The sequence below is a fragment of the Cavia porcellus genome, unplaced genomic scaffold (genome assembly GCF_034190915.1).
Source record: "Cavia porcellus strain 051 isolate PalLab524CR breed Dunkin Hartley unplaced genomic scaffold, mCavPor4.1 scaffold_25, whole genome shotgun sequence".
Taxonomy (NCBI): domain Eukaryota; kingdom Metazoa; phylum Chordata; class Mammalia; order Rodentia; family Caviidae; genus Cavia; species Cavia porcellus.
The window spans coordinates 40,023,993-40,094,361 of record NW_026947508.1 but is presented as its reverse complement, the minus strand read 5'-3'; the positions used below and the strand labels follow the sequence as shown (position 1 = coordinate 40,094,361).

The window sequence follows — 70,369 nt, the reverse complement described above, 5'->3', positions numbered from 1 at the left end:
AGAGGAGAGTATTGCTCAACATATCAATTAGGTCACTTAACATATCAGTTAGGGAAAAAGGATAAAAAAACACATTTAGTAAGCCACGTTGCAGGTTTGCTATAATACACATATAAGGATGCTATTTTCTTAGAGTACAACAGGTACTTTACCTGGGTAATGCCCATCACCAGGTGGCCAATCTCCATCAGCACAACTAGCAAGATGTATGACATCTGCAAGTGCAGCAGATTGGGACGAAGGGTAGGAAGTGGCATGGTTATAACATTAAAATGTTCTCGGATACAGACATAATTCTCTACCTATGGAAACCTGACCCTTACCACCTAAAAAAGAACAGAGGTGCTGAGACTGATAAACACAATTACCAAGTGAGATGTTCCCCTCCAAAACCGCAGCGAGGCTGAATAAAAGACCAACACACAAGACCACCCCAGAATACTCTAGCCATTCAGTACCTGCATCACTGCCAGCCCCAGGCAGGGAGCTGAGAACCCACAGTGCATACACCTCTATTTCTTCTGCTTCTATTTCTACTTGTGGGAAAAAGAGTAAAACAACTGCTGGGCCACACCTGCTTTCAGATGCCCGGTGAGAATTTCACTGGGACATGCCCTGACAGATTCATCTCAACACACATGAACAGACAGCAGGCTGCAGAGAGAAGGCAGGATGAGCAACCTGGCCTGTGGAAAAGACTCAGGTTAGTGCTGTCCACACACTCACTTCAGATATGTGCTTGGTAGTACATCATTGTCTTATCGATAGGTTTTTTTTTTTTTTCCTTTTTTATTGGTACCGGGGATCGAACTCACGACTGCCTGCTTGCAAGACAGGCACTCATGCTGCTGAGCTAAATAATCTCCAGCCCCTATCCAAAGGTTTTTAATTACTTTTTTTTTTTTTTTGTCTTTCTGAACAGGGTCTCACTATGCAGTTCAGGCTGGCCTTGCATTCACTTTGTAGCCCAGGCTGGTCTCAGACTTGCAATGATCCTCCTGTCTCAGCCTCCTGAGTGTTAGGATTACAAGAGTGCGCCACCACGCCCGGCTTTTAATTACATGTTAAATTTCAAGTATTGATATGGGTTATTTAGGATTTTTATATCTTCTTTGTTCGGCTTTGGTAATTCATATGGATCTAGGAATCTGTGCATTTCTTCTGTATTTTTCATTATAATACAAGTTTTTAAAGTAGGAATAGATGATTTTCTGGATTTCTACAAGGTCTATTGTGGTTTCGCCCTTTTCATTCTTAATTGCATGGATCTGAGTCTTTTCTTTCCTTTTTTTTGATAAGGTTGGCCAAAGCTTTATCAATTTTAATCTTTCAAAGAACCAATTCTTCAATTTATTAATTCTTTGTATTGTTTTTTTAGTCTCCAGTCTGCTAATGTCTGCTCTGATCCTTATAATTTTCTCCCTTGTATGAGCTTTTGGTTTAGTCTGCTCTTCTTTTTCTAGAAGTTTGAGGTTCAACATTAAGTTGTTTATATATTCTTGCTCTGTTTTTCTGATATGGGTATTTGTTGCTACAAATTTCCTTCTTGAGACTGCTTTCACTGTGTCCTGCAAGTTCTGGTATGTTGTCTTTATCACTCAACTGTAAAAAGTGTCTAATTGCTTCTTTAATTTCATCTGTGACCCACTGATTGTTTACTAGGGTGCTATTTAATTTCCATGGATTGATGAAGTACTTGTGGTTTCCTTTGCCAAAGGTTTCCAATTTCATTGCACTGTGATCTGATAGTATGCATGGGATAATTTCAGTTCCAGTGTATGGTGTGTTTTGGAGAATGTCTCATGTGTCCCATGTCTGATGTTGTGGAATGAAACACTATAGACATCTTCTAAATCCGTTTGCTCAAAAGTTTGATTTAGTTCTGATATTTCATTATCTTTTTGTCCAGTTGGCTGTCTTTTTGTGACAGCAGTGTATTCTGGTCTCCCAATACAGTTGTACTAAGGCTTGATTTTTCATGTCCATTAATAATTGTTTTATATAACTGAGTGCACTGATCTTTGTTGAATACATATTTATGATTATCTCTTCCTCTTGGATTGTTCTCTTTACCAGGATATAGTGACCTTCTTTATCTCTCTTAATCAATCTTGGCTTGAAATTCACTGTTTGCAAAGAGAATAGCAACCCCTGCTTTTTTCTGAATTCCTGTTGTATAGAGTATTGTTATCCATCCTTTGACTTTTAGTCTATAAATCTTTTTGAATTACATGTGTTTCTTGTATACAGTATACTGTTGGATCTTACTTCTTGATCCATTCTGCCAGTCTGTGTCTTTTGACTGGTGAAATAAGACCATTAACATTACTGGTTAAAATTGCTATGTATTGACATCTTTGTCATGTTATTTTCCTATTATTGCTCCCCTCCCCCGCTTTTTCCCCTTTCCCTCTAATTGTCTGCCTTTCCTGGTGGATTCCTTCTGTTGGGGTTCATGGAGCTGTAGTTCTTATAATCCCTTTGTAGAATGTCCTTCAGAACATTTTGAAGTGCTAGTTTAGTGGTCATAAATTTCCTCAGATGGTCTTTGTCATGGAAGTATCTTATTTCTCCATTAATTTTGAAACATAGTTTTTCAGGGTACATCAATCTGTGTTGAAAGTTGTTTTCCTGGGGCTGGGGATTTAGCTCAGCGGTATAAGCACCTGCCTTGAAGCAGGTGGTCATGAGTTCAATCCCAGTACCAATTAAAAAAAAAAAAAGCTGTTTTCTTTTAGAACTTGGAGTACGTCACTCCAAGCTCGCCTTGACTTGATAGTTTGTGCTGAGAAGTCAGCTGTAATTTTTTTTGTCTTTTTTTTTTTTTTTTATCATTACCAGGGATCGAACTCATGATCACACACTTGCAAGGCAGGTGCTTATGCCACTGAGCTAAATCCCCAGCCCCTCAGCTATAATTCTGATAAGCTTTCCTTTATAAGTGACTTGTTTTCCCTGAGAGCTTTTAAGATTCTATTCTTGTGCTGAATTTATGGCATCTTGACTATGATATGCCTGGATGTAGTGGTTTTTTTTTTTTTTTTTTTTTATGGATGCTAATTGGAGTTCTATATGCCTCACGTATTTCTGTCAAATTCTTTTTTTCTACCAGGAAAGTTTCTGACATGGTGTCTGTAAGGATGTTTTTAATGTCATTTGTGGTATGTCCTGTTTGTGCATTGACTGGAATTAATGTTAAATTATTTTTCTTTGTCTCATCTAGCAGCTGCTGGATTGATTTTTCATGGTTCCTTGCTAGTTTTGATAAATGCTTTTCCCCCCCCCCTGGTCACTAACTGCAAGCCTGTCTTCGGTATCTGAGATCTTGTCCTCACACTGGCTTAATCTGCTTCAAAGATTTTCAGTATTGTTTTTATTCTCCTGGATATCTGCTTGAATCTGCTTTATGGATTCCATTTCTTTCCTATATTGTGCTTCCATAATTTGCTTAAGCGCATTTATTTCTTTGTCTGTGTTTGCTCTAACATCAATACTTTTATGTGTACTTTTATAATCTCTGTAGTTACTTGAGAGATTATTTCTAATTTCACTTTTTCCAGACCTCATTCAATTGCTTTGTTACCACTGTGGAGAGACTTGGTAGGGTGCTTTTGGATTTTCCAGCCTCATTGCCCACTGGGTTTGCTTTTGGTGAACTGGGTGTCTGAGGTTGTGTTTTGTTTAAGTGTCTTCTCATTTCTTAAACTGAATAAAACAAGAAAAAAGGAAAAGAAAACAAAAAATAGTCCACTTCTGGGACTCTCTTTGGATGCACTGATAGAGAGCCTGTGAAGACAGCTTCCCAAATCATGCCACTGTTTCCTTGCAAGCCAGGAGTTGCTTTATGACCAAGTAGTAGACAACCTTAGCAGGTCTGTCCTGAGACCAGGCTCATTGGGCTTGTTGCAGTCCAAGTGATTTCCAAGGTTCTGTGCCCAGCCAGGAGCTACTGGAGGAAGCTGGCAAAGGTTCTGGTTCTGGTTCTGGGTTTATCTGGCATACTCCAAAATGGCTCCCAGCCAATTGCTCCCTCCCGCGGGAGGACTGAATCCTCTGCACTCACTGCCAGCCAGTACTGTATGCTGCTGCTCCCCTCCACTGCTGAGTCTCTCTGCAAAGGCTTCTGGGGTCACCAACTGCCACTGTTCCTGTGACCACAGGTCCCTCATGCAATGAGTCTGGCTCCATGCAAAGGCGCCACCAGCTACCACCTTCTTCCTCATTGAAGTTTTTCTTTTTATTCTCTCTGTGGGCTTCAATTCAGACTGTAGAATTCTTGTCTTGTGGGTATATTCCCATGTATAGATGATGTCTCTCAGAGAGACTGTTTTCTCTGCTGCTTACTACTACTCTGCCATCTTCCAGGAAGTCTTGTGGGGTTTTTTTGTTTTTTTATTTTTTTCTGTCTTTCTGAGACAGGGTCTCACTATGCAGTTCAGGCTGGTCTTGAACTTGCAGCAGCCCTCCTGCCTCAGCCTACCAAGTGCTGGCATTACAGGCATACACCACCATGCCTGGGGTCAGGAATAGATGGTTTTTATTTCAATTGCCATTTATGACAAACCAACAGCCAATGTCATTATAAATGGAAAAAACTGAAAGCTTTCACTCTAAAATCATGAAAAAGACAAGGCTGACACTATTACCACTCTTAAGTAAAATAAATCAGAAACTTATTTATTTATTTATTGGTATCGGGAATCAAACTCATGACCTGACACTTGCCAGGCAGGCACTGTGCTGCTGAGCTATCTCTCCAGCCCCTGCACATGTCTAAATACTGCATTATTTCTCTGGTAAGGGAAACCAAAAATGTAAATAAGAACCAAAATATATAATAGATATTGGGAAATGAGAAGAATATATTCAAATGGGATGGGGAACAAGATTGGGAAGGGGAAAAGGAAGGAAGGGACAAAAAAAAAGAATGGAAAAAAATTAAAACAAAGCTTTAGTAAATAAGGAGGACAAGGAGGTGAAGGAAGGGAAGGGGAATGAGAAAAAAAAACACAAGACATATGTACAGGTACAAATTCCCTATAATGAATGTATATCTAAAATCACTGTATCTAAAATGTATATCTAAAATCACTATATCAAAAAACCTAATTAAAAATATTAATATCTATTAATAGGTGCTGGATTAGAAATTAAAAATGAGTTGTGATGGCACATGCCTGTAATCTCAGCACTAGAGAAGCTGAGGCAGGATGATCTCTATAGGTCTGAGTAAAACAGCCTAGACTGTGCAAGTTAGCAGTTTAATGAGACTTCCCATCTCAAAAACAGAGATGGGGATGTAGATCAGTGCAAAATTTCTAGGTTCAGTCCTCAGTACTCAACAACAAAAAACCATTTGGTGGTGGGCATAGTGGCACATACCTGTAATGCCAGCACTCAGGAGGCTGAGTTAGGAGGATCTCTGAGAACTTGAGCCTAGTCTGGGCTATAAATTGAGTTCAAGGCCAGCCTGAATTGCATAGTGAAAGTCTGTTTCAAAAAACAACCAAAAGCCACTTGTTAATATCCCTACTGATCTTATCGTAAAAGTATTTAAAATGTTAGGAAACTCTCTTTTTCCCAAGCTACATCTCTATTTTTACAAGGTACCTTAGTACTTGTCATTAATTAGTTTGAGAAGGTACAACAAGTATCAAATGACAGTAAAAAGCAAACAAACTGTTTTGGTTGGAAAGGATATCAAATAGGCAATTAACAAGTTCTAGCTTACAGGTCACAAATGACAAGTACAAGAAAATCATTTCGGGGGTGGGGATTTAGCTCAGCGGCATAAGCGCCTGCCTTGCAAGCAGGCAGTCGTGAGTTCGATCCCTGGCTACCAATAAAAAAAAAAAAAAAAACCCTAAAAAAATTCTTAAAGAAAAAATGAGCAAAAATAAAAGGGTCAGGTCGTGTGGGTCAGCATGAAAAGCCCTGGGTTCAATCTCTAGTATAAAAACAACATAAAAAAATGAGGGCCAGGGATTAACTCAGAGCCATAAGTGCCTGCCTGGCAAGCGCGAGTCATGAGTTTGATCCCTAGTACCAAATAAAATAAAATTAAATTAAAAATTACTTGAATTCATGTATTCTTTTGGCAGTACTAGGAATGAAACCAAAAGGGTACTCTACCACAGAGCTATATCCCCAGCCTTTTTTTTGAGACAGGGATAATTGCTAAATTGCCTAGTCTATTTGCAACCCCTCTGCCTTGGCCTTCCACAGTATCAGGATTACAGGCATGTGTCACTGTGCCAGGCCCCAGTACATTATTTTATATTGCTGGATTCTTGCATCTGAGGGCTTTTCTTCTGTTTTGGGGTTTGTTTTGTGGTTTTTTGAAACAGGTCTCACTATATAGTTCATGTTGACCTTGAATTCACTATGTAGCCCAAGCTAGCCGCAGAGGTGATCCTCCTACCTCAGCTGCTGGAGTGCTGAGATTACATGCATGCATCATCACACCCTACTCTTGCATCTGTGTTCATGAATGATACTGGCTTGCAGTTTTCTTTTTGTGTAGTATCTTTGATTTTGTTATCAGGTAACAGCATCATAAAATGAGTTTGGGAAATGTCCCTCTGCTTCTACTTTGAAAGAATTTGTGTCAGACCGGCATTATTTCTTCCTCAAATAATTGTTAGAAATCAACAATAAAGCCTTGCGGGCAGAGAGATAGGTGTTTTGTTTTGTTTCTTTTCCTGGGATGGAAGGAACAGGGAAAGGAGGAGTGGCAAGTTTTGCTTTTTTGTTTTTGTTTGATAGCAGGAATGTAACACATGGCCTTGAGCTTGCCAGGCAGGCACTGTGCCACTGAACTGTATCTCCAGCTCATTTTAAATTATGTTTTCCAACTTTTTAATTATTAATTCAACTTCTTCAGTTGATAGAGGGCAAGTTCTCAGGAATGATTTTGTACCTTCCTCAGGACATTTTCGTAACATCTGGAAACATCTGAAGTTGTTAAAACTGCTTGGTGCTTCTGGCTTTTAATGGGTAGAGGGCACAGACGGCTAAACACCTTCACCACATCTTTCCCCAACAACAAAGAATTACCTAACCCAACATGTCAGTAGAGTTGAGACTGAGAAATCATCAGGCTTTTCGAACATTCTAATTCTTCTTGTATGACTTCTGATGATTTTAATTTTTTAAAAGAATTTACCCATTTTCACTTAAATTGTCTTCCCATGAAAGTGTTCAGAATATTCTATTATTGGGCTAGGGATGTAGGTCAGTGGTGGAACACTTGCCTATTATGGATGAGATCCTAGGTTCCATCCTCAGTGCTGAAAATATATACATATACCCTAACACTTCAGAATATTTCAGTAACACCACCACCACCTTTTTGCAGTACTGGGAATGGAACCAAGGGCCTCACACTTCTCACACATGCTAGGAAAGTACCAAAGTTACATCTTCAGTCTTGTGTCACATGCTTGTGTGTGCACATTTGCTCACAGTGGGGGAATGACACAGATAGGGGGCGTGGCAAAATGACTGCGGAAGCAGACATGACCTATTATAAGATCCTGGAACACATTTCTAAGAATTTGAGCAGGATTTCAATGGGATGGCCTGGACCTGATGTTAGCCTGAGTAGAATCCCAGAACTGCTTCTCAGGACCCAGATGTAGAAGTTCTCACAGGTTTCCTCCAGATGTGGATGGTGAAACATAGATACCAAGAGCTTACTATCTGGCTTTCTTCACAATGGCCTGCCCCAGGTCCACTAATGTGTACTTTTTTTTTTTGGAACCCGAGATCGAACTCACCACCTCATGCATGCCAGGCATGCGCTTATGCCACTGAGCTAAACCCCCAGCCCAAGGTGTATTTTTATCTTGCTTTTCCTTTTACTTGGCCCAAACTCACTCTGCAGAGCCAGTTTTCCCTCTTTTACTTGCCAAACCTGGTAATGTTTGGTGTGCCAAATTTTTTTGTTTCTTTTTGAGACAGGGTCTCGCCATGCAGTTCAGGCTGGCCTTGAGCTCACTTTGTAACTCATTTTGTCCTGCTTTAGCCTCTTAAGTACTGGGATTACAGGCATGTGCCACCATGCCCAGAATGGTGTGCCACTTTTAGGAGAGACCTGGTAAAAGTACTAAGAATTAAATCTGGGGTCTTGGTCTTGCTCTGCCTTTCAAACTTTTTTTTAAAAACTGGGCATGGTGGTGCATGCCTGTAATCCAGCTCTCGAAAGTTTGAGGCAGGATTGCCAGGAGTTCAAGGCCAGGCTGGGCTATACAGGGAGTTTATCAGCCTGACCTACATAGTGAGAGACCCTACCTCAAAAAGAAAAACAAAAAAACTTTTAAAAATGTTGCTGGGTGGGGGGCTGGGGATTTAGCTCAGCGGCATAAGCGCCTGCCTTGCAAGCAGGCAGTCGTGAGTTCGATCCCCAGTACCGATAAAAAGGAAAAAGACAAAAAAAAAAAAAAAAAAAAAAATGTTGCTGGGTTATCTTGAATTTGAGATATTCCTGCCTCAGCCACCCAAGTAATTGTAATGATAGGTACATGCCATAAGTGCCTGGCTTATTACCCTTTGAATATCTATGATTGCCAGGTATAGTGAAGCATATCTACTGTCCAAGCACTGGGGAGGATAAAGCTGGTTTTGCCATGAGTTTGATGGTAGTGTGAACTACACAGTGAGACCCCATCTCCAAAAAAAAAAAAAAAAACTATGATAGCCAAGCACGGTGGCTCATACCTGTGGGAGGCTGAGGTGAAGTGGGAGGATCACTGTGGATTCAAGAGTGGTTAGGCCTTGCCTCGAAACAAACAAAACCAAACCCTATGGTAGGGATATGAGAGTCAGCAAAATGAGACCAAAAGTCAGACTCAGCCTGGAGACTTTTTTTTGGTACCAGGGATCAAACTTTTAACTTCGCACTTGCCAGGCCGGCAAATCCCTAGCTAAACCTAGCCATAGAGATTATTTTTTAAACACTATTTTAACACAGTCACCCCTCATTTATTTAAATCTGTTGCTATCAAGTTGAACACAGTAGTCCTCTCTTATCCACAAGTAATACATTCCAACAACCCCAATGGATGCCTGACACCTTGGGTGGTGGTTCTGGCTAATACCTAGATGCACCCACAAAATCTCATGTATTCATAGGTGGTACTTTTTGGGATTAAAGGACTAATCCACTGGTTTAATATGGCTGTGGCTTTGGATGACGGACTTACTGAAGAGGAAAGACCCACCTCAGGTATGGGTGGCACCAATAGGCTTGCAGCCTGAATAGAATAAAAAAGGAAAGACTGAACCTGAACATCGTGAACTCTTTCTCCTCTGCCATGCCCCTCTGCCACACCACTTTGTGTTGGAGCCAGCAGACTATGGACTAAAACCCTTACAGACTGTGAGCTAAGATAAATCTTTAACTTCTGGGTGTTGGGTATTTTGTCCTAGCAACAAGGAAGTAACTGGTAGTGTCCAGTCATATCCATGCTGTATTTTTCTTATATATAATACGTACCTATGATAAAATTTATGAACTGGACAGATTAATATGAATAGAACAATTATAACAAAATACTGTACTCTCATATGCAACCAGAGGTTGCAAACTAGGATGCCAAATCCACAGATACATGTATTTGACCTCTATGCTTTCAAATTACTTGCCCTTAGCCAGGTGTGGTAGTGCAGACCTGTAATTCCAGCACTCCGTTTGGGCTACATAGTAAGACCCTGTCTCAAAAATAAAAAACAAAAGTTACTTGCCTTCATTTAAAAAGTGAAGGCTGGGCTAGGCCGTATATACCCAACATTTAGGAAGCTGAGACAGGTAGATCCTAAGTTCAAGGATATGCTAGACTACATTACAAGACCTTCTTGTCCCCCCAAAAAAATTTTTTTTGAGATATTTCACAGTTTGGATTTCTGCTTCCTTACCGAAAGATGTGATAACAAACACCAAGTCTGCACTCCCATATAAAAACAACTGGTGGAGTACAGAAGCACTTTTCTAATTCCTACATCTCACTTCTATCAGTTACCACTAAAGCAGCTAGGTTTGCAACTGCTAGACCTTTTTTTTTCTCTGTCTCTCTCTCTTAAAATGGTAACCATTAAACACACATTGCTACTTGAATGTGACTTAAAATTAAATAGAATTTAATTCTGTACCTCAGTTACATTATTACATTCCAATTGTTTGACAGTCGCAAATGGCTACTGGCTAGCACAATGCATAGTTCTGGATACCCTACCAGCTGGGGCAGCAAATGGTTTCGTTTTTGTATCATGGGCTGTGGATTGAACATAAGGCTTTGTGGATACTAAGCTTCCATATCTCTTGAACACCGCACAGTACTAACAGTACTATAAGCCTCATCACTATTCACTGTTTTGTGGGACAATATGCCAAACTCTAACATAATGTGGGAATGTGGGCAGTTCACAGCCCTAGTTGTTTAAAGTCTGAAGTTACATTCTGCTATATACAGATTTTTTGGTGGTTCTGAGTATTGAACCTTAGGGCCTTCACACTCATCTGCTCAGATTCCAGTACCCCTCTTTCTACAATGCTATACTTTCTTTGCTTTAGAAAGGAGTCTTGCTGGGGAGGTGCTACATGCCTATAATTGCAGCACCGAGAGAAGTTGAAATAGGAAGAACACAAATTTGAATCCCACTTAAGCAAGTTAGCAAAACCCTGTCTCAAAATAAAATAAAAAGGACTGGAGATATAGCTAAATGGTAAAACACTCCTGAGTTCAATCCCAGTACCAAAAAAATATCTAAATTAGAAGCTAGAGGTATCACTCAGTAACATAGCCGCCAAGCATGAAGAGACTAGGCTCTAGGTTTCATCCTCACACTGCAATAAAAAGAAAAAAGTAAAACTTCCTAGCACTGTAAAAAAGAAAAGAAAAAAAAAAAAAGAGGGAAGAAAGAAGAAAAGAGAAAGAAAAGGAAAAAAAGGAAGAAAGGGAGGCGGGGAGAGAGGAAGAAAGTTCTAAATAAAAAGATCAGGAGTCAGGGTTGCAGATCACAGGATTTTATTAAGACAGAATCTGCTAATTACATTGCTACTTGCGTAAACCCATATCCATGAGGTTCACAAATCAGAAACAAATGACATGTTCAAAATCACAAAAAAACAGCTTGATATCCAGGTGATGAAGGCTGAATAAGTCTGCACACTTATTTCAAGCTATTAAAGAGTTTGTGGGCCACCTAGACAGGGGAAAAAAAAAAATCATCAATTGGCAGCTTTCATATCATGGATTACAGGGTTCTTTATAACTTACAACAGTTGCCAAGTGTGGTGGTGCACTTGGGGGCTGACACAGGAGAGTTGGAGGCCAGCCTGAGCTACATAATGAGTTCAAGGTCAGCCTGAACTGAGACTCTGTCTCAAAAAATCAATCCTTCAACTGGGAGTGGTGGTACACACCTATAATCCTAGCACTCAGGAAGGTGAGGAAAGATGACGTGCTTTCATGGCCAGCCTGGACTACATAGTAACAAGGCCAGCCTGAGTTATAGCAAGATCCTGTCTCAGAAAAACAAACAATCAACCCATCAATCACAGACCTACAACAGTACTGGGTCCTTTCCCACAACACCCTTTCTGCATTTGAGTCCCACTGAATGCTCTTCACCCAAATCTATCCCTTCTACTGAAACTCTCCCAGTTTTCATCTTGTATTCTTCATTCAAAACTTACAGTTACCGCATGCCTTCCTTAAATAAGCCCCTATCACTACACATATCTATCCTTTTATCTTTCCCACTAAAACTTGTACCTTTCAGGAGGCACGGTGGTGCATGCCTGTAACCCTAGCACTCAGAGTCTGAGACAAGAGGATCACTGCAAGTTCAAGACCAGCCTGGGCTATGAAGTGAGCTCAAGGCAGGCCTGAATTGCATAGTGATACCCTATCTCAAAAAGACAAAAAACAAAACAGAAACACTTGTACCTCTCATCACATGATATAAATATTAGATTTCTTTAATTTTTTTAAAAAAAAAGGGTTTTTCAGACCAGGGATATAACTTTGTGGCATAGTAACTGTCAGACAAGTGCAAGGTCGTGAGTTCAATTCTCAGTACACTCACTGACAAAAAAGAAATTTTTCTTGGCACTACTTGGGATTCAACCAATGGCTTTCACACTAAGCTAAATCTCCAGCCCTTTTTTATTTTGAGACAAGGTCTCCCTACATTGACCAGGCTGTATTGGAGCTTGCAATCATCCTCTTCAGCCTCCCAGAGGATTACAGGTATTCATTTCCACACATAGCTTCATATTACATATTAATTAAACATGCCAGGTGTGGTAGCACATGTCTGAAATCCTAGCACTCGGGAGACTGAGGTGAGAGGATCACAGAGACCTCTTTTGAGGCCATTCTGGGATACATAAGCAAATTCAAAGCCAGCCTGCACTACATAGCAAGATCCTGTCTCAAAAAAACCCCAAACCATATTAATTAAATACTTTGGAGTTGGTATAGTACACCATTCCTAGAGGTATCATACCAGGTCAGTGTATGAAGTGGATGGAGCAAGCTTCTACTCCATCTCCTTGTTCCAAAAATCCATTTACTCTATTATCCTTGAAACAGATGATGTGTCAGATATTAACACTAACATATACAGATGCTCTACTTAGCCAAAAGGCCAAGAAGCAATAAAAATAAGCTAATTTCTAATAGTGATAAGCAAATGAAGATGGGAGAGGGCATGAAGGGAGCAAGCACGTGTCAGTGAATGCCATCCTCAAGTTACACTTGAAAGACTTACCACAGTTTTATCATGTTTCTACTTTTGTCTTTTGTATTGGTCCATAAACTAAGTGAAGGAAGGGACAACGGTTCCATATCCTAAGCCACAGTTTAGCTCATAAGTGTTTAAAAAGATTTGCTAAATGATTACAAAGTGGGAGGCAGTAAATACCAAGAGGGGATGTAATAAGGGTGACTGGCCTATTTTACACATTTCATATAAATACCAGAATCCTGTTGTATATATGAGTCTGTGCCTGACTTACCTCACTTTGCATGTGAGATAAGCATAACACTTATCTAAGATATGCAGCTTAGTGGTGAAACACTTGCCTAACATGTGCAAAGCCCAGGATTCAGTATCTAGCACGACCACCACCTCAAAAAGCGGTAAAATATACACTGAATTTACCACCTTAATCACTGTGTAATGCCATTTCTATGGCATTATGTAACTTGTTTTGCAACTATCGATCTCCAAAACCTCTTCGTTTTTCCAAACTGAAATTCCTGACTCTCTAAACTACAGATCTTCGTTTCCTCTCCCTCCAGCTCCTAATTACCACAAGTCCATCTTCTATCCCTCTGATTGTGGCTATTTCTACCCTCTGGAATATGGCTACTCCAAAAAACCTCATGTTATGATGCAACATTTGTGCTTTGTGACTTATTTCACTTGGCATAATGTCCTTAACAATTATCTGTTGTAGCATGTATCAGTTTCTTTTTAAGGCTGAATAATATCCCACTGTATGCATAAATTTTGTTTACGTATTCGTCCCAAAAGATACTTGGGCTGTTTCTACCTACTAGCTGTTACAACTAATACTTTTTTTTTGCCTTTCTCCTTTTTTATCGGTACCAGGGATCGAACTCACAACTGCTTGCCTGCAAGGCAGGCGCTTATGCCGCTAAGCTAAATCCCCAACCCCACAACTAATACTTCTATGAACAGGGATTTGTTTGAATCTTTATTCCCTATTTTTGGATATGTAATTTAAAAAATGGATGGTCATATGTTAAACCTGTACATACTTAACTTTTGGGGTAAGTACCTGACTGTTTTTCACAGTGGCTGTACCAATTTATATTTCTACCAGCAGCATATGTGGTTTTCAGTTTCTCCACATTCTAATACTTACTTGTCACTCTGTGTGTATACGTATGCATGTTGCTTAGGATCAAACCCAGAAACACTCATGCTTGCTTTTGTTTTGTTTTTGGTCTTTTTTCATTTTTATCAGTGCCAGGGATCGAACTCACGACTGCCTGCTTGCAATGCAGGCGCTTATGCCACTGAGCTAAATCCCCAGCCCCCTTTTTTTGTCTTGAAAAAGGATCTCACTATGCAATTCAGAATGGCTTTGAGCTCACTTTGTAGCCCAGGCTGGTTTCAAATTTGCAAGATTTTTCTGCCTCAGCTTCCAGAGTGCTGCAATTATAGGCATGTGCCACCATGCCTGGTTCACTCGTGCTTTTATTTTTCCTGAGGCAAGGTCTCACTATGCAGTTCAGGCTAGTCTCAAACTTACAGTACCCTCCTGCCTCAGCCTCCTGAGTGCAAGGATAACAGAAATGCACCACCACGCCCAGGTAACATGTTCTCTTGACGTGATTTGCCTTTCCTGATAGGTAATGATGTCAAATTTGGTTTTGGCACTGAGGATTGAACGAGGGTTTCTCATATGCTAGGCCTATACTCTGCTGCTTACTATACCCCATCTTGTCATGTATTTCCTGGCTACCCAATCAGTTTTTATTGTTGTTGTTTTATAGTTCTGGGGACTGAACTCAGGGAATACTAAGCTACATGTCCAGCCTCTCTGTTTAAATTTTGAGATAGGGTCTCAAACTTATGAGTCTCCTACTTCAGCCTCCCGAGTAGTGCAATTATAGGCATGTGCCACCATGCTTGGCTCCTCATTAGTTTCAAGCAACCCCATCGAACTTTGCCTGTGTATAATTTGTAGTATATGAAAGAATTAAGCACAATTTTTTTTAAAAATAAAACTTCGCAGACAATTATGTAAAAACATACTGTGTCTGCACAGCCTGAGACCCTGGTTTGATACTAAAAACTACAAAATAAAAAAGCAACAAAAGCCAGCTTTTCTATTTAGCATTGAAGTCATGATGCCTTTATTTTTCTGAATCTATTTTTATCTGTAAAGTGGGAATGATACCTACCCTCCAGTGGAAGTGGCAAAGTTCAGACCAAATTATTCATGTAAAATGCTATTCTTTCTTTCTTTTTTTGTAAAATGCTATTCTTGACATAACAAGTTCACAGTTGACACTTGCTGACGGGCAGACCCTAGCATAGAAAGACTGCAAGTGCCAAGTTCTCTGACCACTATAAGCTTTCACTGTCCAACTCTGGACTGACTTACGCAGTGGTCCCTCGCATGCAAGAAGTCAAAGAGCTCCTCCGTGCAATCCTCTTCTGTATGTGATCGGGAAGAGACACGTTCATCACAGAGCTCTAGCCGCTCCCGTGCCTTCACACATTTCTCCAGCTGCTCACATTGTTCTCTCACTGTTGTTAGGGGGTCCTGAACCACAAACAAAAGGAACAAAATGGAGGCTGTAGAGAAGACCCACCAGTCTTATGCTTTGATTAATACAACCTCTAAACCAAGGTGCTGCTTCTGAATTACCATGCAGAAAGCCAGCAGGCAGAGCCAAACTACTGCCAGAAATAGCACAATGGGGTCTTTCACTCAACTCCGATGCTAAGTAGTATGGAAAGATTTCACATTCTTGCCTTCCAAGGTTGCCAGTGTACACTGAACATCTCAGTCCTATTTGAAAAACCAGTGGTAAAGGAAATCCAGCCAAACTTGAAGGAGAACTATCAGAGGTCTTATTTGTTAACACAGCATTATGGAATACATTGTGTTTAAAACTTCAGATTCCCTTGTTTAAAAACCAGGTCTATGTAGAAAATGTTCCTTCCAGAATTATTTCTGTCTGTTTTGTTTTTGGTGGTATTGGCTAGACAAGCATTCCACCACTAAGCTATATATCCTCCCCTTTTTTGAGACAAGGGCTTGGTAAGTTGCCCAGCTGACCTCCAACGTGTTATCTTCCTACCTCAGCCTCACAAGTAGTTGGAATTACAGGTGTGTGACACTGCTAGTCTGAGTTTTCCTGAAACCAAGGCCCTCTAGATGTTCTCTCTTCCCTGGTAAGCTGAAGAAGTCTCAAACTCAGAGCTAAAATAGTGTTTCAGACTTTCACTGCACAGGAAGTTTCTAGTTTTTTGTTTTTGAAACAGGCTATTGGTATGTATCTGAGGCTGGCCTCAGTGATCCTCCTATCTCATCCTGCTGACTGCTGGGATCACAGGTGTGAACCACTATGCCCAGACAGAAAGTATTAAAAGCTTATCCCACTCTCATTTCCTGAAGGTATCATATAAAGACTCCTTAAGGTGCTCTTAGTTTCATAAAGCTCACAATTCTTGTTTTTACTGAGTATTCTAAACCGAACACAGCTCTTACCACTAATTCCTCCTCTTCCTGTTCTTCTTCCTACAAAAGAAAAACAAAAGTAATGTCAGCGATTTTATGACATATATTTCCCTAATCTATACCACATTACAAATACTGAGAACAGATGTTATACTAATCATGTTTTATTTTCTATATTCTATGACATTTGACATCTTAGTAGCCATACTCATTTTGGAGCTACTCTTGCAGTGTTAGCTATCAGAGAAAGCCCACAACTTGCCTGGAGCCCATCTTTTTTATACGCAACATAATTTATCCAAAGCCCACGTAGCCAACCATTTCTTTTATGTAAGTCCCACAATATATGAAGCTCATATTTCCCTTTGCCTAAACTATTCCAGGGATAAAGAAAAATTATGGATGTGCCCTCTCATCTGAAACTTAACAGATTACTCACTATCCAATCCTAAACTTAATGAGGCTTGCCTACCCTGCTTCAGTCATTTCTTCCCACAGAAACAAGAGTATGAGCTACACTTTCCCTAACTTCTTCTGCTCACTTCCCCACATAACCCTGTATTGTGGGGTATACTCTCAGAGACTCTATCTAAGTAGTAGGTCCTTTCAAAGTTAGTTGTCTCGGGGCTGGGGATTTATCTCAGCGGCATAAATGTCTTCTTTGCAAGCAGGCAGTCGTGAGTTCAATCCCCGGTAATGGTAAAAAGGAAAAAGACCAAAAAAAGGTAGTTGTCTTAGGGGGCTGGGGATTTAGCTCAGCGGCATAAGCACCTGCCTTGCAAGCAGGCAGTCGTGAGTTTGATCCCTGGTACCGATAAAAAGAGAAAAAAAAAGGTAGTTGTCTCCATGTCTGTCACTCTATCATACCTGACACAACCCAAAAATATTTCAAAATGGACACTATTTGTTTGTTTTTTACATGGCTGAGGATTAAACCCAGAGCCTTGGATGTGGTAAGCAAACACCATGAGCAGTGCTGGGCTACCACAGGACTCTGTTTCACTAGGTTAACTGCTTTGCCACTAGAGTATATCCCTAGCCCTATTTACATCTATCCATTATTTATTTTTGTAGTGCTGAACACTGAACCCAAGCCTTCACACTGAGTTACATCCCTATCCTTTAAAAAATTTTTTTGTGGCTGGGAATTTAGCTCAGTGACTCAAGCACTTGTCTGTTAAGTGCAAGGTCATAAGTTCAATCCCTGGCACCAATAAATAAATAAATAATTTTTTTAAAATTAGAGACAGGATCTCAAAAAGCTACTCATGCTAGTGTTGAACTTGAGAGTTTTGTTTAATTTAGTTTTGTTTTGGCACCAGGGATTGCACTCATGACCTGGCACTTGCCAGGCAGGCACTTAGGCCACTGAGCTAAATCCCTGAACCCAAACTTTCAGGTTTTATGAGTTTTATTATATTAAACAATGAGTGCTTAACAGGAAAAAAAATCACCAAAATAATTTACTGCTTGTGTATGTGTGTGTCTTTTTGAGACAGGGTCTTACTATGCAGTTCAGGCTGTCCTTGAGCTCACTTTGTAGCCCACGTTGGTCTCGAACTCACAATGATCCTCCTGCCTCAACCTCTCGAGGGCTGGGATTACAGGCATGAATACCACACCCTGCTAATTATTGCATTTTTAATACTTATTGACTGTTGGGCTGGGGATTTAGCTTAGCGGCATAAGCGCCTGCCTTGCAAGCAGGCAGTCGTGAGTTCGATCCCTGGTACCGATAAAAACGAAAACGGAAAAAAAAAAAAAGACCAAAAATACTTATTGACTGTTTATGAAAAAGCATCAAAATTGTCAACATCAACTAGCTTTTGGTATACAAAGTCTAAAAAACAATAACAGAAACAAATTCCCATATGAACTACAATGAAAATACCAATAATCTTTACTTCAATTATCATACCTAAGGCAGTCTTCACACATGACAATGGCATGTTCTATACACACATATCACTTACACTGACAGCACATGTACTACGCTTTTCTGACCTTTTTGTAGGACATACTTGACATGTGGTAGCTGTTGCTGTTTTCATCAAGAGGTTCTTATCATATTATGCAACGTGAAGTTAATAGGAACATAAAATACCAATTTAAAAAGTATTAAATTTGAATTGTATTGTGTACTTAGAATAAACATTAACATTTTCATACTAGCTGTACACTTCCTTAAAAAATCCAAAAATTAACATCAGAAATAAATTCTTATATGAACTATAATGAAATTACCAATAGCACTTAACAAAAAATTCTTTTTGGGGAACATGATCTTGCTATGTAGTTCAGGCTGGCCTTGAGCTCACTATGTCACCCAGAAAGATCTAGAACTCATGATAATCCTCCTGCCTCAGCCTCCTGAGTGCTAGTATTACAGGCATGTGCCATCATACCTGGACAAAAACAAAAAAACTTTACTTCAATTATAACACCTAAAATAATAAGAAACTAAGATATCAATAAAATAAATATCAAAGCCAGGCGTGGTGGTACACCTGTAATCTCAGTACTTGGGAGGCTGAGGCAGGAGGTACACAGCAGGTTTAAGGCCAGCCTGGGCTACACAGTGAGCTCAAAGTTAGCCTGAATTACATGGCAAGACTCTGTCTCTACATAAAAATTTTTAAAAAGTTAAATGCGTAATGAGTGTTTAAAATACATATCAACATTTGTTTTGTTTTGCTTTTTTGGGAGTAGTTTAGGCTGTGTGAAAAGTGTGTGCTGCAGCACCCAGCTGACATTAACATTCTCTTATCAGCTGTGTGTTTGCTTACAAAACTTAAGAGATAACATCAGAAATAAAAACCTATGTGACCTGCAATGTAAACACAAACCAATGTCTACCACAGAAATAATTTTTGCTTCAGCTGTCATACCCAAGGCAGTCTTGACAAGCAACAGCTGCATGTTCTTGCTTACACTGACAACACATGTGCTTAGCTTTCTTTTGCTATATGCAGGCACCTCTCTTCTCTTCCTATTGTATTGGGACCTTCCTACTATGCTGTATAACATGTGCTTAGTAGGGAAACAAAATATCAGTAAAATGCCAAATGTGGAATGAGTCCCTACAATAGGCATCAACATTTTAACATCAGTTGTGTATTTGCTTACAAAATTTAAGAAATAACATCAGAAATAAAAAACCTAAAAAAAAAACCTATGTAAACTACAATGTAAACACAAAAATCTATCACAGAAATAATCTTTGCTTCAACTGTCACTCTCAAGGCACTCTTCACACATGAAAAAATCACACATTCCATACACGAGTATTGCTTATACTGACAGTATGTATGTTTTGTTTTCCTGTTCTTATAGGGCACAGCTGACATCTTTTGGGTTTTCCTGTTGTCATATTTGGGATGTTACACCTGCCTGTTCACCTATCGGCTCATCAGTGAGATTCACAATTTTTCTGTATAGTTTTCTTCTGCTATAATTGATCTCTTAAAAATTCCAGTCCCAATCCTCTTAGAAAATTTTTCCATAGTATTTTGCACTGGTTATTTTCTTTGTAAACTATCAAATTCTTTATGCCACACACATCTGGGATTGGCCAATGCTTTGTGTTTCAAGTGACATTAGAGCTGCTGCATAACTCATCAACAATACTCCAGCTTTGGTGGTGGTGTATAAAGTTTTCACCGCAGGTTTCTGTTTTACTGAGGCTTCCCTACCAATATTTCTATCACGGTTCAGTACCGCCATCAGCAGTACAACTTTATTCTTCTTTGCCATATACAAGGTCGATGTAAACCTTTCTGAAATCCAAAGATTGTGCTATACAATTCTTTGTCTTGAAATTGCAACATTTCATTTGGAATTTCTGCTTTGTGATGCTCAGGTAAACACATCTGAAAACTGTTCCACCAAGGATAATGGGGGTATAAATCCTGGTTTGACACTTTTGTACAGGTACACATACCATGCTTTTTCATAGCAAGTGGGTAAACACAGAGATTGTTTTCTGCATCCCTCAGGGGCACACGGCTGGCTACTATTATGGTAAAGTAAAAATTTACAGTAGAAAAGTAAGGGGTGTACATGTGGCACCCTCTGTTATACTTTCACAGGACTTAAGGGAGTAATCTTGTTTTAGGTATAACAAACAGTAGTTAGACATTTTCTCATATAAATTCAAGCTGTTGGGGCCGGGGAAATAGCTCAGTGGCACAGTGCCTGCCTGGCAAGCACAAGGTCCTGAGTTCAATTCTCCTACAAAAAAATAATAAGGCAAATAAATTCAAACTGTTGGATATTTATACGGGACTTACAGAGCTTAAAATACTCTGTCTAGGGGCTGGGGATTTAGCTCAGCGGCATAAGCACCTGCCTTGTGAGCAGGCAGTCGTGAGTTCGATCTCTGGTACCAGTAAAATAAATAAATAAATAAATAAATAAATAAATAAATAAATAAAAAGCAACAAAAATACTCGGTCTAGACTTTAGTCCAGTATTGCTAGAAATAGCCAAATTTAGCCTTTATTTCCCAAACCAAGTTGAGAGGGAAAAAATGACTTTTTTCAGACTCTGAACTTGACTTGGCAAGATCAAACAGCTAAACATAAACTTTTCTTTAGCCAGAGCTTAACTAAACATAGTTATGATCACTTCATGGGCTTTTGGCCAAGATCAAATGTAAAGATCATTGTAACACTGCTTTCTAGCTTGCAGATTAATAGGCAGGTAAATACACCAAAGGTCCACACAACTCCACTTGTGAGTTTGGAAACATTAGGCCCTACATATTTACTTATGATTCAAGAGCAGGACTTCAAATTCAGTCTCCTTTCTTTCACAGCAGGATTAAAAATTCCCCATAGGAATGTCAGCATAGGCTTAAGTATGGGGCATGGGGGCGCCTGATCAATATCTCAACAATCTGTCAGAAGTAAGACATTTGCCTCCCTATGCATGCAAGTGTCTTAATTTAGGGGAAGAGAAAAAAAGGTATACAAGGAAATAAAAAGAACAAGTTCAACAATCATTGTCTTCAAAATCCCATGCAATCTGTTTCACTGTCTACCATCAGAAAAGGGACCAGTTTGCACACAAGCTGACAGTGAAGGATAGGGCAGGTTCAACTGTAACCTGAGCTGTTGTTAACAATTGTTAAAAGTTTCTCCTAAACATTAAAGATGCTATTTAGAATGTAAATTCTAGTTTTTCATTAAACAAGCTATCTTTTAAAATTCATTAAAAATTTGTACTGAAAATGTTTCCCCCAAAACACTAAAAGCCGGACGATAAACACAACTCAGTGGTAAACCATGTGCCTGGCATGTTTGAGGCCCTGCGTTCAGTACCACAATCCCCATCCTCCCCCAAAAAAATCCAGAACTAAAATTACATTTGGTCTGAGGCAAGAAACCAGAAATTAATATCTTATATATCATTTCCCGACTATTAATACTACAAAACTGATCAATTTGTGTCATAAATCCACAAAGCTGAACTCTAATGCCCTAGTGATGCTCCTGCTTCAGCCTCCCAGGAACTGAACTAGAAAGATGTAAAATTTCCAACCAAAGAGAAAAACCAAGGTCACACTGAAGGACAAGACTTAAAACTCCAAGAATTATGGTTCTTTTTTTTTTTTTTTGTCTTTTTCATTTTTATCAGTACCGGGGATCGAACTCAGGACCGCCTGCTTGCAAGGCAGGTGCTTATGCCGCTGAGCTATATCCCCAGCCCCCAAGAATTATGGGTTCTTCAGAAAATATCCAGGTCTCTTAATTTTAAAACTGATTGCCCATTTTCTGTGTGTTCCTGTTGTGGGAGGCATTTGTTGAATTCTCTGCGACTGACTCTGCCTCTTCCTGAAAACGTATTTAAGGCTAGAAAAAAGGGATAAGATTCCAACTATTCTCAACTCATAAGCCCTGAACGGCTGCCATGACGTGAGCAGAGGACAACTGACTGATAGAACTGTGGAGGCGGGGGAAGAGGAGGAGGACCGGCGGCGGCTGAAAAGATAAATATATCTTAAATATAAAATATAAGTAACCTTTATTTTGGGAATAAATATAAGTAACCTTTATTTTGGGAATGTGGGGAGGGAGAGAGACACCCCTGACCCCCTGGGGCGTGGCATCTCCACCCCGGGGCCAGCGATCTCTCCGTGGAACACGTGGAGTGAGGCACATAAGTAGCCTCGGCCTGGGGTAGAACCCAAGGGGGCATTAGGGATGCACAAGTAGCCCATTGGTCTTAGTTTGGCGCCAGAGGTAATTTCTAAGTGTGGGGGGAGATAGGAGCTCCTTGGCTTTACCGGCCACAGTATCCGGCCTGGGCCAGCAACCCTTTCACTGACTACGTAGGAAATGGGACTGTAAATAAAAACAAGTAGCTTTTAGGGTTGTGTAGCACCATAAGGGTCCTAAGAACCATGCTGCCTGGGCTACACCATTTTGTGAGCCATGAGTGCTCAAATATTTAACCTCTTTACGCTTGTTGCCTCATCTACAAAAATGACAATAATAACAGCACCCAATATCTCACAGGAATATCGTATAGATTAAGTGAATTAGTATACATAAAGCATTCAATAACCTCCACGGATGTGTGATCCCTAACCTGAGCTGGCCCAAGAATTAACTGGTCTGCATCACAGATCTTCCAAACCATGGCCTCAGAACACCTGACTGACTGAAAACACAGGTATTCTACTAGCTGTACCACAGTTTATTCGGTACAGCATTTTCGCTTTCCTTAAACCGTCACCACATAGAATGGAGAAACAGGCCCAGAGAATTACTACTTGCCTTCCTAGCCAAAGTCACTGGACCAATTCTGGAGAAGGGTAGCAGGAACCAGTTCTCCTGACCCTGGAAACCTCAGGCCGCAATCCTGGACCAGGAGAGCTCAGCAGATTGTTTTGGTGTGTTCGTCCTGGGCCTCAAGGCAGCGAACTAGATTGAATCGATTGCCTTTACTTACCTCTTTAGGATCTCCGGATCCAGTCAGCATCTTCTGGTCGTCCTCCAGTCCCATGTCCGGCCACGTTTCTGATTCAACGCTAGCAGCAGCAGCGGTACCTATTCCACTTCAGGATCAAGAAGGACTAATAAGGGTCACTCGGCGGATATCCGGCGACCTGGCCGGAAGTGCGGCACACTAGTCGCAGTCGGCGATCACGCCCTCGGATTGGCATGTACTACTCGTTAAAGGCAGGAGGTAGGGGGAACTGGTATTTGCATCTGCCGAGATTTTGCTAGAAAATGTCCCTCTTATCACTAAAGACACAAGCACACTAACATACGATTATATTTAAAATATTAGCACCTTAAAGACTTGAAAAATATGTTAATGTTTTTAATAGTCCTTTAGCACACTTCTCATACTTCCCCATAAACACTTATGGAGCCGTCCTAACTGCTGACCTTTTCAAGATGGCCGTCCGCGAGTGCCGCCTTTGGGCTCGCGCACCTCCCCAAGATGGCGGCGCCCGAGGCCTGGCGCGCCCGGAGTTGCTGGTTCTGTGAGGTAGCGGCGGCAACGACCATGGAGGCCACGTCCCGGGAGGCGGCGCCAGCGAAGAGCTCGGCCTCGGGCCCCAGCGCTCCCCCCGCCCTGTTCGAGCTGTGCGGGCGGGCGGTGAGCGCCCATATGGGGGTTCTGGAGAGCGGGGTGTGGGGTAAGTCGCGGGGTGAGGGGCTACCTCTGGCAAAGAGCGGGGGCGGCCCAGCAACTAGGGGGGTCGGGGGGGGGGCGAGGCCGAGAGGCCCGGGGCAAGGCCCAGCCTGGGACACTGAAGGCCGAATTGTTGGGTCGGAGCATGAATTCTGTGACTGTCAGTGCTGGACAGAGTAAAGACCAAGACTAGATAAGCAAGTATACTCGCACCGCGGCCCGCCCGGGGGTCCGACAGTGAGGCCAGGAGGCCCAGTCCGGGGTACCTCGGGCAGGGCCCGGGCGACTGAGGCTGGAGTGGCAGGCCGTAGCCTCAGGTATCGAACTGACATTTGGCTGGGCCGGGCTGCAGCGTCTCAGATGTGAAAGTGACAGGCAGGGATGGCCCAGCTACTGGGAATAGGGACCGAGGTTGGCAGGCCCGGCCAGAGGCACGGAGGCCAGGCCCGGCCACCTAAGCTGACTAACCGCCCGGGGCTTCCCGTATCCGCTGGACACACGGCGGTGCTGGGGCTTTGGAGAAATCGCCGGCCGGAGGCGGGGCAGCCGATGGAGAGCAAGGCCAGGGGCTGGAGGAGAGGCCAGAAGGCTCGTGGCGCGCGGCCTGTCTGACGACTCGGGCCTTGCTGCCCAGCTGTCCAAGTCAGTGGCCGGCCGCCTCGGCGGTGAGTGCCGGAGGCCGCAGCTGGGCCCGAGATGCATGGAAGAGCAGAAAGCAGGTGCAGGGAACCGGAGCGGTACGGCAGTGCGGAAGACCCGCACCGCGGGCCCGCGAGGCCCCAACCGGGAGTACGACTGGCTCCGGGGGTGTCCGGGCCGGACAGGCCGTAAGGGCTGGAGTGGGAGGGGCGCATGGCGGCCAGGAGGCCTCGGTCAGAACGATAGCAAACGGGGATTCGGTCTCTAGGGCGGTCGGGCCGAACATCAGACGAGCGTACGGCGAGGGTGAGGGCAATAGCTAGCCTGTGGCTGGTCAGGGAAAGGAGGCCTGCATCCCACCGTCACGGGGAGGCCAGGCTGTGGCGAGGATCCTGCTGGCTGCGGCCTGGCAGCTGGGGGGGGGGGGTGAGTAGGTCGTGAGAGAACTGAGGTCCAGAGAAAAAGGGGAAAGTGAGGATTCTACGATGCATCGGGGACAAGGAGGCCCCAGGCCTGACAAATGGGTGGTGTGAGGGAGTGGGGTTAAGACCAAGGGTGAAGTGGGGCGAGATTGCAGGATAGGCCCCGTGCAGGGAGCCGCTGGAGAAGAAGGTGGCAGGACTGGAGGCTCCAGGCCTTGGAGTCGGGGGAGGGGAGTTCCAGGAGGCAGCCTGGGGATGGGGGTGGCAGGCTGTGTCTTTGCCTGGACAAGGCCCCGAGCAGGTCAAGAGTGAAAGTTTACCGCCCCAGGTTGGGGGTTTGTGTTACTGCACATCATCACAAGGTAGTGTGCGGAAAAGGCCCTGCAGTTTGGAAAATCCAGGCTCCGGGATAAGCCCTAAGGCCTTGGAGAGTGATCAAGCAGGCATTGGTGGTAGGTAGTAGATGAGGGCCACCTATACTGAGGAGGCCCAAGCCCTTGTAGTAGTAGGGGACAGGGGACTATTAGAAGTGGGGAAGGGGGGGGACTGGGGATTTAGCTCAGCGGCATAAACGCCTGCCTTGCAAGCAGGCAGTCGTGGGTTCGATCCCTGGTACCAATAAAAACGAAAAAGACAAAAAAAAAAAAAAAAAAGAAGTGGGGAAGGGAATTGTGGAGACCTTGTGGCAGCATTTGGAATAGGAAAGCCAATCCATGAGGAATAGGAGAAAAGTGTCTGTGAAGTTGAGCAGAAGCTCAGAAAAGTTCTGGAAACATGGAAGGTAGGGGGCGCCTGGCTGTATTCACCTGGAGTTTCTGGGATGCTGCTCCCAGCTAAAAGGGGACAGGACTGGGTATGGCCTCCAGTTGGGAGGAGGAAGTACTAAAGAAAGGTATAGGCTGGAAAAAAGCAGAGAAAAACCTGTCTAAAAAGAATACAGAGGACTGGACATGGTGGTGGTGAACTATATAGCGAGATCCTATCTCAAAAAAAAAAAAAAAAAAAAAGAGAGAGAGAAATTAAGAGTAGTTTGTTGGTAGTAGGGGCTGAGAATTTTTGTGGTTGTCTAAACCAAGGGAAGCAAATTGGAAGAAAAGAGGGTAAGGCTCTGGAAGTATTTTCTGTATTGACTCTTCACCTTTGCCCCTACCACCACCACCACTGTAGTATATCATACCTCTACCATTATTGCTGGCTGAGCCTCCATCCAGATTGATAAAACAGGAGAGAAAGAGCTCCTGTGGACCTAGACCAAGCAGCCACACAGAATAAGCTCAGTTAACTTAAGACCTTTTAGGAGACAGCCAAGTAAAAAGTGCTGCTAAATAGTGCTATTTTGGAGAAAGGTCTCAATGTGTACTACTAGGAAAGGCTTCCTGGGGATAGAGAATTAGCACTACTTTGTGTAGGAGGTTGGATGGGAAGAATGAGTAGAGGTAGAAGGAAAAAGACAACAAGGGGAAAAAATTTTATTTTGTTTTTTTGAGACAGGTTCTCACTAAAGTCCAGGCTGGCCTCAACCTCACTATGTGAGATCTAGCGCAACAATGAAACTTAAGTAGGATAAAGTTTATTATATCTTGAAGGTCAGGATGAGGAGTTTGCACTTTATCTTAAATGCAGTAGTAGGTCTTCTAAAGGGCTTTGAGGAGAATGTCATCAGCAAGAACAGTATGCAAAGAGACTGAGATCAAGGAGAACATTAATCTAGATGATAGGTGATAGGGCCTACATTAGTATAATAGCATAAAGAACTAATACTTTCATTCAGCAGGTACATTGAATACAGAATTATACTAGATTTTTAAACTCAAGATTCAGTTGTCCCACAAGTAAAATAAAGGTAGATTGCAAAATAGGAATTTTTCTATACGTCAAGATCTTAGACTTCTTAATAAGATAGAGATGCTATTTTTTTTTTTTTTTTGTCTTTTTCATTTTTATCGGTACCAGGGATCAAACTCACGACTGCCTGCTTGGAAGGCAGGCGCTTATGCCACTGAGCTAAATCCCCAGCCCCTAGAGATGCTATTGACAGGATAAACATGTATTCAGTGAACCTATTGTGACCAAGCATTGTCTTAACCAAATTACTAGCATGCTCTCCTTTAAGCTTCACAATGTAATCATTTTATCAGGAGGTAGTCATTGCTGTCTGCATTTTTAAACTGAAAAAACTGAGGCTTAAAAAGGTTAAAGAGGGCCTGGAGATTTAGGTCAGCGACATAAGCACCTGCCTGCCAAGTGCGAGGTTATAAATTCAATCCCCAGTACCAAAAAAAAAAAAAAAAAAAAGATTAAAGAATCTTTCTGAGCTGAGAATGTAGCAAGCACGAGGTCCTGTGTTCAATTCCCAGTACCAAAAACAATTTTTTTTTCTATGCACTCACAATTAACTAAGTGATCAAGCAAGACTTCATTCAGATTTGTCCAACTCTGAAGACTAAACCCTTTAGCTACAATACTATAATCCCTCTCAGAACTAAAAAGGTAAGCTAAAGCTGGTTTTGTTTTTTAAGATATAGTAAATTTAAAGTATACAGACTAATTGTTCCTATTCTTTATAGAAAAGTACTAGCTCAGTGCTAGCCCAGTACATAAAAGTGATCAGAATATGGGGAAGGAATTCAGAAAGGCTTAATAAAAGGTTTATTAAGGGGCTAAAGGTTTAACTCAGTGGCCTAAGCAACTGCCTAGCAAGTGCAAGGTCATAAGTTTGATACCCAGTACCAAAAAAAAAAAAAAAACAGTTTATTATAGTTGAAAGATGAGTGGTTGACATGCCAAGAATGTTACTGTTCTAGAGAACAGCAACAATGGCAGAAAGAAGCATATGTTAGGTAAATAAGAAAGTTTAGTGTTTAAGTATAGAAGAAAAAAGGTAATATGATGGATTAAGATGCTTTTATAAAACAGATTTAGTAAGATCTTTTTAATGGAGAATGATTTATTATGAGCATGTCACCTGTTTTTGTTTTTTTTCCGTATGTCACCTTGTTTTATGGGATTGTCGCACCCTTACCCCTGAAATTCCAGCTACCTACTAACTGAAGTAGACCAAAGTTTGGAACAGATTTCTGTTAACTTCTCTAGGTTACATTTGTCAAATGAGAAATCTACCCTTCTATTTTCCTTTCCAGTAGAATATATAATTCTTGGAACCCTTGGTGGGGAAAGTAAGCTTTGTGTTTTGGTTTTTGTAGCCCTCCCAGGCCCAATACTCCAAAGCATCTTACCTCTGCTCAATATATATTACTTGGAGAGGATTGAGGAAACTGCCCTCAAGAAAGGTGAGTGAGTTTCTATTTCTCGATTATTGTGAGGAAGGCACCAAGATGTTCTTCAGGTAAATATTGCACTTGATGCCTGCATAGAACTTCATACTTTTTAAAAGGTATCCTCCTACCTACTTTCTTATATGATTCCCTACAGTGTCCTATAAAACATCAAGCAACAATCATTATTATTCTGATAAAAGTGAGAAATTGGCATACCATAATAGCAAAGCCAAAACTAGAACCCAGATCTTATGCATCTTGGTTTATGTTTTACCAACCTACTTCTCTTTACTCTTTTTACAATCTGTTATAGCTGACATTTATCTAATCCTAATGTGCTAGGCATTTTCCTGGATATTTACTCAGAGAAATTTACAAACTCATTTAATCCTTTCAGTCACCCTAGGAGATAGTTATTATTAACTACATTTTACAGATGAAACTGAGATAGAGAAATTATTTAACTTGTCTAAGATTAGACTATAGGTTTTCTGATATTCAAATCCTTGTAGTCTGTCTTTAGAGCTAGGCCCACATTGTTCCTGTGAAGCCAGAGGACAAGATGAAAGGCTGATATACTTCACTAATGATGACCAACAAGCAGCAAAGTAAGTGTGATATTCTCCCTACAGGCCTCTCCACTCAGGCTATCTGGCGCCGACTCTGGGATGAGCTGATGAAGACAAGACCTTCCAGTTTGGAAGTAAGTTTAAGGTACCAGGTAGAACTCTAGCCTAATCTTGCACAGTGAAAGCAGGAATAGCACACAAATACAAGCTGGAAACTGGTAAGATACAGGGGCAGTAATGGAATGGATTTGGGAGGAGGTGCTGGCCCATTTGGCATTTGTAACTAACTTATTTGCTCACATTTTCAGGGGCCACAAAACAGCGAAGGGTATGATCACAATGAATAGCAGAGCCAGAATTCCTAGAATTCTTGATAGAGTTGGAGCAATGCTCAAACCTAACAAAGAGTAATTAACTTAACAAAGAGTAATTAAACCAACTCTTCATGAAGTTCAAAAATTTGAGTTACATGACTTGTAGGTAAAGGGGTCCAGATTAACAGTGGCTTATATAAAAAAGATTTAGGCCAGATGTGTTGGCACACACCTGTAACCTGGCACTTGGGAGGCTGATGAAAGAGGATCACTGAGTTCCAGGCCAGTTTGGGTTACCTAGTGAGTTTAAGGCCAGCCTGAACAATAGTGAGAACCTAAGCTATATGAACTAATATAATATAGGCTGAAAGACAAGAGGGATAGTAGTTCTACCTGGCTCTGCAGTGATTAGGTTATATATTCCTGGAACATGGAGAAAGAAGTCAAAGCCACAACACATGAATCACATTTGGAAGATGAGAAGTTACTCCTAAAAGAGACAACTTGGGAAACATGAACTGCCTTGAAATACATGAATGGTTGTTAGATGAAAAGAGGGATTCATAGATTTGTTTTGGGTGGAAGCTAGAGGAAGATACATTTTTGCTAAACTAAAGGTAAAACTTTTAAACTTTATGATTGGTAGTGATGAAACAAGTTTAATTCCAGAGGTAATATACTTGCCACTCATTATCAAGTGTTCAAAGAGAGTCTAGATAACTACTTGATAAAAGGGTGTTATACAGAGAGAATTCAGCATTGTAAAAGGGGCTCAACAGGATGACATTAGGGCTCCCTTTAGCCATAAGTCTAACTAGTCACTAATTCAAATATATATCACTGAAGCTCTTATTTAAGTAGAATTTAACTATTCCATAATTAGGTGACAGGACAGATTTAGTTCAATAAACACTAACTAAATCCACATACCACATTTTATACCAGATATCTGAAGTACATGCACACTCCCTAATCTTAATTTACCAATTAAACGAGGAGATCTACAAATAGATTTTCAGTGATGATAAGTGGTGTAATAAAGGCAAAGGGAGGGAAAAAGAAGCAAGAAAGTCTGTTTTAGGAAGTATATTTGAGCTGGGTTATAGTAAATGAGGCCAAATGAACAAAGAAAAAAAGATTTAACTGGAGATTTAATTCTAGTGATACACTGGGTTTAGTAACATTCAGTCCCATATCCTTGAGCTTTTCCACTTCCAGATCTCAACTGTAGCCCTTGAAGTTCAAAGTGAGGATACTGAGACCCAACAAAATCCTCAGACATGAGGCCTTATGAGGAAAACTGGATGCAAGACTATTAGAAAAGAGTAACAACTTTTTGCTATCTTTAAAGAAACATCAGATTTATTTTGTCCCTGTATTTCACAATCAGCATGGTTCACCAGAAAGTGACAAAAATTATAGTTATCTATCCCTTGGAGAAAACTAACTTTGTCCAGTGTTATCTCAAACTTTCTAAACAAATTTTGTTACCTTGTTATCTTAGTTCAAAGCATTTCAGAACATTGGGTGGCAAAACACTGACTTAGAATATTATCTACTCCAATTGTTTTCTTTTGCTTCACACTTTTGTAACATAATACCGTCATCTCAGCTGTGCATGGTGGTAGCTCACGCCTATAATCCCAGCACTCGAGACCTGAGGCAGGAGGATCTTGCAAGTTTGAAACCAACCTGAGCTACAAAGTGTGCTCAAGGCCAACCTGAACTGCATAATAGAGACCCTATCTCAAAAAGACAAAAAACAAAACAAAACAAAAAAACCTATCATCTCACAATTCACAAGTACTTATTGAAGCGCATGGTGTATAGTTTAGTGATAGAACATTTGTCTAACATGTGAGACCCTTGGTTCCATCCACAGGACTACAAAAGAAAAGAGGGGGGAACACCCATTTATTGAGTTCCTGCTCATTTCCAGGCACTATGCTAGGTTCAAGAGATACTGCTTATTTCTTTTCTTTTTTTTTTTTTTTTTGTCTTTTTCGTTTTTATCAGTACCAGGGATCGAACTCACAACTGCCTGCTTGCAAGACAGGCGCTTATGCTGCTGAGCTAAATCCCCAGCACCTGAGATACTGCTTATAAACCAAGAGTATTTCAAACATTGTGATACTGGTGTACATGAGTTTTATATAACACAGTAGGTATTCATTCCAGTGACAAAGCAGTGGGGAAGTAAAGGATGATTTAATAAATGATCATATAGCAATTGGTTAATCATTTGAAAAAATAAAGAGAGCTTTACTTCACAATATGCCCAAGCAAATTTTTTTTTTTTTGTCTTTTTGAGATAGGATCTCATTATGCAGTTCAGGCTGGCCTTGAGCTCACTTTGTAGCTCAAGCTGACCTCAAACTTGCAGTAATCCTCCTGCCTCAGCCTCCCAAATGCTGGGATTACAAGCGTGTGCCTCAACACCCCTGCTCAAGCAATTTCTGTATGGATTAAAGATTAAATTGTAACAAGTAAAAATATAAAACTAGAAGAGAATAAAAGTGACGATAGTTAATCTCAGAATGGAAAGAGTGCTAATTATTAATGAACAAACCAAAGAAGAAAATGTAGGGCTGAAGATTTAGTTCAGTGGTAGAGCATTTACAACAGGCCCTGAGTTCTATCCCCAGCACTATAAAGAAAAAAGAAAAAGCACATATGTGCTTATTTAACTATAAAAACTAAAAAACATATATACAGGACACCAAGGCAGTAGGATGCAAGTTCAAGCCCAGGCTGAAGTACATAGACCTTGTCCCAAAAAAACACTGCCAGCCGCACTTGGGAGAGTGAGGCAGGAAGATCACTGAGTTTGAGGCCAGCCTGAACTGCAGAGTGAGACCCTATCTCAAAAAACAGCAACAAAGACATATAAGCTGGGAGAAAATATTTGCAAAACAAAAGAGTATGAATAAGAAAAAGATGAACATTCTCCTAAAATTAAATGGAGATTTGGACAAATCACAAATATATAAAAATCTCCAATAAATTGAAAAATGTTTCAGTCAGGCATGATGATGCATGCCTGTAGTACCAGTACTCAGGAGGATGAAGCAGAAGGATCACTGAGAGTTTATGGGTAACCTGTACTACATAATGAGCTCGAGGCCAGCCCTGATGATGTAGGAAGACTCTGTCTCAAAAAACAAAAAATAGCCAATAAAACAAATTCTTTAAAGCCCTGATTTAAGCCCCAGTATCACCAAAAAGAAAAAATTGAAGCCAATTATGATGGCACATGCACTTAAGAGGCTGAGCCAGAAAGATCTTCAATATGAAGTCAGCTAGGAGCTACATGCCAAATTCAAGGTCAGTGTGGACTCTATATATAGTGAGACCAAAACCACAAAATTGAAATATTCATAAAATACATTTCTAGATGTTTATTATAGCAAAGTTTAATATCAAAAGGCCAGGGCCAGGGATACAGCTCAGTGGCACAACACCTGCCTGGCAAGTATAATGTCTTGAGTTCAATTCCAGGTACCCTCCCACCTGAAAAAAGGCCAGAAATAATATTCAATATTAAGGGGATTGTTAGTGTGGTAATTAGGGCCAGGGATTTAGCTCAGTAGCTCAAGCACTTGCCTGGTAAGTGTGAGATAGTGAGCTCAATCTCTGGTACAAAAAAAAAAAGGTAATGCTCTATGTTTTCAAAATAATATTGGAGCCAGATGTGGTGATGCACAACTGTCATCTGAGCACCCTGGAGGCAGGAGGATCATGGTGACTTCAAGGCCAGACTGGGCTACAAAGTGAGCTCATAGCCAGCCTGAACTGTATATTGAAAGCCTGTCTGAAAAAGACAAATAAAAATTATAGACCAGTCTCAAAAAAACAAAAACATTTAAATCATGGCAGTACAATGTTCAAAAAGCCCAGCATTTGAAATTGTTCAACACTGTCTCCATGTTGGAAAAACAAATATATAGCCATTGACATGTACATATGCATACATACTCCAGTGTTAGTTTACATGTGAGTTTTGCTTTGCCTCAGCTTTCTGAACATAGTATTTCTGCAATACATAATTTGTGAATAGTTTCTGACAAGTATCTAGCTAGGTATGATGGCACAAACCTATAGATGATACAGGAGGATCACTTGAGCAATACAGCAAGACCCTATCTCAAAAAGAACTATCTTACCCTCTCTAGCATGTACACACTTTCCTTTGCCCCACCACTTTCTGAACTGCCACCCATTGGAATTGAGCCATGAACAGTGTTGGTGGGCAAATGTCATTTCACCTCATTGGCAGTGTTTCATTTCCCCCCCTACCTTTATGTAAAACAAAGTGCTTAAATCACCCTACAGCCCTCATTGATAGGGTAGGCCTACAACCCCCGTACTCTGGAAGCTTGAGGCAGGACCATCACTTACTTGCGCCCTACCTAGGCAACTTAGACCCTGTCTTAAAAAGGGCTAGGCGTGTAGCTCAGTGTGTAGGCTCTGGTTCAATTCCCACTACTGGGTGTCATAACTTCACAACACTTGGTACTGTTATTGTTTTCACTTTATAGATGATGAAACTGAGGCAAAGAGATGTGAAGTCTCCTTATAGTTACAGTTAGTGAAAGGCAAATCCAGGATTCAAATGAAAGCAGTCTGGTTTTAGAGCATACATTTGTGGTTATTGTGACATGCTGCTTACTGTCACTGACACACTGGAGTGTTTAACTTAAAACATTTTCTAGATGTGTATGTGGCCAAAATATCCATAGCAAAAGTACTAGAGATAGGATCTAAGACAGGATACTGCCTGTACACAAAATTGAACAATGAGACAGATGTGAACACCTGAAACCCTAGCACTTGGGAGGCTGAGGCAGGAAGGTCACCAGCTTAAGACCAGCCTGGGCTACATAGTGAGTTCAATGCCAATGAGAACTACATAATGATACCCTATCTCAGAAGAATAAAACTGAACAGAGGAGCTGGGGATGTAGCTCATTGGTAGAGCACTTGCCTGGCACCACCAAGGACCTGGGTTAATTTCCAAGCATTATAAAATGCTGAGCAGAGCTGAGTGCAAGCTATTTTTTCATTTCCCCAATGCCCCTCTGCTAGGAATCTAGACCCTTCTATGCTTCTTCCAGGTAGCTAAATCATGAATACATTTTTCCTAATTACTATCACAGTAGGCAGAGGCTAGGGAAAAGCTAGGGAAAAGGGAATGCTACTTTTGACTGAGGAAGGTAAGAGCAAACTCCTAAGACCCTCAGGTGTAGCTGACATGGTGGTGCTGCCTGTCATCCCAGCACTCGAGGCTGAGAGAAAACTGCTTAGTTTGAGGCCAGTTTGGGCTACACAGCAAGACCATGTTTCAAAAAACTATAGTGTTTTAACTTGCACTTACTTGATATTTGCCACAATCCTGTGAAGCAGGCAGTATTAACCATACCTTACAGAAGGAAAAAGGTCCTAAGCACAGTGCAGAGGTGGGACCAATCCTGAAGTCTCCTGTTGTATCTTACGTGATGTGGACTGAAAGGTGCTTTTAAGCTGGGCATAGTGGTGCACACACTCAGGAAGCTGAGGTAGGATTGCTAAGTTCAAGGCTAGCCTGAACTACACAGTTCTGTCTCAAAAAAAAAAAAAACCCAACTTTAAAAAAAAAAGCCCTCCATGAAATTGTTATGTGCAATAAAGGTTGAAAGTCCACTGCATTCAGAGTTCCAAATATATCAGGAATGATGACATTATAACTTACCTTAAAGAAAACAAAGATTTGGTTCATGTTCCCTAGAATTCTTAATAGAAGACACACTTAGGCAAAGAAACCAAACTCCATGGAATAGTGTACCACCTTAGACATAAACAATATTAGAGAAGCACCAACAAGAAACAGCCTTCTATGACTCACCAGGAAATCAGTTTAGTCCACCTGCAGAAATCATTTCTAAAAGATGTATGAAAGGACAGAAGAAAGGTTTGGGTCAGCAAGGTGACCAGCTTGGCCAGATGAAAGCATTCCCATGTGGGAAATGGCCCATGTGGTGGCACACACCTCTGTCATAGAAGGATCACAAGTCCCAGCCTGATGTGGACAACTTCAGTGAGACCAGTGTCTCAGAACTAAGCACATGTCTGTAGTCAAGCACTCTGGAGGCTGAGGCACAAGGATTGCTAGTGTCTAGCTAGCCTGGGCCATCAAGGTCAGCCTGAACTGCACAAGGAGACTCAAACAAAATGGCTGAGGATGTGGCTCAGTACAGAGGTCTGGGAACACCCACCTCCCATCTAAGAGAGTGCTTCTCAGGTAATGGAGGCCATCTTGTGAAAGACTGCTGCGAGGTGGAAGAAATTCAAGCTAACTCTAGACTGTGGGGAGACAGAATGAATGTTTGAAGCAGAATTACTTTATGAAAGGAGTGTTACAAGAACTTCAGTGGATGAGTAAAGAGGAGGAAGAGGAGAGGAAAAGGACAACTGTCAGGAAGCTAAGAAATAATACTGTGAGGTCTTAAGGGGTTAAAAAGTTGACATCAGGTTCTGGAAAAAGTACAGAATTTGCAGCAGCAACTCATTTGTGAGTGACATGGCAAAAGAATGGTCCTGAGCTCAGTTATCTGGGTTCAAATCTTGACTACCATTTACCTGTGTGATAACTTGTGTCTTTTTTCAAATTTAAATCTTGTCAGCTTAGTAAAAAAGTTTGACAACACTGAGAATGAGAAAGTGATTCTTGGACTGGGTGTATGTTTAGTGAAGTGCTTGCCTAGCATTCTAAGGCCCAGGGCTCAACTCCCAACACTGGGAGATGGGGAGGTATGGGTTTTCCACTCTTCAGAAGCCATCAAAGAGCTGGGGATTTTAGTTCAGCACTTGCTGAACCTTGGCAAGCACAAGTTTGAGAGTTTGATCCCCAGTATCAAAAAAAAAAGGATTCAGAAGACATTAAAAATAACCTGATAGCTCAGCGGTACAGCACCTGCATGGTAAGCATGAGGTGTCGAGTTTGATTCCTAGTACCTAAAGAGTAGAATAAAATTCTGCAATTGACACATTTTCTGCCACATTTCTCAGGCATGCACAATATAGTGCTGCCCTACAGAAAGGAAAGCTACTGCTTGGGTACCTGTTTCTTACCTGTAAAATAAGGCTGCCAATAACATACACCTCAAAGATGTAAGGCTTAAATGAATTTGCATAATTTAGTATGTTGTCTGACCATGAGTGCTCAGTAAATAGCTTCCTATTGGTACAAAGAAAAAATGGGACACAGGAAATGGAGGATAATAGCTATCTGGCGTGTTGTTTACTTTCAGAGTGTGACCTGTTGGCGAGCCAAGTTTATGGAAGCCTTTTTTTCCCATGTTCTACGAGGTACCATTGATGTGTCTTCTGATAGGCGCCTTTGTGACCAGCGCTTCTCACCTCTTCTGCATAGCTCCAGACATGTCCGGCAACTCACCATCTGCAACATGCTGCAGGGTGCAACAGAGTTGGTGGCTGAGCCCAACCGCAGGGTTCTGGAGACCTTGGCCAGTTCCCTGCACACCCTCAAGTTTCGCCACCTACTGTTCTCTGATGTGGCTGCTCAGCAGTCACTGCGGCAGCTGTTGCATCAGCTCATTCACCATGGCGCCGTCAGCCAAGTGTCGCTGTACTCCTGGCCTGTGCCTGAGTCAGCCCTTTTCATCCTTATCCTTACCATGAGCGCTGGCTTCTGGCAGCCAGGCCCTGGTGGGCCCCCCTGCCACCTCTGTGGAGAAGCTTCCCGAGGCCGGGCCACATCCCGAGATGAAGGGTCACTGCTGCTAGGCTCACGCCGGCCTCGTCGGGATGCTGCTGAGCGCTGTGCTGCAGCCCTTATGGCTACCCGGAGGAAGAGTGAAACCAAGCAGATGCCCAGAGCAACACCCACCACTCGAGTGACACGCCGGAGCACACACGAAAGCCTGACAGCAAGTGGAACAGACCCTAAGAGGGGGCTGCACCCTCCGGTCACTTCTCATGAGGCTTCTGGTACCAAGCGGCCACCTTCTACTCTGGCTACCACCTCTTCTGCCTCTGCCTCCTCTTCTACATCCTCATCCAAAAGGGCTTCAGCTAACTCAGCCCCACAACCTAAGCCCTTAAAGCGTTTCAAACAAGCTGCAGGGAAGAAGGGTCCTCGTGTCCGTCAGGGATCTGGTGCAGAGTCTGAAGATCTGTATGACTTTGTTTTTATTGTGGCTGGTGAAAAGGAGGATGGTGAAGAGATGGAGATCGGGGAAGTGGCTTGTGGAGCTTTGGATGGCTCAGATCCCAGCTGCATGGGGCTTCCAGCCCTGGAAGCCTCCCAGAGATTCCGCAGCATCTCCACTTTGGAGCTATTCACAGTTCCCCTCTCCACAGAGGCAGCTCTGACACTGTGCCACCTGCTGAGCTCCTGGGTGTCTCTGGAGAGCCTCACACTCTCCTACAATGGTGAGCACCCTTGAGGGGCACAATTGGGCTTGGATCTCCCAACAGCACTGTCCTGAGAGGGGAGCTGGGAGTATGATCAGGAAGCTGGAGATGTCCTATGCCTCACAGGGCAGGACAAAAAGCTCACAAAAAAGCAGCCATCAGTGTCAGGAGAGGAACTCAAGTTCCATAGGCTAGATTGATAGAAGCAGAAGTTCCTTAGAGGCAGTGAAATAAGTCAACAAGTTACACAAGGGTAAGTGAACAGTATCATATATGCAGTCCCAGACAAGACTGGGGTTAAATCCGACTAGATCAGTGGTGGCAGACCTACAGCACACGTGCCACAGAGGGCTGTTTGTGTCACTAAAAAGGTTTACCGTTACTGCATTAGACTTACATCAAGACAGCTGTCCAGATGAAGAGGTATGGAACTTTAAAAGAAAAATTAGATCAGCAACTTGCAAGACAGGTCTGTCTGTCTTTTCCCCCTCCTTGCTCCCAGCTAGCAAAGCTTCATTTCGGGTAAACCCAAGCAATCTGCCTAAGTTGCTAAGTACTGTTGCAGAAAATCACATAGCTGTGCAAACATTGCCTATAATACATTCAGGGTCACCAACCTGTGTTTGCAACATCAGTTCCCATTCCTACTCTGTCATTTCCAATCCCATTTTCTTTTCAGCAAATGACCTGTTTCTACTTCACAAATAAAGTAGAATCATATAGGAACTTGAACTTTTTAACCAGCCTATCAATAGTTTCTCTTTCACAATGGAGATCATCTTATATCCAAGGCAAATTTTTCCATTTGTGCTCTAGATCCATACTTCCTTAGTAATTACTTTTATATACTCCTAAGTATATATGGCATATTTTGTGTTCCTAATATATTAGCATGATAGTGCATGCCTATAATTCTACTATTCTGGGAGGCTGAGGCAGGAGTATTGTAAGTTTGATTTCGGCCTGGACAACTTGGTAAAAAAAATTTTTTTTTTTGGAGACAGCCTTGCTATGTAGTTCAGGCTGGGTTGGAACTCATAGTAACCCTGCTGCCTCAGCCTCCCAAGTGCTGAGATTACTACCATGCCCAGCCAAAAATAATGTTTAAAAAGAGTAGAAGAGGGACTGGGGATTTAGCTCAGCGGCATAAGTGCCTGCCTTGCAAGCAGGCAGTCGTGAGTAGATCCCCGGTACCGATAAAAAGGAAAAAGAAAAAAAAAAAAAAAAAAAAAAGAGTAGGAGTGGGAATGCAGGTCCATGTGAAGGCCCTGGGTTCGATCCTCAGTACTATAAAAATTCAAATTGGGTCTCCACCACAATCAGCATCATCTCCCTCTATCCCTTAACTATCCCTTTTCTCCAGTTTTTCACAAATTTATAAGTCATGTTTCACTCATAGCTTGGTAGCCTCATTACTAGATACTATATTTTTTTTAAGATGTCTTAACTGTAGTTCAGGCTGACATGTACTTCTAAATTATTACATCAACTTGGTAGCTTTACTGTGAAAAACTCACTAGTGAGAAATCTTTTTGAACATTACCTTATCTCTTTTCCTATTTTGTTTTGCTTTTTTTTTTTTCCCTTTGGTACCAAGAATCAAACTCATGACCTCACACACTTACACTTACCAGGCAGATGCTGAGCCACTAAGCTATATCCCTGGCCCTTGTTTTGTTTTGTTGAAACAAGGTCTTGCTGTGTGGTCCAGGCTGGCCTCAAACTCGGCCATCCTCTTGCTTCAGCCTCCCAGTGCTAGGATTATAGATATGCGCCACCACTAAATTCTTAAATTCAGTTCCTTAGACCTCTCCTACTTTACACAATAGATTTCACCCATTCCTGTAGCTTCAGTAGCCAACTATGCTAAACTTTCCATTTTATGACATTATCCCACATCTTTTTCCTGAACTCTGATGGATTTATCCAACTGACTACTAGACATTACCCCTTCATAACCTCAAGACTCATGTCTAACCTGGATACATCTTCACTCTACTGATCCTGTTTTCAGTGACATCACAGTTGAAACAGTCACCCAAGGAAACAAGCTTCTGTCTCTGCATCTGTTTAATCACCAGGTCATGTTTTTATATTTTTTCAGATCCATCCCTGTGTCCACATCCTTAATTCAGGCTACCTGTACTCCTTGCCTCAATCCATCACATCAATAGTTCTTCGTGACTCCATCTACAGTATAGCAGAAACACTTTTTAAAAATTTCCATGGCTTCCTTCACTACTTAGTTTACAATAGTCACTCATGTTCTGTCTTCTGCTTCCCTCTATAAGTTGAATGTTTTCCCTCTTAAATTTTACACACTGACCATAACATTTTTCATTTCTTAAAACCTGCCATTCCTCCTCCAAACCTCTATGTCATTTCCTCTATTAGTGATTCTTTTTACTCTAGGACAGCTGGGAAACTTACTGATACAAGCCAGACTGTTAGGTGCTCATCTTCTGTACTTCATTATACTTTGTCTGGTTCCTGTTTTTAATCAGGTAATACAGGCAAGAACATTATGTGCTACTCACTAGTATCTAGCAAAAAACCCTATTTGGTGGGTCCTGGGTAAATTTTGGTTCAATGGACAGGTACCCACATTCCAAGAAGAGATGAGGAATAGGTTCTAAGGTATTTGCCTATGGCATTAATAAGCAACTATCGCACCTTTCTGGATCTATTTAACCTGTGTTGGGGACTGAATCTAGGGCTTTGCACTTGCATATATTTTATCACTAAGCTATCTCACTCCCTCCAGATGTCATTATTTTTCTGCTTCATTCCTACCAACTGAATCTTGAAACATTCCCTCTAGGTCACTGATACTTTAGTTTCCTAAGGCCCCATCTAGATAGATAAAACCGACTACTCATGTCTTCCACTTAAAAATTTTTCCCTACAGGTCCAGCTTCTTGCACTCATGGAAATAGAACACAGGGGGGCTCTACCATAAAGCCACACACACACTTTTTTCTTTTGGTGTACAAGATTTCACATTGAAGTCCATGCTGGCCTTGGACTCACTGTGTAGCTGTAGCCCAGGTTTGCCTCAGACTTAGGGTGATCCTCCCACCTCAGCCTCTCAAGGACTGGAATTACAGGCATGTGCCACCACACTGTTTTTGGGTCAAGGTCTCACTAAGTTGCCTAGGCTTGTTTCAAATTTATGATCCTTAGAAGACCCAGCTTTTTCAGGACACTACGTAGGACTCAGAAATCTGGAGACTTGTGCTGCTCTCTGGGGCTATCCGTCTCCTGATAGCCACATGCTGCCCTACCAAACCTTTTTTATCTTTGGACTGTGCCCTGATTCTTCTTGAGGGCACAGCCTAACACAGGAGGCATCAGAGTATCAGAATATGCTGGTTACCTGAGAAAAAAGCAAGATACAGATGAGTAGTCTAGAGAAAAGTTTTATAAAAACCTGATCAAAGCTCAAGATTTTTCAGTAATCAATAGACATATTTGAAGTTGTCTCTGAATGTTGTCTCCTGCTGACACCCACATGACTGATTTAATCTTTCCTGCCACAGGCCTGGGCTCTAACATCTTCCGCCTGCTGGACAGCCTGAGGGCCCTGTCAGGCCAGGCTGGATGTCGCCTCCGTGCCCTGCATCTCAGTGATCTATTCTCACCGCTGCCCATCCTGGAGTTAACACGTGCCATCGTGCGAGCCCTGCCCCTGCTGCGGGTTCTCTCTATCCGTGTTGACCATCCAAGTCAGCGGGACAACCCTGCTGTGCCAGGGAACACTGGGCCCCCTAGCCACATAATTGGAGATGAAGAGATACCAGGTGAAGCACTGTGTACACACGTCTCTACACCAATATGCAAGTGCACTGGTATGGGGAAGGGAGGATTTCCACTCCAGGTCTGCTTTGATTCATTCCTGGCTCATCTAGAATCTTTTCCTCCTTTAGAGGCTACTGTTCTTTACCATAACCTTGGGCTGGATAAGGCCCATACTACTGTAAGCCTAGAGGGTAACCATAGCAGTTTAGTTTCCATAAGAGGGATCTGAACCTATATCAAATTAGATCCCCTTGCTATGTTCCTATAATTTCTATACACAAATCCCACCATCCTGCTTATATACTCTATATTTGCCTGAGTGATTTAATCTTCCAGGAGTGAAACTTGAGGACAAGGGACCAAATCTCATATTTAGCATTGGATTTCCAGAACCAAACACAGTGACTGACAAGGACAAGTGGATGAATAAATTATTTTTAGCTTATCCCTTAAAGCCAACATTGGAACTTACTATTGGGCATGAGCTAGATAGCCAGCTGGAATCTTCTTTCCCTGTCATATTCAGAAAATTGTCTGGAGCAGTTGGAGATGGGATTTCCACGAGGAGCCCAGCCGGCCCCACTGCTGTGCTCTGTTCTGAAGGCCTCAGGCTCTCTGCAGCAGCTATCCCTGGACAGTGCCACCTTTGCCTCTCCCCAGGATTTTGGACTTGTGTTACAGACACTCAAAGGTAGGAAAAAGTTAGAATGGTGATGGAGGGAAGGAGGGGACCTAGCAGTGTTCCTCGGGAAAGCTAAGGCCCATGTCTGTGGTCTGTGCCTCCTATCCAGAGTACAACTTAGCCCTGAAGAGGCTGAGCTTCCATGACATGAATCTGGCTGACTGTCAGAGTGAGGTGCTCTTTTTGCTACAGAACCTGACTCTTCAAGGTAACTTCCTAATCTCGAACTTGGGGATTGCTGGGTCTTCATTGTGGCTCCACTGCTGTCTCACTGAATGAGCTCTCACTGTTCCTTTCTTCACCATGGTTCCTCAGCTATAAAAAAAAGACATACAATCTACATGACCTTCCTTCTAAAAGTCTGAAACTCAGCTCCTCTACAAGCATGGAAAATTACTCATGTTATAGTACTTCACCTGACATTTTTCTTACCTTTCATGGGCTGGCAGAAATGGTGGTCAGTATAAAACTACAAGCTTCCCTGACTGACTTCTCTGATCCCATCATAGTATAAAATGGTCAGTGGATAGAGTGAATAAAGGATTCATGCAGAAATCCTCCTCCTAGTAATGCTTAGACTCAGTCTTGTATTTCAACCCTGATTCACTTCCAGGATTGCTTAGAATTTTGGCGAGATTCTTTTCAGGCCTAAAAAGTTCAATACCTTACTAAGGATACCTGGGACAGGAGGGGCAGCACCAGCTGCTAATTCAGCCATCCAAAACTGCTCTTAATTTCTCTTGACAGAGATTACCTTCTCCTTCTGCCGTCTGTTTGAGAAGCGTCGAGCCCAATTTCTGCCTGAGATGGTTGCTGCTATGAAGGGCAACTCCACACTGAAGGGCCTTCGGCTGCCTGGGAACCGCCTGGGTGGGAGCCGGACCCCGGGGTGGGAGGGGGGAAAGCCAGGCCTTTGACCTAGAAACTCCCTGGGTAGAGGCATAGACCTCTACACTGGGAAGATGAGAGTTAGAATATAGGCTTTATATGCTGGGGCTTCTCAGCCAGAATTGGATTGGGATACCTTTGTTCCCTATGCTTTGGTGGAGGTAATGGGCACTTCTCCCCTTCTCTTCAGGAAATGCTGGCCTGCTAGCTCTGGCAGATGTTTTTTCAGAGGATTCTTCCTCTTCTCTCTGTCAGCTGGACATCAGGTACATTGGGGGGTGGGACCACAGAGCTACAGACCAGGGATTAGTTAATTGCTGGATATCTAATTAATCTCATCTCTAACAGTTCCAACTGTATCAAGCCAGATGGACTTTTGGAGTTTGCCAAGCGGCTGGAGCGCTGGGGCCGTGGAGCCTTTGGTCACCTGCGCCTCTTCCAGAACTGGCTGGACCAGGATGCAGTTACAGCCAGGGAAGCTATCCGGCGCCTCCGGGCCACCTGCCATGTGGTTAGCGACTCATGGGACTCATCCCAAGCCTTTGCAGATTATGTCAGCACCATGTGATGGGGCCCATACCTCACAGACCCATGTTCAGCTAGTGGCTATAGTATGGGCTGCCCAGAATCCTAACCATCAATTCTATCTTTCTCTTTCTGTCACCTTTTTCCTCTTTTTCCATTTTCCCTTGCACTGAGGTCCTGGAGGCCTTGGTATTGCCCAGCTAAGGCATTCCCACAGTTGGGCTTAGAAGCCTTTGGGCCCCTTACTCAGTCCTCTGGGAACCCTGGGCCAGGTGGTCACAGTGGTCATCATTGTCACTGAAGACAATTCCCTCCCCTTGCCCTAGGTTCCCGCCTCCCCTCCTCAAGCAGGCACATAGGCTTTAGAGAAGTGTAGGCGTGCCCACTACCAGGCCTCTTTCCTTCTGGGCTTACCACACTGCTCTCAGGCCTCAGTCCCTTTCATACCTTTATTCTTTTCTTTTTTTTAACCAAAAAAAGTTTTTCTTATAAAATAAATTTTGGGCAAACATCATGCAGCCCTTCTTGATGTTTTTCTCCCAGAGAACAAAATTCAGCAGGGTATGGTGGGACAGGGAACCCCTTTCCCTGTATCTTTCCTCTAACAGCTACACTTGGATCAGATGGTCATGAATGAAGCCCTCGCTGTTCTTCATGGGAACGCTGGTGGAAGACAAAGGTGATGCTTGTGGAGGCAGCATCCCAGGCAGCCTGGAGTACCTCATCCTGCAGACCTTGCTTATCAGTGTTGTGGTTCCACTGAGCGAGGTCTGAAGTGCAGTCAGAACCATCAGGGGGTGGCCAGACCTGACGGCTATTGACACATCGGCGACAATGAAGCCTGAATGAGAACAGAGCTGAAGTCACTATACATCTCAATATTAGGTGGCTCAGAGACAACAGTAAATGCATGTCACCAACCTGTCATGTGTATCACTAAGGCTAGTCTCATCCAGAGTAAATAGCTCCTTCAGCTCGCCCAGAGAGAAGTGCCGCTCTACATTCTGCTCTTCATCAACCACACAGCTACTTAGTGCCTTCTTGTGGCTCTGCCGCTGGAAGATCTTCTCCTCAATGGTTCCTGCCTGAGGGAACAGGATTGAGAACACAGTAATCCCCATGGAGGAGCAGGGAAACCCATGGGTTGAAACTATAGCCACTTAAGTACAGGTGAAATGAGAAGTGTAATACCGGCATACTGAGCGAAGCCTCATTTTCTCAAGTACCTCCTAGACCTGCATGTGCATCTGCACAGGTTATTTTGTTTTTCTTTCTTCTTCTTCTTCTTCTTTTTTTTTTTTTTTTTTTTGACACAGGGTTCTGCTATTCATTCAGCTGGCCTTGAACTCAAAGAAATCCTCCTGCCTGTGCCTCCCGGGTGCTGGGATTATAGAAGTGCACTATCATGCCCATCCCAACCTATTTTGCAAACCATGAAGGGTCTCAGGACCTGGCAAGTTCCTTTAGGATGAACTGAGGTTGCCTTCACATTAAGCCTAGCTCTCAGTTCTGTAATCATTTGGGTATCTGGTCTATGCCAGGCCCTGTGCTATCAAGGGAATCGGGTATGATCCCAATCCTTGACTAATTGGAGGGATAGACATATAAACAAATTTGTATAATAAGATCTCTGTACAGGATACACAGCAACCACAAGAGGGATGTCAGAATGTTAAAAAGCTTAAAAGATTGGGGGCTGGGGATTTAACTCAGCGGCATAAGTGCCTGCCTTGCAAGCAGGCAGTCGTGAGTTCGATCCCCGGTACCGGTAAAAAGGAAAAAGACAAAAAAAAAAAAAAAGCTTAAAAGATTATCTTTAAGTGGCTGGGCATGATGGCACACATCTGTGATCCCAGCCTTCAGAAGGCTGAGGGCAGGAGGATTGCAAGTTCAAGACCAGCCTGGACTACAACGTGAGCTTGAGGCCAGCCTGAACTGCATGGCAAAACCTTTATTAAACTAAATCTTGAAAAATCATAGCAAGTTTACACAGAAAGAAGGAGCAAAAGCATTCCCAGCACAGAAACAAAGATATAAATTTGGCCTATTAAAGGATTATGAAAAGTTCTGACTTTGAAGTGGAGCCTACAAGGTTATCTGGGCCCAAAAGTTCAAGCTAGCTTGATCAACAGAGAGACTCTCAGTAAGTCAGTGAGAGGGAGAGCTGTGTTGAGGCTGACTACAGGAACAGAGGACAATGGAGGCAGGAGTGGGAAAGGGAAGCCATATTGGAGAGCCTTGGATGCTAGGCTGAAAGACTTTGTCTTTGAAGCAATGAAGAGCAAATTTATAATTTTTGGAGAGCTTATTTTAGAAGCAGATTGTGAAGAAATGGGTTAAGACACAAGGTCACAGAGTACTGGAGACTTAGCTCAGGGGCACAAGCACCTGCTTGGCAAGTGCAAGGTCAGGAGTTCAATCCCTGGTATCAAAAAAAAAAAAAAAAAAAAAAAAAAAAAAAAAAACCCTGTTAAAAAAAAAGAATTAGCTACTTAAAATATCCACATGACAGCTGACTGTGTCCTTCCAAGTAATGGAGAGGAGGGTTAGATTAAGGAAATTTCAGGAAGATTAAATAAGTGATAAGTGGTAGGAATCTGGTTGAGGCAAAAAGTAGTCCAGTTGGATGATTTCCAGGCTTGAGTTAAGTGAATAATGGTGCCATTAAATGAGTCAAAGGGAAATCCATTCAGAATCTAGAAGGGAAAGCATAAAAGTGTTCAGAAAACTCTAACTGGAAGTGAGGTATGGTAGTATATGCTTATGTTAGGGCTTTAGAACAGATGTAAAAGGAAAACAGGGCATCCTTAGAGATGGGAAGGAAGATCAGCTATAGATACTTACAGAAGAGAGGAAGGGACATGAGAGAGTAGCCTATGTTTTCTCTGTGGAGAAGATAAAGTCTCTTAAACAGAACAAGCCATGCTTAGGTAAGAAACCTGAGGGACAAGGTGAAGGCTTGCAGTATTGCTGAAGGAATAAGGTATGGACTAATCTATAAAGGGAGAGTATAAATTTGAAGAGTCTACCCTATAAAGACAAGTTTTAGTTGGTATGGAAGCTGAGAACAGCTGAAATAATTCAAGTAGAAAGGTACTGGGAACAGAGTGGCTAAAAAAGTAAGGCTCATACTGGATAAAAAAGGAAACCAAGTCAGAGTGGAGCAAAGAGGGATGGGAGAGATTCTGGCGGCACCAGGTTAAAGTAAATGTAGCAGGTATCAGAAAGCTGAAGGATGGCATGTAAGAGTAGGATAACAGTTAAACTTTTGGGTACTAAGTTCTGTAGTGTGGACTTATAGAGACTTGAGGTCATGAAACATGAAGGCCAGAGTTCTGGAAAACTGCATGGTCCCAAAGGTCAGCCAAAATGACTGCTGGATTTGGGAAAGAAATAGCCAATGTCCAAAAATCATCATGAATTAGGAACATAGCAGAAGTTAGATGACTACAGCAAGGAAGAAAAGTAGTCAAGTCAGACAACATGAGCTACAGAAAGAGGAACTATGAGATATGTGGAACTATGGTGATGGTAGAAAATGCTGTTTCTGCTCCTTAGCCCTTTGGAACATGAGTTAAGAAATTGTAAAGCCAGTGATGCTAAAGAAATTGGGTAAAAAAAACAGGTTCCCTGTGAAAAGAATGTACCAAACAAACATCTAGACAGCACTGTGAAAAGCACTGGATGAGTAGTATGGAAACAGGAGAGAGAACAGAAGAATAAAGGGCTCAAGCCTAGACCCACAACATTGTTACTGATAAGAAGCAGAGGAGCCAGCAGTTCCAGATGGTCTTAAAAAAAAGACTGGGAACATAGCTCTGAATGGTATGTGCCTAGCATGCACAAGGCCTTGGGTTTGATCCCTAGCACCACAAAGACAAAAACAAAACAACAACAAAAAAACAACTACAGCCCCACTCCAACTCCAGTGACTATCCCCATCCTCACAGACAGCAGGCGATAGATATAGCAGGTCTTCTTTTGACCATCGCGCCAAACCCGGGCCATGGCTTGTTCATCGTTTGCTGGGTTCCAGTCAGGGTCAAACATGACCAGCCGGTTGGCCCCAATAAGATTGAGACCACAGCCCCCAGCCTTGCTGCTCAGCATGAAGACAAACTCAGGGCTCTGGAAAGAAAAGAATTGGGAAAAAGAACTTCTAATAGCCAAAACTGAGATTACTCAGCACAGCTCTCTTATGCTTCTCTTCTCATATCTAGACCAGTGGTAAGGATTACCAGTTTCCCTAATAGCCAGTTTTCCAACCTAAGAAGTCAATTTCCAAACCAACCACCATATCTGCCCCAAATAAAAACAAAAACCCAAAGCACAGCCCTCTTACAACTTCTCTACCGACCCTTAGTCATGTTACTGTACTGCTGGTGTGTGGACAGAGACTGCACATTTACCGAGGGGCTATTGAAGCGTTCCACAATCTTGGCTCGCTTCTTAATGGACATCGTGCCATCCAGGCGGACATACAAGTACCTGAAGAGGAGTCCAAAGATCAGTACCAAGAAGCAAGCAAGAGGCCCTGACGCTGTACTGATGGGACTAATCAAGCTTCAGACTGCTCCTACAGAATCTAAACCCCTCCCACAGGGAGCTAATGACTAGGATTCTATCCTGAGGGAGAGGGTGTACCTAAGGGACCAATGGATAGCCTGCCACGAGATGGAGCTAGGACTACTGTGAAGGAAAGAGACCTCTTCGGGTAAATTCTTCATGTACTCACTCACATCTCAGCCCCCATCTATATGTCAGAATATCTAATCCTCGTAGAGGGGCACTGGAAGAGGCACATCTTTCTGCTGGCCTAATCAGGCTCCTCCCTACCTTCGGGCTCGGCAGAGCTTCTCAAAGAGATCCAGTGTCTGGGTGTAATTGGACACCAGCACTACTTTGTCACTGCTGCGACTTCGAGTCACCGCCAGAATGTAATCAAGGACCAACATCTTACCTGAGAAGAGCAGCAACTGTCAGTCCCCAACTGGCTGTTTCAGTGGCCTATGATTCTTACTCTTGATAGCTTTCCTTGAGGCAAGACAGCTATAGTATAAAAATAACTTCTTCCTGTCTTCCACTTTTCTCCTAGAGGAGCCCATATGCTGGCGTGAAGAGCTCACCTGAGAGCTGTGGTTCTAGAGCCTTAGAACTATAACCAGGGGGAAAGATGTCCAAGGCCCCCTCAAAGCCATCCTCCTCTTCTACACACTTGTCATAGATTAGACCTGGATCTGAGAAACCAAACCATACCAAAATGTCAGCTACTTTGCTTTCTGAAGTTTCCATTTCAATGTTCCCTAGAAAACCCTCCAGTTGCCCGAGCCAAAAGGCTTTCCTCAGCACTAGACAGATTCTACCCTTCCAAGTTCCCAGAGGGTGCAGTCAGTCAGTGCCATCTGGAACCGTGGATGGACAATCTCACATACTAGTATGTTCTCCCAACAAGGGAGCTACAGCAGTGGCAGGTTTATTTCTCCTCTTGCCTAACATTTTATCAAGTACATGCGTGTGCAAGCATTCATACATGGACCTGTACATCTTGAAAATCAAGCATGGGCTGGGAAGATGATAAGTTAAATTTTCCAAAGCAAAGCATGTAGTTTAGAGCTGGGGATGTAGCTCAGTAGTAGAGCACTTGCCTAGCAAAAGTGAGGCCCTGAGTTCAATCTTGAGCACAAGGGCCTACTTTACAGAACCACAATGCAGGACTAGGGCCAGGGATTTAGCTCAGCGGCATAAGCATCTGCCCTCATAAGTGCGAGGTTGCAAGTTCAATCCCCAGTACAAAAAAAAAAAAAACACCACAATGCATGACTCATATCCTAAGGAGGATTAGAATACAGGAGGGTCTCTGGACAAATTTCAGTGAAGGTTACTGGACCACCTTTGAGAGCCCCTTACAGAGTACACCAAGGCATGGACTCAACTCACGATTACAAAGCTTCTTTAGTGACGTGATGGAAGAAAGGGAAGACACACTCATCTTGCCTTCACGCAGTTCTTCTGCTGGCTTGGCTTGTCTCAGAAATTTCTTGTATAACTCAGTCTGAAGGGATGTAAGCCTAAAAAAAGGAAGCCAGATTAGTAGAAAAAGCTAGACACATTTCTGGCCTATGAAGATACACTGAGATCCAATCACGCTTCACGGACTAAGTTTTTACCTACTTATTGCATACCCTTCCACTGAGCTCAGTACCTGCAACAAACCACTTGCTCAATCTTCACAGGCAGATATTTAGAAAGGATATCAGATGTCCTCCGTATCAGACACCTAGAGAAAAATAGGATAAAAAGGCAAGGGTTGGCAAAACTAACATGCTATTTGCTACCTGTCACAGAAACATGGAGGCTGGGACAGAAAGCATGGTGCTTTAAGGTCTGAGACCAACTGCACTGCCAGAAAGCTTGTGAAGCACTAACAGTACTCCAGGGGACATTTCACTCAGGAAGCTCTGCTGCCTCAGAGAAGAGCTTCCTCGGCAGGTCAGTAAGCAGATCAAAACCAGACCAAAAGGTCTAGGCCAGAATAAACATAGGGACTTGGTCTGCATGACTTCATTCATTCAAAGCTATAGTCAAGGAAAAGACTATTCCTTCCTTAGAATCCCAGCCTTCTAAATAGACCAAGATCCCCAACTCGCTGACCTTAGATATCCTGGAGCCGTTACCTGTTCACAATGCTGATGAGCTCCTGCAGCCGCTCTTCTCCTAGCTGCCTATCTGCCTCACTGGCATTTGCATCTCGACTCTTCAAAATTGGTAACTCAAAATGCTTCTTGAACTCCTGGGCAGTCCCTGAACACAGGAGAAAAGGGAAAATTAAAGCAGATGAAAAGAAATTATTTTCCCACTTCTAGTAATCATGGACTACCATACCTGGAACTAACCTTCCTGTCAAGAACAACAAAGCTGAACAAAATATAGCCTATTTCTATTTAACAAATCTGAAATAACGACTTAAAAGACTACACAATAAAATGAAAGATTAAAGACCAAGTATATAATTAATTACTATATAGGTGACTATATAGGAAAGTTTTTCCTTTTTTCTTTTTTTGGTTTTCCAAAGAGGGTCTTACTCTATACTCTATAGTCCAGGCTGGCCTCAAACTTCTAGCAAGTATATAATTAGCCTCCCGAGTGCTGGGATTACAGGCATGTACCACCACACTTGCCTTGTCACTGTTTCCATTCAGCACTATAAAAGGGCTCTAACCAATATATAAAATAAAAAAAGAAGAGTTAAGAATTAGAATGTGGGCCAGGGGTTTAGCTCAGTCACATAAGCACCTGCCTGGCAAGCATGAGAACATAAGTTCAATCCCCAGTACAAAAAAAAAAAACACATTTTAGTTAGACATCGCAGCTCACAGCCTAAACTGCATAGAGAGACCTTGCCTCAAAAAACAAACAAAAAAAAAAAAAATTAGAACGGAAGATGTAAACTGCCATTGGAAAATTGCATGACTATGCAGAAACATCCGTAAGAATCTACAGAAATTATTAGAAAAATTAATTTAGCCAAGTCTCTCAGTACAAAGACTAGCAGCCCTTACCCAGTCAATATATAAAATAATTCTATTTATTGGCAACAAATAATTATAAAAATTTTAATAGCACATAATTGCATTAAGAACGTTATATACCTAGAAAAAAAATCTCAAAAGATATATTTCTCTATATTTCTCTACAGAAAGCCATGAAAGATGACTCAGAAAATTAAAGATGACCTAAACAAATAAAAGGATGTGTCATATTAACTGACTGGAAGATTCTGTATGTATTATAAAAATGCTAGATCCAAAAAAAAGCTAGATCTAACCTGGGCATCCTGGTATACACCTATATCCCAGCACTCAAGAGACTGAGGAAGGAGGATAGTCATGAGTTCAAGGCCAGCCTGGGCTACCTAGTGAGTTCAAGGACAGTCTGCACTAGAGTCCCTGCCTCCAAAAAAAAAAAAAAAAAAAAACAAGCTAGATATTCCAAAATCAATCTATGGATTCAGTATACACTAGTCAAAATCTAATTAAGGCTGGGGATGTGGCTCAGTGGCAGAGTATTTTCTGAGCATCCACAAGACCCTTCATTCTGTCCCTAGCACTGGAGTGGGGGGAATGAAAGGCATAGGAATGCAATGAGGGTTTTTATTTTGCTGGGGAACACAGCCAATAATTCTAAAATCTACCTAGGAATGCAAAGGGCTAAGAATATCCAGCATGTTAAGGAACAAGAAAACTACTAGGCCAGGCGTGGTGGCTCACGCCTGTAATACCAACATTTGGGAGGTTGAGGCAGAAGGATTTTTGCAAGTTCGAGACCAGCCTGGGCTACAAAGTGAGCCCAAGGCAAGCCTGAACTGCATAGCGAGACCTTGTCTCAAAAATACAAAAAAGAAAGAACGAACGAACGAACTACTGGGCCAGGGATACATCTCAGCAGCACAGTACCTCCTGCCTGGCAAGTTCAAGGTCCTGAGTTTGATTCCCAGTACCAAAAAAACAGAAAGAAAACTATTACTGTTTATCAAAACTTTGGAAGCTGGGCATGGTGGCGCACACCTGTAATCCCAGTACTCAGGAGGATCGTTGCAAATTGGAGACCAGTCTTAGCTACAAAGTAAGCTCAAAGCAAGCCTGAATTACATAGTGAGACCCTGTCTCAAAAACACCAACACCGACAAAATTATTGGGCTGGGGCTGTAGCTCATGTAGTAATGTACTTGCCTGGGATGTGCCCTGGGATCCACCCATAGAATCACCAAAAAAAAAAAAAGCTACAGTAATGAAAGCAGAGACATATTGAAACAAGGAGACAAGAGAGCAACACAAAAGATGGACACTGGAGATACGAAGAAAGTAGCACTGCAAAGTAGTACATAAAGAACAGTCTTTTTAATAAATAGTGCTGTATTAACCAGATATTCTTAGGGAAAAAGGTAAATCTTTATCTCTACCTGATACCATATGTAAAAATCTAAGAAAAATACAGACTAATGTGAAACGTAAAAAAATAAAGTTGCTTTGAACACTTTCACATGAAAAGCCCTCAGTAAACTAGATAGAAATGAACTTCCTCAACCCAACAATGAACATCTTCAGTTAAACAGACTTTTTATATGATGCAGCAGTTCTACTCAAAAGAACTGAAAACATGTCCAACAAAAGTGCCTACATGAATATTTACAGCAGTGCTATTCACAATAACCAAAAGGTAGAAACCACCAAAATACCCCTCAATTGATACATGGATAAAAATATTTTAAAATGGGCAAAGACAAAGTCAAAACCAAGTGTGGTAGGCCTATAGTCCCAGAATTTAGGAGGTAGAGACAAAAAGATCCCATTTAAACTCAGCCTGAAAAATTTAGCAACAGCCTATCTCAAAAGGGTGACAAGGAGGAGAACAGGGAAAGTTTCAAAGGTGAAAGGAAAGGGACAGTGACAAGAACTGTGGTCAGAAAAGCTGGCATGGCAGTAATTGGCCGGGTGTTAATTATATAAATATGTTCACACTGATACCTTTGCTGCTTAGAGGTTCTCTACCAAAAGAGATACTCCTAAGAATTGGCAAACTAGGGAAGCAGCAACAAACCCTTCTACAAATCTGTGTACAGTAAGTGCCCAAATGGTGGTGGTCAATAGGGGTAGGAGGGAGGAATGAGAAGTTGTTTTAAAAGTTTTGTTTTGCAAACTGAAAAATTCTGAAGATAGATAATGGTAATGGTTGCTCATCAATGCAAATGTACTTAACACCATTGACTGATACATTTGAAAAAGATATAGGGCACACACCTTTAATCTCAGCACTCAGGAGGCTGAGGCAAGAGGATCACAAGTTTGAGTGTACCCTGGGAAACTCAGCAAGGCCCTCTATCAAAACTTATAAAAACAACTTGGGGAGACAGGGTATCACCTTGAATTCACGATGTAGCCCAGGCTAAGTCTCAAATTCTGGGCAATCCCCTGCCTCAGTTGCCTGAGTACTGGGGTATGTACTACCATGCCCAGATAAAATTTTTAAAAATTTTAAAGGTTATAGTTTAGTGCAAAGATCCTGGATTTAATCCCCAGCACTGAAAAAAATAAAAATAAAATATTAATATTTTTTAAATGTTTAAAAAAAAAAAAAAAAAGAGGAGAAGGAAGAGAAGGAAAAAGCTGTTTAAGACAGTCTGTTTCAAGGACAAAGCTCTTCTGAGAGAACTCAGATGTGAGGGGCCTACTGCAGAGGAAAACAGCCAAAGTGTATCCTGCTGATTAACTCTGCAGAGGTAAGGCCTGCCTGCCAATGGCTTTGTACTCCCTAAGAAAAGACTTCCTACAACAGTGTTCAAGTGGCCTACACCTAACCAGAGCTCTCTCCTTAGCTAAAGCCACTCCTATGACAAGGCCAGGCAAAACTCCTTTCCAATGTGGCAGAAAAGCTGGGGATATATATAGCTCAGTGGCACAGCACTTGCCTAGCAAGTGCAAGGTCATGAGTTCAATCCCCAGTACAAAAAAAGAAGACTGAAGTATCACCAGTGTGGCAGAAAAAACTGACTCTTACCCAGGATGCCTGAATTAACAAAGTGAACCAAGCTAAAATATTCAAGCAGATCGTTCTGGATGGGGGTCCCAGATATGAGCACGCGCCGGCTGGTGTTCAAACTGTCCAGGGCCTGATAAGTTTGATTCTCAGAGTTCTTGAGCCTATGTCCCTGCAAGAGAATTAATTCTTACTCAGGGTATAATGTGACAACCTTAAATGACAGCAATCTAGTGAAGACAAGAAGAAAAGAGTCACAAATGATACTTGTCCTGAGGTCTTCAGAACTAGGCAGGGGGTAGCATAAGAGTTCATTCGTCCTTTTACTTAGGGACAATAAGATAGACAATCAGTTTGCAGACCACTGCTACATCCATGAAGCAAGAGTTCTCTACATCCGCTTCCACCTTCCAGAGTCCTGAAGCTCCAGAACCTCAGAGATTTCATGTCCACATCACAACCCCTTGTCTACCAGGAGTCATCCCTTCCCACCAGTCAAGAACTTTGTAAACAGAATCCCTTCTGTATTAGCCTCAGGGCTTTGGTCAGGCCATCAGATACAATGTTCTTGCTTCCTGCAGAATCTAGACAGGTAACACATCTAAACAGCTTCCCTTCACATCTCTTTCCCACTCCCTTTTCTTCCCTACCAAATACACATCTGCATAACGTCTCCCTATTAAGCCATCATTAAGAAAATAGTAAAGGGGGCTGGAATTTAGCTCAGCAGTATAATGCCTGTCTGGAAAGCACAAGGTCCTGAGTTTGATCCTTGGCACAAAAAAAAAAAAAAAGTAAAGGTTCCCTACCATCTTCCCTCTTTTTCTAAGAACCACAGAGTCAAGGTCTAGCCTGGGCCTTCTCTAGATCCACCTTCATTTCCTTTCCACATTAGACAATTCATATACTCAGTCACCAGCCAAACAATGAACAAACAAGTGAGCCTTGCTCTCTGCAGTCAGTCTTTCACAATACAACTGACCACAGGGCCTCCAGCAACACTCCCATCTGCAGGGATAGGCAAGCAAGCCCCAGTTCTTTGGAACCATTAGCCCAGCATTTAAAAATTCTCCACTATGAAAAGCTGAGGCAGGAAGGAAGATTTTAAGTTCAAGCCCAGCCTGGGTAACTTAGTGAGACCCTACCTCAAAAAGCAAAAGCTTTAAGGAGGTGGGGATGTAGGGCAGTGCCAAGGCCTAGTTCAATCCCTAGTACAGCAAAACACAAACAAAAAGGCATTCTGGTAGGTCCTAGCTAAGCTCTGTGACACTCTCCACAATCTATCACAGGCATCAACTTTTTAAAGCAGAAACCGTGTCAGGTTGGCTTTATAATTTCAACACCTAAGAGAGAAGTCAAGAACAAAATACTGTTCAGTGAATGTTAGCTGAATAAAAAATGAGTTATATAAACATACAACTTTAATTTTTAAAATTTACTGGAGGCTCTTAGTACTAGCCCTAAAATGAGAACTGAGACTTCTGACCTGAAGAAGGAAATGAGTGAAACTTGTGAAGAAATTTCCCAGCTGGACATGACAGTGCAAGTTTGTGACCTTAGCACTCAAGAGCCTAAGGCAGGATTGCAAGTTCAAGCCCAGCCCTGTTCAGTTCAGCAAGAAACTGTCTCAAAACAAAAAATAATTTGTGTGTGGGGGGTGTCAGGAATCAAACTCATGACCTTGCATTCACCAGGCAGGCACTTTTGTCGCTGAGCTATATCCCTGTTATTTTGTTTGTTTGTTCGAGACAGGCTGTATTTCAGGCTGGTCTTGAACTCAATACAGTCCTCCTGCCTAAGTCTCTCAAGGGCTGGGATTACAGGAGTGTTCCACCATGCCCAGCTTTCAAAATTTAAAAATTTTATTTGCTTATTTATGGTTTTTGAGGCAGGGTCTCACTGTTTAGTTCACTGGCCTGGAACTCACTATGTAGCCTAAGCTGGCCTTCAACTCTGATGATCCTCTTGCCTAAGCCTCCCAATTAATGGGATTACCTGCCTATGCCACTATGCCCAGCATCAAAATTTAAAAAAAAAAATTTTTTTAAAGGGCCAGATATAGCTCAGTACAAAAGCTAAGAGTTTAGCACTTGGGAGACTGAGGCAAAAGGATCGCTGCAAGTTTGAGGCAGCTGGGGCTACAAAGTGAGTTCATGGCCAGCCTGAACTGCATAGTGCAATCTCATCTCAAAAAGAAAAGAACATAACAAAACCTGGGTTTAATCCAAAAGATAAATTATTTGCTTATGTCTAAGTACCATAAAATAGAACAAGCAGGGTATAGTGGAACACACCTGCAACCCTAGCACTTGGGAGACTTAGGCAAGTATGCTACATAGGGAGTTCAAGGCCAGCCTAAACTACACAGTGAGACCCTGTCTCAAAAAACCAAAACCAAAACCAAACCCACACACAAAGTGGGAGAGGGGACAAAAAGAACACTAAAGAGGAAATAATTTCTCCAATACTTGATAGGCTGAGGCAGAAGGGGAACTGTGAGTTTGGGCCAGCCTATGCTACATGGTGAATTCAAACCTAGCCTGTACTACATAGTGAGACTTTGTCTCAAAAACAAACAAACAAACAGAATAAAGTAAAATAAAAAAAAACGAAAAGAGAAAATATCTAGATGTTCCGCAGTCCTTATGGGATTAATAGCTATAGCCTGTTCTCTCTTATAATACTGTGGCCTGGATTAAGCTTCTGGCACAGTACCCCCCATCATGCTGATAAAACAGATGCAAAGTCCTAAGCACAGAGCAGTCCATATATCTCATCTCAACCCACTAAATCTTTTATTCCTACCAGGAGGGACAATCTATCAGGTAATCAAGAATTTGTGGACAATGACTGACTTTTCACAGGAACAAAACCCCAACTAAGGAATGGGTCACAACTACCAAGTATGGTACTCAAAAGTAAGCTTTCTTCCTCTGTCCTCTCACTAGATTCCCTCAGATCCCTGGGCTGATCAACAGTCTTTCAACATGGCTCATCAGGCCAAGTATTTCAATCAGCTCTCTGCTAAAGCCCCAAATGTGCGCCAAATTATGCTAATGCACTCCATGAGGTATAAACAAGGAGCAGTAGCATCAGGTAGCCAAGTCCACTGGAGTCCTAGAGTTCTCTATAGTAAAAGCCCTCACGGTACTAGCCCTTCTACCACTATTTGCAAATACAAAAGGCCAGGCAGTGACTGCTGCCGTATTTCCCTTAGCCAGAAAAGAAGGATCAACTACTAAAAGGGCTTGCTATCTCTACACTTCCATTCATGAAAGTTCCCAGCCTAGAATAAAAACTAGCACTAACATTTAACCAGTACCTCATCACATATGACCAGTCCAACACTTCCTTTCTGAAGGACTCCAACATGAAGACGGAAGGTCTCATAGGAAATGATAAGGATGGGAGAAGGAACTCTGGCTCCACGCTGGTTCATGAATCCTTCTACAACAGGAAAAGCAGTCAAGAGAGCCGATCAGAACATTGTAAAGAAAAATACTAAAATAATAGCTCTTTTCTATAGCCTGAAAGTAACTTTTGACTATTTTCAATGGGAATTCTCTTCTATTCCTGTGTCAGGCCTCAACCTTGGCCACAAATGAATATACAAATAAGAAGCAAGCAGCAGGTAGAGTGAAAGAGTATAACTGTCTCTATTTAGGCTCCATACCCAGCTTCTGGTCTATCTCATCCTTAGATCCTCCATCGATAGCCAGAGGTTGGATCCTTCCTCCAAGCCACTTCCCAACCTCATTGTACCAGTTCTTCACCAGGCTGGAGGGTGACACCACCACTGCTTTGTCAATTTCTGGCTTGCACTCTGGACTCTGGCGCAAAAGTGTCCACATCAACGTGATACACTGCAGTGTCTTTCCCAAGCCCATCTCATCAGCCATAATGCAGCCGTGGCTACCAGGGATGCGCCGACTGGTGACACATTCCCACAGGAACTTCACACCCTAGAAAATAAGAGTTCAGTCCACATTGGTACCTACAGGGCTTTGGCCCTAAACATAGTAATCTCCAAGTTCAACCCCAACCCACCTCATTTCCCTCACCCCCATTTACCTCTCTCTGATGAGGCCGCAAAACCTTACTGAGAACAGGATCAACAACCACATGGACAGGGAACTTTTCCCTGAGAAAACACAACAAAAAACATGGTGGTTCAGACATAGGCAAGGGTGATGCTCAGGATGTTGTATCTGTAGATGCAGAAGCCACAGATAGCACTTCTTGGCCTACTAACCAAACCAGACCAAGTTGCCTACTCCTGAAGGTAAAAACTTAGGAAGCAAGATGGATTCCCCATGTCTTTGCCTCGATCACTCTTCCTCCCAGGAAAGCATGGCTAGAGCGAGAGAGGGACCCCACACTAACTGGACAGGACCATACAGGCTTCCCTTGGCTCTCTCCTTTCCCAACCACCTACCCTCTGGATAATGCAGTCATCAGGACTTCTCTCTGATAATTTATTCCAATCCCAAAAAGAAATCATACCAAAATACTATCCACGTTTCTGGGTATGTACATTTTCAGAAGACTGAAATCACTGGAGGAATACCAGTACACATACTTGTCAAGCTTCAACTGGTCATGAGCACTCAATGGGGGAGGCTCATACAGAACCAAGGCACCTTCTTCCAAGGGGTCATGGAGAGCTCGGCGGACCCCAGCCCTTTTCAGGCCCAATGCCCGAGAGCCCAGAGGACCTGGAAACCAACAATCAGTCTGTTACCAAATCTCTATGTTAAGAGGCTCAAGCCGGCCCAGCTCAAATGCTCTTCTTCAACATCACCTTTCCCAGGGTCTCATATGAACTACTCTCTCCAACAACACCTCCAAACCCAGTTTGGGAAGCTCTACCTAACCATCATCCCTTCAGGGAAAGACCAAAGCTCTTTTCATTTTATTTTTCTCATATAACTGGAAACTTCTAAAAGGCTAAGCCTTGTTCATTTCAATTCAAGTCACTCTGGGAAAGTCTGAAACCCCAAAGAGGACTTTCAAGCCCGAGAGCTCTTGAAAGCTGGCCTCTTCCTTCTCTACTGCCAGTTTTAGAGAACTGCAGCACCCAATCTCAGACAGAGAAAAATTGTAGAAATAACACTTCCCACACAGCTAACTTCATAAAGGAAATGCTAATAAATACGCTTGGACTGAAGGAAGCTAGGTTTGTCAGCCAGCCCAAAAGCACTGGCCACTTTATCAGGATAAAGGACAGCAGTCTCAGTAGCCCTAGTAAAGGCTAATGTGACTTTCACATGGGCCTCACATGAGTCACCTGAAAAACAGTAATCACCTAATCGGCATCCTTGATTCCCAGCTAAAGTTGTATTTTCTTTTCTTTTTTGAGACAGGGTCTCTCTATGCAGTTCAGACTGGCCTTGAGCTCACTTTGTAGCCCACGTTGGTCTTGAACTCAAAGATCCTCCTGCCTCAGCCTGCCGAGTGCTGAGATTACAGGCATAAGCCACCACGCCTGGCTCAAAATTATATTTTCAAAAGCAGGTACACTCCATTCAAGTACATTCGATCCTTTACACACACTGATTTAAAAAAAAAAACTGAAAGTCTGCATTTTACCTTGATAATTTGGAATGGGAACTTTAAAAGGCTTTGACAAAATGCTTCGAATAAACGCCTCCTAAAATGAAAGGAAAAACAAGAGACTCAGAACCGATGGGAGATGTTATAGGATGATTTTGTTATTCTGTGAGGATGCTTGTTTGTGGTTATGTTAAACTCCACGCTGTAAAACAACAACAGTGAAAACCCAAACTGGGTTTTTGTACCAGTTTCACCTTTAGGTTTTCACGTAAGGTTCCACAATACACAGGAATAACAGAAGAACCTGGCCTCAGTCAACTATGAGGCTCAGAATTCATTTGCTCGTTGGAGACTACATCAGTAAGGACACCCTATACTTACCCACCCTGTACTAACAGTATATTCCAGAGGCTGTTCCGAAACACAGCTCATGATTCTTCTTGCATTTTTTAAAAATTTTATTTAAAAGGAAAAAGAGAAAAAAACAAAACAAAACTAAGCCGTGTAAGGGTACAAATAATACAGAACTACAAAAAAAAAAAAAAACAGTAAGAAATCACCAGTTAATAGATTACATATTATCATCTTAGAGATAGTTGCTCAAGTCACAGTATCAAAGCATACAAAGTAGACATTCAAACAGTGAGACTGCAAACAGCTGTGTTCAATGATCCAACCCAAAACATCAATATGGTCAGCTATTTAACACCCCTAAACACAACTGCTGTTGTATCTTTTAGAGCACTTTTTTTCCTTCTCTTTTTTACAACAAAATTTACACATTTTGGGTTTTATTACTCCTTAGCTTAGTTCTTATTACTTTGGGGGGGGGGAATAAAGTCAAATGTGGCAAAACAAAGCTGTCAGTCAAAACCAAGGATAGACATAGCACATGATGTAAAAACAGAGTACAAGGTTATCAACAATGGTTACCATAATGTCCCTTGTTTCCTTAAAAGAATTGTCTATCTCATTAGGTATTATAAAGTTGAACAAAACAGTAGAGAACAAGACCAATAAAACTTAAGCATTGTAAACATTACAGGACTTCCAAAGGAGACAATAGTCAAACCAGAATGGGCATCTTAGTGAATCTTATTGCCTTCAAAGTAGTTGCCTATACCCTCAAACTTGATACTATCATACAGAATGGAACAGAGTCTAATCAGTCAAAACAAGATAGTGGGAGTATTACAGGACTTCAAAACAAGTTAATAGGAAATCAAAAAAGTTACTATTTTATATCCTGCTAATTTTTTAAATTTTTCCCCTTAATTAAAAAAACATAAAAAATAACTAATTTTTTTTAATGAATAAGGGAGAGATTGAGATAAAAGAGGACATAACAATATAACAATACAGGTCAAAGCATGACTGTTTCAGCAACCTAGTGCTTCACCACCAAATAACCCGACTTAATAGTAGTTACCATAGTTTCTGTCTTTTTCCTTGAAATATTTGAACAAAACTTCATATACTATAGCTTCAAATATTTCCATATCAAGAAGCCCAGAATAAAGCCTTTCCAATTAATAAGTGAAAACTTTATAAGGCTTCAAGGCCACATAATGGGGAATCATGATTACCACATATTTTTATATATTTGAATCATTACTTACATTAGGGAAACTATTCAGTATTCACACATGCGAGATTGATTTATTTCACTTATGAGTATGGTCTCAAGCTGCACCCATTTTTGATAAATACTGCACCCATTTATTGATAAATATCTCAATGTGATCCTTCTTTATAGCTGAGTAATACTCCATTGTATAGAAACACCACAACTTTTTTATCCATTCCTCAGTTGATGGACACTTGGGTTGTTTCCAAGATCTGGTGATTACAAATTATGCTGCTATTTGCATTTTTTTTAACTGTCATGTCTGTTTGTTTTGCTGGGGGATTAAACCTTCAGCTTTGCAAATGCTAAGGTCCTATATTCTATCACACTACAACTCCACTCCACAATTCTTTTTTTGACCACATCAGTTATCCCTACTGCATCTAATTCTCGTATCAGCTCCTTGAGAACTAAACAGCCCATCAAAGACTCTAGTATTGAAGGGCCCAGTGGCACAAGTGCCTGCCTGGCAAATACATGGTTATGAGTTCAATTCCCAGTACTAAAAATAAACAAAAATAAATTTCAACTTAGGAAGTGTCCTCACTGATTGGTCAGAGAAGGCGGGTCACAAGGGGTGTGGCCTGTAAAGGTTTCTCTCCCCCTTCCTCCTTCCTTCATGATCTCTTCCTCTGGCAGCCATGCCATAAGCAAGTCCCCTCTGCCTAGAGCCTGCTAACTATGAAACCTCTACCTTTTATGAGCCACAATAAACCTTTCCTTTAACTGTGGTTGCTGAGTGTTATGTCCCAGCAACAAAGAATGTAACTAAAACACCTGGCTTCAATGTACTTTAAACAGGAAAAATATAATAAATATCTTGTGATATATTATAATATAAAAAAGTGGGGAGCCAGATGTGGTGGTGCACACCCATGATTCCAGCACACCAGAAGCAGATGCAGGAGATCACCAGGAGTTTGGAGTCAACCTAGACTATATAGTAGAACATTGTTTAAAAAAAAAAAAAAAAGTGAAATCATTGTTATTACAGTAAATAATAAGACAGGGGAAGCTGGGCATAGTGTTGCACACCTGTAATTGCAGCACTCAGGAGGCTAAGGAAGGATTGCTGAAAGTTGGAGACCAGGGCTACAAAGTGAGTTAAGCCCAGCCTGAACTGCATAGTGTAACCTTCTCAAAATGAAAAAAATAACAATAACAATAAGAAGGGGAAAACTGGAAGAGGTCCAAATCCTGTTTACTTATACATTTCTTTTGACTTTTTTTTTTCTTTTTTCTTTTTTTTTTTAAGACAGGGTCTCACTGTAGTTCAGGCTGACCCTGAACTTACTATACAGGCCTGGCTGACCTTGAACTCCTGGTAATCTTTCTGCTTCAGCCTTCCAAGTGCTAAGGTTATAGGCATGCATCATCATCCCTGGCTTTTCTGACTGTTTTTAAACAGCATGATTATTTTTTAAATGATCTGCAATGATAATCACTATGTAAGGTGCTAACAAAAAGCTATCTTTAAGCCAGAAAGCGGAGAAGAAAAAGGAGAGGACTCTGATTTCTTTTGTAATTTAGCATTTAAAAATTTTATTTCTTTTAAATAATCTTTTTTGTTGTTGTTGTTGACTGGGGATCGAACTCACAACCTCATGCTTGCTAAGCAGGCACTTATGACACCGAGCTAATCCCCAGCTAAAAATAATTTTTTTGGGGACAGGTGCACTAGGTAGCTCGTGCTGACCTCATAGTCACAATCCTTCTACCTCAGCACTGGGGTTACAGGTATGTGTTACCATGTTCAGGACTTTGGTATCAATTCTTTTTTTTTCCCTTTGGTATCAATTCTAGAACTGAAATACTATAGTACTTTCAAAGTTATCCAGATAGGGAGCTAGATTTGAGGCTCCAAATAGTCAAAACTTTATGCAAAAAACAGACTTTCAGTAGAACCGAGCAGCCACAGGTCCTACAGGGAGGATTACAGCTCATATAATTGGCAAGGAGAATGTGGAAATCCCTGGCCAAAAAAACCTGAGCACACAGCCTGGGAGACAGACAGGTAGGCAACCCCTGGGGGTCTAGTCTGCAACACGAGAGTGAGGCAGAGGAAAGCAGCTTGCTTGCGCTTAGGCTTGCTCATTTACCCACTAGTAACACATACCATCCTTCCCTTCTGATAGGAGAGCACGTCCCTCCTCCCCACCAAGGCCAGAGCTCCTGCTTCCACAGAGATTCCCTCTATCACCCCTATATCTCAAGCTCTCCCTCTCTGCTAGCTGTTGCTCAAGGGCTGGGGGTATAGCTCAATAGTCACAAAACCCTGGCTTCAATTCCCAGCATTGAAACAAAACAAGAATTCTTTTGATCCCTTATCTCCTCTCTTCCACAGGCAAACCTGTGGGAAGAGTTGTGGGCCTTGTCCTTATACCCCCATCTCTGCTCAAGGTCACCAAAGACCCACATGACCCAAATTCCAATAGACTTGTTTATAACCTTATCTTACCTGACAAGGCCATCCATTCCTTCTCCACCATGTTCTGCCCCTGATGTTTAGACATCTTCTTCTACCTCTTCTACCTCCCTGGAACCTCATGTTTAATCTCCTAATAACTACTTCCTCTGCCTGAGCCCCTTAAAAATCAGTGCTCCTTGGGGCTCAGGATTTAGCCGTCAGTTCAGTTCCTCCAAGTGCACCTTCCCCCAACCCTGAAGTACTTTATTCTATGCTAATAACCTCTAGATCTACTTCTAGTCTATACCTCATTCCTAGCTCCACACCAAAAACCGCGTCCAATCTTAACTATCTACAGGCCTTTCAAACCTGTCAAGCCTAAGGCTAAAGTTCTCATCCCCAAGGCTACACTGACTCTTGTAGGTCCCAGGCATTTTTGCCTCCTGAGCTTCCTGTGTGTGTGTATAATCTTTTTTTTTTTTTTTTTTTTTTTTTGATGACTGCATGAGTATAAAGACAAACACAGTCCCGAATGGAGTCACTGCCATAGATTTTTTCTTTAATTTTAAAAGGAATTAAAGGTCACTGCTGCTGAAGGAGTAAGTAAGGGAGTCTGAACCACAGCTAGTATAGAGACTGCCTGCCTGCAGATCAACCCAAGACAGCAATCGGGAAGCAAGTCAGTTGGAAGAGTGCACCCTCTACTGGAGAGATGAAGAAACTTCACCATGTCAGACCTGGCATTGTGGCATGCTCTCCCTTCAGCATCTCATCTGGTGTGAGAAATTGTTCAGGACTTAAAACAGACCTGCACTTTCAAAGCACAGCTGTTGGTGCTTGCGGGAGACAAGCAAGGCTTACCTTGTTGGCCTTTTTAAAAACACCAACCGATGTTCCACTATTGCCAAATGTGTAAAGATTATGCCAGGACATCCAGTAGCATCCCACATAGGGTGGTGAACATGGCTGAATCCACTATCACAGGAAACATTTCATTCACAAAAAATAAGTAAAAGAGCCAGGGATTTAACTCAGTGGCACAGCAACTGCCTGGCAAGTGTGATTATTGGTAGTTCTAAATGGTAGGATTCCTCCCCCTCTACACACACAAATGGTGTCAAGAGGTAGGTATCATTGCGAATGGAAAATATACTGGTGATTTTTCTATTTTTCATTTGTGTGTGAATTTTTAATACAAATGCACATATTAAAAGCATTAAAGCCAAACAAAAATGTTTCAACAGTTCAGCTTTGTAACAAATATAACCTTTATTATAACAACTGTTATAAACTTTATAGTAATTATAAATAAGCCTGTTACATTATTCTGGACAATGACATCATTTGTTTTTTGTTCTTTTTGAGATACAGTCTTGCCACATTGCCCAGGCTGGCCTTGAATTTGTAGGTTTAAGTTATCCTCCCACCTCAGCCTCCAGTTACTGGAACTACAGGCATGTGCCACCACGCTCAGCATCAATGTATTTTGTTTTTTCTTTTTGCCTTTACATGGCCTTCACACCGAGCTACACTACTAGAACTTTTTAAATTCTGAAACAGTCTCACTAAGCAACTTGCTTAGGCTAGGCTTGAACTTGTAATTCTCCTGCCTCAGCTTCCCAGACACTGAGGTTATAGGTATGTGCCACAACAGCCGGCTAACCAATTGTGTTTTTAAAAATAAGTAAATTTTTATTGACAACAACCAAATGGTGTTTATAGCATTTTCATCGTACAGTAGGTGCCATCCATTCACTATACTTTTCTTAGTTGTCCCCCTAAAACATGTTTTTAATGTTGGCTGTCTTCTTTTGTGACCCTGTAAATTTGCTATTCAAATACATTAAACCACTTTTAAAAATGAATGAAAGCCAGTGTAGTGCCACACACCTGTAAACACAGCACTTGGGAAGCTGACAGGATCACTGTGAGTTCAAAGCCAGCCTGAGCTTCACAGTGAGAGCCCTTCTCAAAAGATAACACAAAACAAACAGGAATTAAAACATTCTGTGGGCCCCTAAAGTATCATGGGCCATGTGACTAAGGTACCCACTTATCTCCCTCCTACCAAAATGTTGCTCCTCTTTGCTCCTATCTTAGTAGATGGTGCCATCATTCATTCTCCTTGTCCATTTGTGAAATTTCAAGTTCACCTTAAATTTTCTCTCCTCACATGCAATCAATCCAGTCTAGTAACTCTTAAGTATCTCTCAAAATTACTTACTGCTTCCCATTCCCACACTCACACACTCAAGTCCAGTCCATGATCTCCTGTCTAGCTACCTATAATAACCTTCTCACTGATTCCCTACCTACCCCAGCCCCAATGGATCTTCTATAATATTACACCTGCCACTCACACTTAAAATACCTCAAAACACCAAGTATGGTAGAATAAAGCTGTAACCTCAGCTGTTCTGGCAGCTGAGGCAGGAGTCCTGCAAGTCTGAAACTAGAACAGACAACTTAGCAAGACCATGTCTCAAAAAAAATAAAGCCAAGTGTGGTGGTGCACACTTGTAATCCCATACTCAGAGAGACTCAAGACGGAAGATCACAAGTTTGCACCCCACTTAGCAAGACCCTGTCACAAAATCTAGAAAGGATAGAAAACAAATTAGAAAAGGCTGGAAAGTAGCTCAGTGCAAAGGCCCTTAGTTCAATCCTCACTACCACAAAAACAAAACAAAACACATTCCCCTCCCAGTCTCTGCACACCTCTTCAGCTCTCATCCCATCATCATCCACCAGCTCTCCACATTCCCCACTGATCCAGCCATGCAAAACTCTTTTCAGGACCTGCCTCACTCTCCTGCTGCCCGACTTTCATGCCTGCTGTTCCCTGTACCTAGAGTATTTCTTACTCTCTTTGCCTGGCTAACCCTTATGCCCTCCCAATCCATGTCCCCTGGAATCAGATCCTTCCTGGCCCTTTTAAGGCCCATGTTTTTCGCTCACAACTGCACAAAGTCACATAAGACAGCCTCACTGAATCCTGAACAAAAACCATCTGGAAGGCTACAGTTTTAACATCATTTTTAAAAATTAAATATATTACCCTGAGTTTTATATATAGAAATAGTCAGTAAAACTATCACTAAACACAGGGTGAACACAGTTCAGCATAGTGCTTCCTCTGGGGTGGGGAAAGAGATTATGGACTTGTGCAATGAAAAATTTTTTTTTTTGTCATTTTCATTTTTATCAGTACCAGGGATCGAACTCATGACTGCCTGCTCACAAGGCAGGCACTTATGCCGCTGAGCTAAATCCCCAGCCCCGAGATTATGGATTTGGCAGTGTTCTAGTCCTGATGGGATTCACAAGTATTAATTCAGTTTTGTGGGGGTTTTTTGTTTTGTTTTTTTTGGTGGTACTGGGGATCAAACTCATGACCTCACACTTACCAGGCAGGCACTTATGCCGTTGAGCTAAATCCCTGGCCCCTTAATTCAGTTTTATAATTTACACATGTTCCTTTAGACATCAAGTATTTTACAAGCCTCAGTAATACCATCAACATATTCCCATTTTTCTTTCAAAAAATTCCTCAGAAAACTTGGTGGAAAAAGCTTTAGAACGAGGGAAATAATATAAAAGCCATAAACAGTGCCACTCTGGCAGCATATATTCTAAAACTCAAATGATACAGAGAAGATTAGTGTGGTCCCTGCACAAGGAAGACACACAAATTCAGGCTGTGATAGTGCATGCCTATAATCCCAGCACTTGGGAGGAGCCTGAGGCAGGAAGATCACCATGAGTCTGAGGCCAGCCTGGACTATATGAGTTCAAGGCCATCCTAAACTACATACTGAGACTGTCTCAGAAAACAAAAACAAAAGCAGTAAGCAGAGTCAAAGACAGTTGCCATGAGACGCCTGCTCCTTTATCTTGGAAATCTGAGCCAACTGAGGCCAGCTGTGGACAGGCTGGCATTCTGTGAAGATATACTGTCTGCTGGGTAAGAACAGAAACAATAGTCTACTAAGCCAAAAGGACCTGGCACAGACATACATGGGCAAGTTGAAATGCTGACTTACATGTTGACTGCTATCCAAACAGGGTGGTCGATTGGTTAGCTGAGTCAAAGGTTTCCGAAAAGGAGATAGGAAACACTCTTGGATCGGAGTCTCACTGCTGGATTTCCGTTTCTTAGGAGTCTAAGAGAGAGAAATTAGAAAACTGAGGTCTGGAAGACAGAGATCACACCTAATGGTGACAAGCATTTAAAGTGCTTCTTAAAGCTGGATGTGGAAAAAAAAACCTGGGTGTGGTCACACACATCTATAGCCCCAGGTACTTAAGAGGCTGAGGCCAAAGAATTACTTGGGCCAGTTAGTTTAAAACCAACCTAAAATTAAGCAACATAGCATAACTCTGTCCCCAAAAGAGGTGCTGAGCAAGACATGCTGACGCACACCAGTAACCCCAGCATTCGGGAGGCAGAAGGATCACAAGTATGTGGCCAGCCTGGGCTACATAGTGAGTTCAAAACCAGCTTGAACTATTTTGGGAGGACTTCAAGAAAATAAAAAGCCATACTTGAGAATGAGCAAGAATTGAAAGGGTATCACCCTCAGATTTAGACCCAAGTAAGCTCAGAATCTTAAAAGTAGGCTCAAAATACCCTACTTTTTTATGACACTTGAGTGACAAAGAGTAAAACAGGAAGCTGTCAGCTGCTGTGGTGGAGCCTCTAGATCCCCCACAAGAGTCAACGGACCCAATCTAACCTGCTTTTTGGCTTTAGCATACCTCTCCCACTGGGAAAATTGAGGCTATAGCATATCACCTTCTGGTGAAGCTACTCAGAGGACAGTTTATTAATCGTGTTCAATGCCTGGCACATTAGTTAGCATTCATTAAAAGTTTACTGAACACCTGTAATCCCAGCTCTCAAGAGGCCGAGGCAGGAGAACTGCTGAGAGTTCCAGGACGGTCTTGGCTATGTACTGAGCACAAGCCAACCTGAGCTACATAGCATTATCCTGCCTCAACAAAACAAAACACAAATCTGCTTAACTGAACATATGAAAAGACTTCTAGAGGTGACTATAAAATCCCAGAAAGCACTGGAGATTTAGCTCAGTGGCATAAGCGCCTGCCTGGCAAGTGCAAGGTCGTGAGCTTGATCCCCAGTACCAAATAAATAAATAAATAAAAACTCCAGAAAGCAAGTGACTATAGAATCCAAAGTCTAGGCTTCCTTTCTGTCCAAACAGCCCTGCATTCCTTGGTTTCCTCTCCCCCTGGACACTCACCATTGTCTCAGGCTGCCAATCTTCATCATCAGAGGACCTACCCTCTGATTTTCTCTTGGCCAACTGGCTGGGAGCTAAGCTCCTTCTCTGTAAAGGGAGAAAAAAAAAAAAATTAAACACCTGAAGGAATCCTGCGGCCTGGGCCCATTAGACCCAGGTGAAGCGTTCTTCCCAGATTCCCCTAAGCACACACTTACCATCCTGGACTCAGAAGCAGAATATGTTAAGTACCCATGGGTTAAAGATTGAAAGCACTCAGCCACAGAGGATGCCGGACCAGGGTGTGTATTGAGAGCACTGCTACATCATGGAGAAGATGGGATAATTAAAGAGGAACTATCGATGGAGAATCTAGCCAGGGGATGGGAATGGGTCCAAACTGAAAATGTCGGTCGCCAGTGAGCCAAGGCAAGAGACGAAGTCAAAGAGGAAAAGTTACGGCAGAGACAATTAAGTGTAGGACTGGGGGGACAGGGTTAAGTAGGAATAATGATCTCAGGAAGGTGAAGAGGGGGGACAGGTACAGGTAGAGGGGTGGGAAATCGTAGTAGGGAAGAGAAATGAGGTTAACGGGGGAGAGTCTTCTGAAACCGGAGGTGGATTTCCCAGGGCGGGGGAGAGGATGCCAGTCTGGACTGAGGAAGATATTCGGATCCAGGAAGGAGTAGTAAAACACTGGAGGTGCTAAGAGAGCGGCCGAGACTGACAGAGGTACACGCAGAAGTCCCTCAACCTTCCTCTTCCCGAAGCGCGCGTTAACAGGCGCCAGGCCGAGTTAATCGAACTTCCCGCCACGCTGCCGACGCTTCACCTATTGGCTGCGTTCGATGTGGTCGGTGTTCGACGTGATCGTTACGTAAGGGACTGGCCAACCGCCCCGCCTATAGTGCTAGCTCCGCCTGAAGGCTAGAGAGGCGCCTCTGCGCGCTGGGAGGTGGGGCTTAGGCGCTGGCGTTGGGTTTCGCGCTAGGAGCTGATCCCAGGGCAGTGTGCCACAGGCTGGACCGCAGAGGAGTTTACCACCTGGAGCAGAGGCGGAAGATTTCTGCGAGTCTGGGTCGTTTTTAGAGCCGATCGCATCTTTCCTGTCCAGACCTGGAGAGAGATCGGGGTGAAGTCGGGCAGGCCTGCCTGGAAGGCGGTGAGCCCTTGATCGGGATGACCAAGTTGTGGGTTCGGACGGTGGGATGTGACTTTCTCAGTCTGTGGTGTCCTGGAAGACGCTACCTAATTTTCCCAGGTGGGAGCGTGCATTTTGGAGTCAGAGACTCAGTTTCCCAGTCTCTCAGAACTTCTATTTAAAATGGTAGTGTAAGAGAACCCCCCCCCTCCGCCCCGTTACTCTCAGATGTAAATTAATACATGCCAAGTGTTAGGCAGCTCCCCACGATAATGTAATCATTATGTACTACAAATATATACTAATAAAAATAAGAGCATTTTAAAATGCTTAGGCTGGGGGCTGGGGATTTAGCTCAGCGGCACAAGCGTCTGCCTTGCAAGCAGGCAGTCGTGAGTTCGATCCCTGGTACCGATAAAAACGAAAAAGACCAAAAAAAAAAAAAAATGCTTAGGCTGGC

At 42.2% G+C, this 70,369-nt stretch overlaps 3 protein-coding genes, 1 long non-coding RNA gene and 3 other non-coding genes across 10 annotated transcripts in view; 2 read left to right on the top strand and 5 right to left on the bottom strand.

The window, feature by feature from the left end:
* Positions 1–5,359, bottom strand: part of LOC134473058 (uncharacterized) — a 6,861-nt gene extending 1,502 nt beyond the window's left edge. Inside the window, exon 1 of the long non-coding RNA XR_010043153.1 lies at positions 153–5,359. This is a non-coding gene — a long non-coding RNA (uncharacterized LOC134473058). The remainder of the gene's footprint in view (positions 1–152) is intronic.
* Positions 689–766, bottom strand: LOC111754747 (small nucleolar RNA SNORD121A). The gene has a single exon (XR_002789415.1). It is a non-coding gene; the product is annotated as a small nucleolar RNA SNORD121A (small nucleolar RNA).
* Positions 5,360–11,007: 5,648 nt separating the features above from the next.
* LOC100732718 (cytochrome b-c1 complex subunit 6, mitochondrial) lies at positions 11,008–23,362 on the bottom strand. Its single transcript, XM_003462486.5, has 4 exons — positions 23,183–23,362; positions 16,259–16,288; positions 15,146–15,307; positions 11,008–11,202 (listed from the first exon to the last, which is right to left on the bottom strand). The coding sequence occupies exons 1-4, from the start codon at positions 23,234–23,236 to the stop codon at positions 11,170–11,172; spliced, it is 279 nt and encodes a 92-aa protein (XP_003462534.1). The 5' UTR covers positions 23,237–23,362; the 3' UTR covers positions 11,008–11,169.
* Positions 12,480–12,663, bottom strand: LOC111754750 (U2 spliceosomal RNA). Its single transcript, XR_002789418.1, has one exon. It is a non-coding gene; the product is annotated as a U2 spliceosomal RNA (small nuclear RNA).
* Positions 23,363–23,665: 303 nt separating the features above from the next.
* Lrrc41 (leucine rich repeat containing 41) lies at positions 23,666–43,916 on the top strand. 3 transcript variants are annotated; one of them, XM_063236396.1, is made up of 11 exons: positions 23,975–24,192; positions 27,338–27,426; positions 28,140–28,226; positions 28,847–28,917; positions 36,384–37,527; positions 41,049–41,309; positions 41,834–41,998; positions 42,099–42,197; positions 42,737–42,859; positions 43,068–43,143; positions 43,226–43,916. In XM_063236396.1, the coding sequence occupies exons 4-11, from the start codon at positions 28,891–28,893 to the stop codon at positions 43,443–43,445; spliced, it is 2,115 nt and encodes a 704-aa protein (XP_063092466.1). In that variant the 5' UTR covers positions 23,975–24,192; positions 27,338–27,426; positions 28,140–28,226; positions 28,847–28,890; the 3' UTR covers positions 43,446–43,916. The 3 variants fall into 3 exon arrangements, with proteins under 3 accessions (XP_003462535.1, XP_063092466.1, XP_063092467.1); XM_003462487.5 differs by lacking the exons at positions 23,975–24,192; positions 27,338–27,426 and adding an exon at positions 23,666–23,879; XM_063236397.1 differs by lacking the exon at positions 27,338–27,426.
* Rad54l (RAD54 like) lies at positions 43,511–69,570 on the bottom strand. 2 transcript variants are annotated; one of them, XM_013144229.3, is made up of 18 exons: positions 68,987–69,570; positions 68,790–68,876; positions 67,569–67,688; positions 59,528–59,588; positions 58,518–58,653; positions 58,010–58,079; positions 57,612–57,900; positions 57,261–57,385; positions 53,960–54,110; positions 50,077–50,203; positions 49,605–49,679; positions 49,340–49,470; positions 48,529–48,639; positions 48,239–48,362; positions 47,812–47,890; positions 47,351–47,530; positions 44,324–44,487; positions 43,511–44,243 (listed from the first exon to the last, which is right to left on the bottom strand). In XM_013144229.3, the coding sequence occupies exons 1-18, from the start codon at positions 68,987–68,989 to the stop codon at positions 44,030–44,032; spliced, it is 2,247 nt and encodes a 748-aa protein (XP_012999683.1). In that variant the 5' UTR covers positions 68,990–69,570; the 3' UTR covers positions 43,511–44,029. The 2 variants fall into 2 exon arrangements, with proteins under 2 accessions (XP_012999683.1, XP_063092468.1); XM_063236398.1 differs by lacking the exon at positions 48,529–48,639 and having other exon boundaries at positions 68,987–69,568.
* LOC111754740 (U6 spliceosomal RNA) lies at positions 67,135–67,243 on the top strand. The gene has a single exon (XR_002789408.1). It is a non-coding gene; the product is annotated as a U6 spliceosomal RNA (small nuclear RNA).
* Positions 69,571–70,369: the final 799 nt, after the last annotated feature.

Excerpts from the sequence above, each read along its gene's own strand:
- LOC100732718 (XM_003462486.5), bottom strand. The coding sequence starts at position 23,236 with ATGGGACTGGAGGACGACCAGAAGATGCTGACTGGATCCGGAGATCCT. Across the intron at positions 16,289-23,182 it reads GATCCGGAGATCCTAAAGAG|GAAGAAGAACAGGAAGAGGA; the intron begins GTAAGTAAAGGC and ends TTTCTTTTGTAG. Across the intron at positions 15,308-16,258 it reads AGGAAGAGGAGGAATTAGTG|GACCCCCTAACAACAGTGAG; the intron begins GTAAGAGCTGTG and ends TTTGTGGTTCAG.
- Lrrc41 (XM_003462487.5), top strand. The coding sequence starts at position 23,681 with ATGGCGGCGCCCGAGGCCTGGCGCGCCCGGAGTTGCTGGTTCTGTGAG. Across the intron at positions 23,880-28,139 it reads TCTGGAGAGCGGGGTGTGGG|CCCTCCCAGGCCCAATACTC; the intron begins GTAAGTCGCGGG and ends TGGTTTTTGTAG. Across the intron at positions 28,227-28,846 it reads GGAAACTGCCCTCAAGAAAG|GCCTCTCCACTCAGGCTATC; the intron begins GTGAGTGAGTTT and ends TTCTCCCTACAG.
- Rad54l (XM_013144229.3), bottom strand. Across the intron at positions 67,689-68,789 it reads ATTGGCAGCCTGAGACAATG|ACTCCTAAGAAACGGAAATC; the intron begins GTGAGTGTCCAG and ends TCTCTCTCTTAG. Across the intron at positions 47,891-48,238 it reads AAGCTCTGCCGAGCCCGAAG|GTACTTGTATGTCCGCCTGG; the intron begins GTAGGGAGGAGC and ends ACTCCTCTTCAG.